General features: G+C 39.4%; 1 protein-coding gene across 1 annotated transcript; it reads left to right on the forward strand.

The window, feature by feature from the left end:
* The first annotated feature begins 18,018 nt into the window (after positions 1-18,018).
* Positions 18,019-25,452, forward strand: LOC109905033 (SLIT and NTRK-like protein 2). Its single transcript, XM_020502158.2, has one exon. The coding sequence runs from the start codon at positions 18,600-18,602 to the stop codon at positions 21,159-21,161; it is 2,562 nt and encodes an 853-aa protein (XP_020357747.1). The 5' UTR covers positions 18,019-18,599; the 3' UTR covers positions 21,162-25,452.
* Positions 25,453-72,089: the final 46,637 nt, after the last annotated feature.

The following is a 72,089-nucleotide window of genomic DNA, read 5'->3' on the forward strand; positions in this document are numbered from 1 at the left end:
TAGTTTGGTGGATGGGACTACCAGCTCTCTGTAACCTCGAGGGCAACCAGTGAGTCAGTCTCCTCTACAGTGGCTTGTGAAAGTATTCACCCCCCTTGGCATTTTTCTTATTTTGTTGCCTTACAACCTGGAATTAAAATAGATTTTTTTTGGTGGTTTGTATAATTTGATTTACACAACATGCATACCACTTTGAAGATACAAAATATTTTTTCTTGTGAAATAAACAAGAAATAACACAAAAAAACAGAAAACTTGAGTGTGCATAACTATTCACACCCCAAAGTCAATACTTTGTAGAGCAACCTTTTGCAGCAAATACAGCTGCAAGTCTCTTGCGGTATGTCTCTATAAGCTTGGCACATCTAGCCACTGGGATTTTTGCCCAATCTTCAAGGCAAAACTGCTCCAGCTCCATGGGTTCTGCTGGTGTACAGCAATCTTTAAGTCATACCACAGATTCTCAATTGGAATGAGGTCTGGGCTTTGGCATAAAGAGCAGGAACCCAGACTTCATCAAAGAAATTGGAAATACAGACATTGTCATCCTACAAGAAACATTGTATACAGTGCCATGCAAAAGTTTGAATTGAAGGAATGATGGATGGCGCTAAATACAGGGAAATTCTTGAGGGAAACCTGTTTCAGTCTTCAAGAGATTTGAGAGTTGGACAGAGGTTCCCCTTCCAGCAGGACAATGACCCTAAGCATACTGCTAAAACAACACTCGAGTAGTTTAAGGGGAAACATTTAAATGTCTTGGAATGGCCTAGTCAAAGCCCAGACCTCAATCCAATTGAGAATCTGTAATATGAGTTAAAGATTTCTGTAGACCAGCAGAACCCATGGATCTGGAGCAGTTTTGCCTTGAAAATTGGGCAAAAATCCCAGTGGCTAGATGTGCCAAGCTTATAGAGACATACCCCAAGATACTTGCAGCTTTAATAGCTGCAAAAGGTGGCTCTACAAAGTAGGGACTTTGGGGGGATGAATAGTTATGCACGCTCAAGTTCAGTTTCATTTTTGTTATTTCACAAGAAAATATATTTTGCATCTTCAAAGTGGTAGGCATGTTGAGTAAATCAAATGATACAACCCCCCCCCCCAAAAAAATCTATTTTAATTCCAGGTTGCTGGGCAACAAAATGGAGCATGTTGAGCATCTGATTTGTTGAGCATCTGACATTTCTCTTAGGTCACAGGATGGGGCTTTGGGGGGGTGCATTAGTGGGGGTTGGGCCTGTTGCTCTGCTCACGGCCTGGGCATATGTGCGGCTGTCATGTTGAGGTCCTTTCTGCAGGGGTGGAGGGAGGAGGGCAGATGAGGAGGCCGATGTGGTGTCAGAAACTGACATTCCCTGAAGTGGCTTGCTCCTTTTTAGCACTGTGCAAGGTCCTCCCGGGTTTAACAACCGTGCCCGGGCTAGTGCTATTTCAGGGGGGGAGGGTCGGCAGAGGTGATAACCTGATTGTTTATCTAGTTTGAATTTAGGGTTCAAAACAGAGGGCGTGTTCCCAAACAAAAGGCAGATCATGACTCCAGTGTCGGCGCTGTGGAAGGTCAGGATGTAGAGTAGTTGCATTTCTGTTTTGGATATTGTGATGTCTTTGTATGACGGTCTTTCCTTGTCATATTACTCTCTCTATTCAGTTGTAAAGTCAGTTTTCTCTCTCTCTCTCTCTCTCTCTCTCTCTCTCTCTCTCTCTCTCTCTCTCTCTCTCTCTCTCTCTGTGCATAGTGGGAGTATTTGTAGTTGAGAGGCTTTGTGGAATTCTCTGTCCTTACTTATTTTCTTGATTCTTTCCTTGGTGTTTTATTGTTGGTTGGTTTAGTGGTACCCACAGTTTTTTAAGTTAGAGAGGAAGAGGACAGAGTTTTACTTTCCTGGGGTTTGAACGGTGTGGTGTGTGCTATGGCTTCTCAGCCTATCGCGGAGGAGACGCCATTGTTACGGTATGGTTTCAGGTGTGTTCCTGAGAATGTTAAGGTGGAGGAGGTTCTGCTCATGGTCGGCGAACAGGTAGGAGCTGAATTTATACATTCCACATCCAGAATAAACAAAGCTGTGGTTGTGTTCATGAAGAGAGTTAATTTGGTGGGTAGGCTGATTGCTAGTGGAACATTTGTAAGGGATGTGTTGGTGCCGATTTCTCCTCTTTCGACTCCTTCGACTAGGGCTGTAGTTGCGAATCTGCCTCCGTTCGTTACGGATGATCAAATCAGGAAAGAGCTGAGTCGTTTTAGTAAGTTTGCTAGCATTTTTTTGTGTACTGTCGGTAGGTTTTCTAGCAGATGCCATTAAGCATGTTGTTCTGTTCCGAAGGCAAGTGTTCATGTTTCTGAATAACAATGAGCAACAGAAAAATGTGCATTTTAAAGTGAGACATATGGAGGGGCTCTACGCAGTGTTTTCCAGTCTACAGTGTTTTGAGTGTGCGGATTTGGGGCATAAGAGCTTTGCGTGCCCATATAAAGGCTGTTGACAAGGTGAGGGTACAAGCACCATTGGAGGAAATCGAGGTCAATGTGCAGGTGACCATGAGACTCAGGTAGCAGAGGCTGGGCCTAGTCATGCTATAGATGGTGGTGTAGCTGAGGCTGGGTCTAGCCATGCTATGGATGATGGTGTAGATGAGGCTGGGCCTAGTCAGGTTATGCTAGTGGAAGAGAAGAGTGTAGTGGGGAAGGGTAGGCTCCCAGATGATCTCCTCCAGCACCGGTCGGCCGTGTGTCCTCTCCGAACACAACTGATGCAGGAGGAGACTCCTCCTCCGGTCCCCCTCGATGCAGCCCCCCTTAACTCCATGGGGATAGGAGCTGGAGGGCCGCGGGGTGGAAACAACAGGGCCTGTTCCGGACGCCTGCGGGCAGCCAGCAGGTTGTCACGACGAATGGACATGTCTATAAGTTCATCCAAACTGAGGGTGGTGTCCCGACACGCTAGCTCCCTGCGGACGTCCTCCCTGAGGCTACAGCGGTAGTGGTCTATCAACGCCCTGTCGTTCCACCCCGCTCCTGCTACCAAGGTCCTGAACTCCAGGGCAAACTCCTGCGCGCTCCTCGTCTCCTGTCACAGGTGGAACTGCCGTTCACCCGCCGCACGACCCTCTGGTGGGTGATCGAACACTGCTCAGAATCGGCGGGTAAACTCAGGGTAATGATCCCTCACCGAGTCTGGACCATTCCACACTGCGTTCGCCCACTCCAGGGCTCATCCCGTCAGACAGGAGACGAGGATGCTCACGCTCTCCTCCCTGGTGGGAGTAGGACGGTCGGTCGCCAGGTATAGTTCTAGTTGGAGGAGGAACCCCTGACACCCAGCCGCCATCCCATCATACTCCCTAGGGAGCCCCAGACGCAGAGCCCCGGAGCCGGATGCTGTAGCAGGGGTAGGTTCTGGAGATGAGGAGGGAAGGCCACTCCTCTCCCATCGGTCCATCCTCTCCATCATCAGATCCATGGCCGATCCGATATGGTGGAGAATGCTGGTGTGGTGGAGGACCCTCTCCTCCATCGACGGGAGAGGAGGTGCGGCTGCTCCTGCTGATTCCATTCCAGAGGTGCGGGATTCTGTCACGGGTAACTTGGTGCGTGAGGGAAGAATCAGGCGCAGAGAGGATATAGTTCCACAGGAAGACGTGCACTTTTAATATCGCACAGAAAATAATGCCCAACAAAACAGGGCGCGGAAAATGTGGACCAACCCAACACAACAGGATACAAGGTCCAGAGCACGAACACAAAAAACATACACACGTAACATATGAGTAATCCCGCACGAAACAAGGGCGGGTAAACGCACTTTAAATTAGGAAGCCCATCAAGCACACAAATAGACAGGTGCAACTAGTAAGACAAAACAAACAGACCACAAAAAAGGGATCGGTGGCGGCTAGTAGGCCGGTGACGACGACCGCCGAGCACCGACCGAACAGGCAGGGGAGCCAACTTCGGTGGAAGTCGTGACACACAACAAACATGACTAACATCTCTTAGGCTGCTGGAGAGATTCCTGGGGGAGGTCCAGAAGGCGCTGTCTCTGCCGGTAAGGGGGGTGTTTGAATTGGCCACAGAGGTAAGGGCCAACAATGTTTCAGCCACTGCATGTGATGGCAGAGACTGGGGACTGGCAAGGGGGTATGGAGGACTTGATATATTTTAACACTCAGAGCCTGGGGAAGTGGGAGGTAAAGCCCTCTACAACCTCTGCATTAAGGTAAGGAACATTAGTAGCCTAACAGGAGTGAAGGCTCATCAGTGGCATGTGGTATTTGGGGCGGAGAGTATGGTGGGTTTTGATGTAGGGGGCTCTACAAACTCCCAGTACCAAAGTGGAGGGTTTTACATGGAGCCCTGGCCACTAACAGCCGGTTGACACAGGTAGACCCGGGAGTCGGACAGGAGTGTCCTTTCTGTGTCATGAGTGAAACTGTGATTCATGTGTTTTCTGTGTGCGCCATGTTAATAATGCTAATAATGTCGTTAATGTCTCTGTTGGAATGTCTGTGTGAGAGGTTGGGGATAGAGTTTACTGTCTGGATGTTTATAATAGGGTACAGGTATTTGAATAAGGAAAAGGCCAAATTTGTTTTGTTGAGTTTTCTGTATGCTCAGGCAAAGTTGGATATTTGGCTATCAAGGAGGAACAGGGTCGAAGGTGGGGGGATAACAGACCATTTACTATTATTTAATGGGATGGTCTCTGCGCGCCTTAGTATACATATATATATAGTATACATATAGTATACATGTATATATAAAGTAATTGCAAAACTGATTAAATGGTTTTCTAGTCTGGTGTGATTGAATGCAGTTCTTTACTGGTGAGGGACGACTGACTGATTTTTCATACCAATCTTTGTGTTACTGATGAGGTTTCATCAAAGCAGTTAAGCGAGACGAAATACAATTTTGGAATGAGATTATAATCATGTGAAAAGTAATTTTGTCTTTGCTTCGCCGCTATGTCAAAGCCCAAAACATTATGGCAATTACATAAGGAAATACAAAAACCAACAATTGATTCTCATTCTCTTCTTAGTCAGAATAAAACCAAGTAGAGACAGAGACGTCTCAGGGGCCTGGGACAAATAAAAATAAAAGTAGAACAACAGAGATCCACAAAGGTTGCAACACATGACTCCGGGGTAACAGATTCATGTGTCCAAACCCTCAATACATCACTCACTGCTGCTAGCAGACAACAGGAAATCGTTCAGAGCAACTTGTGTTCAGGTCAGCACTTCTGCAGGATACTGTGACACAATTCATCACTGTGTGGCTCTGCAAGACCATAGTAGTTATGGGTGAGGAGCATATTGTCTCATGATGGGAGTGAATCTGTGGGAAAAGACATTCTCCTGCCAGTGATGGGTTCATAAAAGAGGAGTAGCAGAGAGAGGGAGAAGAGTTTTCTGGTTGCTGCTTTGAGTGCTCGTCGATGTAAAGCCCATCTTGAAACAAAGATAGGGCTTTGATAGCAGGATTTCTGAAAACGTCAGAGAGATACCGCTATATGGATTGTGGTAAATGGCATGTTAGGAGTATTGTGAAAGACCGGTCATATTAGCAGAAAGGCTTGATTTAATGTTACATTTAATGTCTATCAATTTACAATGACAAAGACATGGCCTCACATAAAGATTAAAGGAGTCCTCTATTTGGTTGAAAAGAGCCACATGTAACATGTGTCCAGTGGGTCCAAAATGAAGCCTTAAACGACTGCCTGTATTTGTTATCCCTCGCTGTGTCAGACATGACACTTTAGCTACCCCGTGTCAACAGATAAGACTAATGTTATCTTGTTGTGTGTGGCCTTTAGAATTGTGTTTGTTGTCCAAATCTGTTCAAATACCTTATCAGTTTATAGGATACATCCAGTCAATTAAAGGTCCGGTGCAGTTAAACATTTTCCTGTGTGTTACATATATTTTCACACTATGAGGTTGGAACAATACTGTGAAATTGTGAAAATGATTATAATGATTATAAAATGATTATAGTATAAGAGTTGTTTGAAAAGACTCCCTGGAATTTAAGCCTGTTTTGATGGGAGGGAGTTTTGGCCTTTCATGGCGAAATAACCATGTGGTAAATTAGTTAATAAACCAATAAGAAAGAGAGTTCCAAACCTCTCTGCCAATAACAGATGATTTTCAGTTTTTCCCTTCCCACTCAGACCACTCCCAGACAGTCCTAGCAAAGTTATTGCTTGAGAAATTGCTATTTTTAATTGAAAACAATCACGGTAAGGCACATAATTGTTATCCAGAAATGAGGATAGAGATACAAACGGCTGCATCTGGCCTTTAAACACTACAGGAATCAAGAGTTTCTCTCCACAGTTCTCCATCATGTTCTGGTAAAATGTTGTGTGATAGACATGGTTACAACTAAATAACTTTTATTTTAAGTAGCAGTTGTGCTGTGTGTAAGTTTAGGGAAAGACATCAAAGGCACAATGTCACATACCCCATTTCTGTCAACATTGAGTTGATGCAAACACATGGTTAAAACACAAAGCCCACTCTATGTTGTGGTGTCTTTGGTAATCCTCCCCCACTGTGCCCTGTAATGAATTTGACAGATGTTCTGTCAAGCTGCGCCTCACAAATATTTACAAATCCATCTTAATCTATTTGGACCTTATTGTCACTGTCCTTTGTCTTACTCTATCAGACTATGATTTATTGACTTGTGTTTATGACACGATTGTCATAAATTATGGATCAGAAAATGTTGTAAACTGTGCAATCTCACACAATGTGCAGAAACATGAAAACCGTTGAAATGGATATGAGCCCTTTGTCTAGACCAGGGTTCCCAATAAGAATAGGCGCGGCAGGTAGCCTAGCGGTTAGAGCGTTAGGCCAGTAACCAAAAGGTTGCTAGATTTAATCCCCAAGCTGACAAGGCAGAAATCTGTCATTCTGCCCCTGAACAAGGCAGTTAAACCCACTGTTCAGGAGAAAACTGAGGAAGTACAACAACATTGTAGTTACTCCACAATACTAACCTAATTGACAGAGTGAAAAGAATGAAGCCTGTACAGAATAAACATATTCTAAAACATGCATCCAGTTTGCAACAAGGCTCTAAAGTAGTACTGCAATCAATTTAGCAAAGCAATTCACTTTTTGTCCTGAATACAGAGTATTGTGTTTTGGGCAAATAAAACACAGCACATTACTGTGTAACACTGCTTTCCACCAGACACTAGGAGATGAATACACCTTTCATCAGAACTATAACCTAAAACACAAGGCAAAATCTAAACTGGAGTTGCAAACCAAGAATATGGTGAATGTTCCTGAGTGACCGAGATACAGTTTTTTTTAAATCTGCTTAAAAATCTATGGCAAGACTTGAAAATGATTGTCTAGCAATGATTAACAACCAATTTGTCAGAGTTTAATTTAGAAAATTATAAATCTGCAAATATTGTACAATCCTGGTGTGGAAAGCTATTAGAGACTTACACAGAAATACTCACAGCTGAAATCACTGACAAAGGTGATTCTAATATGTATTGACTCGAGGGGTTGAATACTTATGTAAATTAGATATTTCTGTATTTCATTTTCAATACATTTGGTACAATTTCTAAAAAACATGTTTTCACCGTTTCATTATTGTGTATTGTGTGTAGATGGGTGAGACAAATGTAGATATAATACATTTTGAATTCAGGCTGTAACACAACAAAATGTGGAATAAGACAAAGGGTATGAATGCTATCTGAAGGCACTATTTATTAAGCAGTTAATAAAAGCAATTTAGTTGTCCTCTAAAACTAGCTAGAATGATCCAATCTATAGCTAGCTACAAAACTACTAACATTAACCTTAGTAGCCTAGCTAAATTCCTAGATAGCTAACAATACCTAGCTTGCTAGGTTGATACAATCATGCAGCTAAAGTTAATCATTTGCAGTAGACTCACTGAATAAATGTGTTTGTTTCCTCTTCTTTATCCTGTGCCAATCTGCTGCTGCTTACCCAAAGCCAAGGGATACTGAAGTTCCTAAAAAGGTTAGTCAGCTAGTTTGTTGGCATATTATTTTATTCCACTGTTTTGCTTATTCACAAATGGTTGTGGCGCCAATTTCACTGTCCTAAAAGTAAAACATCTACAAATTCCGCCACAGAGCAGTCAACACAGACAACATGAACACATTTGTCCAACCATAACAGATGGATGGCTAATTCAGAAAGAGATAATTAATAGATTCTAGCACCACCAGAACTTTCACAAATTCAGAGAAAGGCAGCCATAATGGCGTCAGTCTTTTGACTAGCTAGTGCATAGTGACACCAATTGATATGAAATGGTAATGCAGGTTTGGTTAGAACAGAGTGCAATGGAATGAGAGAAATTTAGTTAAAATTACTTTATAAAAAGGGGGATATTATTTTCAATAACAAAGGTGGAAAGTAGTTGATTTAATGATCAAATGGATCACGACAAAAACACAAAGTTACTGGTTTTATGTATAAAAAAAACTGTGTATAGTGTTAAATGTAACACTGCCTTACATAAAAAATAAAAAATAAATCATTGTATAAGAGCACCATAATCAGATGAATAAATAATATATTTCATAGCACAGATGAAAAGGGAAGCTATTCATAAAAAATTAAATAAAATTGTATTAGTCACGTGCTCCGAATACAACAGTGAAATGCTTACTTACGAGCACCTAACCGACGGATAAGAATACGGATAAGAATAAGAGATGAAAGTAACAAGTCATTAAAGAGGAGCAGTAAAAAATAACAAAATATACAGGGGGGTGTCGGTACAAAGTCAATGTGTGGGGGCACCGGTTAGTTGAGCTAGTTGACTCCTTGTGGATTTGTGCAAAACGATAAGAACCACATTCTCCTTCAATAATAACAAATGCCGACATGAGATTTGAATTTTGAACGATACACAAACATTATTCCATTTATGTTCAGTAAATTCATAATGTTTGTTGTTATATAATTAACAGTTAGCTCTAACAGTGGAGGCTGCTGAGGGAAGGACAGCTCATAATAATGTCTGGAATGGAGTGTAATGGAGTGAACGGAATGGTATCATTCTGTTCTGCCTTATTATTATACAACCTTGCTGGTCATTTATGAACATTTGAACATCTTGGCCATGTTCTGTTATAATCTCCACCCAGCACAGACAGAAGAGGACTGGCCACCCCACATAGCCTGGTTCCTCTCTAGGTTTCTTCCTAGGTTTTGGCCTTTCTAGGGTGTTTTTCCCAGCCATTTGATATCAAACATATGAAATGTTTTATTTATTTTATTTATTTCACCTTTATTTAACCAGGTAGGCCAGGTGAGAACACCTTTATTTAACCAGGTAGGCCAGGTGAGAACACCTTTATTTAACCAGGTAGGCCAGGTGAGAACACCTTTATTTAACCAGGTAGGCTAGTTGAGAACACCTTTATTTAACCAGGTAGGCCAGGTGAGAACACCTTTATTTAACCAGGTAGGCTAGTTGAGAACACCTTTATTTAACCAGGTAGGCCAGGTGAGAACACCTTTATTTAACCAGGTAGGCCAGGTGAGAACACCTTTATTTAACCAGGTAGGCTAGTTGAGAACACCTTTATTTAACCAGGTAGGCCAGGTGAGAACACCTTTATTTAACCAGGTAGGCCAGGTGAGAACACCTTTATTTAACCAGGTAGGCCAGGTGAGAACACCTTTATTTAACCAGGTAGGCCAGGTGAGAACACCTTTATTTAACCAGGTAGGCCAGGTGAGAACACCTTTATTTAACCAGGTAGGCCAGGTGAGAACACCTTTATTTAACCAGGTAGGCCAGGTGAGAACACCTTTATTTAACCAGGTAGGCCAGGTGAGAACACCTTTATTTAACCAGGTAGGCCAGGTGAGAACACCTTTATTTAACCAGGTAGGCCAGGTGAGAACACCTTTATTTAACCAGGTAGGCCAGGTGAGAACACCTTTATTTAACCAGGTAGGCCAGGTGAGAACACCTTTATTTAACCAGGTAGGCCAGGTGAGAACACCTTTATTTAACCAGGTAGGCCAGGTGAGAACACCTTTATTTAACCAGGTAGGCCAGGTGAGAACACCTTTATTTAACCAGGTAGGCCAGGTGAGAACACCTTTATTTAACCAGGTAGGCCAGGTGAGAAAAAGTTATCATTTACAATAAGACCTTGCCAAGATAAAGTAAAGCAGTGCGACAAAAACAATAACACAGTTACACAAACTAACATACAATCAACACAATATAAAATTCTATCTACAGTGTGTGCAAATGTAGAAGAGTAGGGAGGTAAGGCAATAAATAGGCCATAGAGGTGAAATAATTACAATTTAGTATTAACACTGGAGTGATAGATGTGCAGATGATGATGTGCAAGTTGAGATACTGGGGTGCAAAAGAGCAAGAGGGTAAGTAATAATATGGGGACGAGGTAGTTGTTTGTGCTATTTACAGACTGGCTGTGTACAGGTACAGTGATGGGTGAGCTGCCCTGACAGCTGATGCTTAAAGTTAGAAAGGGAGATATAAGACTCCAGCTTCAGTGATTTTTGCAATTCGTTCCAGTCATTGGCAGCAGAGAACTGGAAGGAAAGGCAGCCAAAGGAACTGTTGGTTTTGGGGATGACCGGTGAAATATACCTGCTGGAGCTCGTGCTACGGTTGGGTGTTGCTATGGTGACCAGTGAGCTGAGATAAGGCGGGGCTTTACCTAGCAAAGACTTAAAGATGACCTGGAGCCAGTGGGATTGGCGACGAATATGTAGTGAGGGCCAGCCAATGAGAGCATGCAGGTCACAGTGGTTGGCAGTATATGGAGCTTTGGTGACAAAACAGATGGCACTGTGACAGACAACATCTAGTTTTCTGATTAGAGTGTTGGAGGCTGTTTTGTAAATGATATTTCCGAAGTCAAGGATCGGTAGGATAGTCAGTTTTACGAGTGTATTTTTGGCAGCATGAGTGAAGGAGGCTTTGTTGCGAAATAGGAAGCCGATTCTAGATTACATTTTCTGATTGGAGAGGCTTAATTAAGGCTAGGGGGCAGTACTCGGAGGTTAAACAACCTGTTACTCAAGCCCAGATGCTAGGATATGCATATGCATGGTAGTATTGGATAAAGAACACTCTAAAGTTTCTAAAACTGTTAACATATTGTCTGTGAGTATAACAGAAATGATTTGGCAGGCAAAACCCAGAGGACAATCCTTTAAGGAATTTTATTTTGGAGGTCATTGGATTTTCCAAATGCTTTCTATGGGAAACTTGAATTATTCGTACCCAGATTGCGGTTCCTATGGCTTCCACTAGAAGTCAACAGTCTTTAGAAATTGTTGGATGGTTTTTATTTGAAAAATGAAGAAGTATTTGTGTTCTTTCTAAGTGTCACTCAGGTGGACTCTAGTCTTTTGGTGCGCGTGAATGAACTAAGTGCATGTCTTGTTTCCCTGTCTGTTCCATATTAAATGTTGACTCCCCGTGCCTGCTTCATATCTCCGGCGTCAGTCCTTACATATGTATCTGTTGTTCACAGATACCTTAACAGTATTTCTGAGCATTCAAATTGCCATCGATAAATGCAATTGTTCGTTGTCTGTAGCTAATGCTTGCCCATACGATAACCCTACCGTCACCATGGGGCACTCTGTTCACAACGTTGACATCATCAAACCACTCGCCCAAAAGACGGCGCACATGTGGTCTGCGGATAAGAGGCGAGCTGAGACGGACGTAGCCATTCAGTACTTTTGAAATGGACAGTGACAAAATTCAGAACATTGGCCGCTCTTACAGTATTCTCCCTTTACAGCAAGCCAGAACAGTATGATAAATAACAAGGGAATATAAAGTAGGCTATGTTCTGATGGGAGAGAGACCAAATTATTACTTTCTGTCTTAGCTACAGTATACATATCTCCCTGGCATAATACATCACTGTTGCATCAGCATACAAGTCACATTTTTGGACTCACCGTTGTTGTGCCATACTCACTTGAATAGGAAGGTGGCACAGGGGTCCTTCTTGTCGGCAACCTTCTCAATTACTTTGCCATCAAAGTCTGGCATTCAGTGGATGAACTTGAAGTCATGCTAGATTGACAGCAAGGTCAATGCACTCAAACTTTATGGCTGGTGGTAATGCAAGTGAAGGTCTTTATCCGTTGTCGTGCTTTAAATGGTGTTGGTCATCATAATGTAGCCTGTAATCTCCTTCACACATGATGACAAAAATAATCTGAAAATGCCTGGGCAGGAGTCGACCGACTCGGCATCGCCCCGCAGCACTGTCTGAAAATTGCCACACAATTTAATGCATGCTAAGGTTCTGGCAAGCACGTACCTATTCTCCTCCGTTTGTTGGTTGTGAAGGTCGATGGCTCGTCTATATTTGTTGTCTAGCTAAGCCACAATGTATGATTTCCCCAGTAACCCCAGTTTAACAGCATTGTCTATATGTGATTCACAATTCTCATGTTTTAATTCCTTAAACACAGACTTGGACCACACACCTTCTCCACCGAATAGCAGGTAGGGGAAGCAACATAGTGATTGCTTTGCGACACTTGCAGTTAGCCACTGCCTCCTTCCAAACCATTAATTGTTGAATTTGCCATTTCTGACTTTTTATGTCATGTTTATGTCCAAATCCCAATGCTTACCGAGATGTTTTATCTCTAATTTCTCTTCATATGACAAGGATGGAAAAGGATTTGCCAGTAAATTGTTGACACGATTCATGATGTTGACTGCTTATCTAGCTAGCTATCCTGCTAGCTAAGATTTTGAAAGTGTGATGTTGACATGATCAGTCCAGTCAAAGCTACAGGAGATATAATGTAATTTGACATCATTTTGTCCGTGGCCATTGACCTTGAGCCTTCTTGGACGGGCGCTTCTACTGTAGATCTATGGTAGCACCCAAGGGGCTTGAACTGCCTAGCTCTCCCATAGATTCTGTGTTGATGTAGAGTTCCCATCGGTGGTGATGTAGAATTCCCATGAGTGACTGAACCCTGAGCCAATCAGGGCACAACCAGAGAAGATTAACAACGTCTTCGCCGGCTAGCCCTCCACCACAGAAAGCACTGAGCTAGGCTGAAACAGCTGCATGGAGCTGCCTGACAAAGAAAGAGACCAAGTTTGTATGCTGCTTTGCTACATCTCTATTTTTGGTTTACATTATTTGATAAACTGATGTGTGATACTAACTAATATCAGAATGAAATGTAAAACAGTCCACTTCTTTTGTTACAGGTGGGGCTTAAATCAGGTGGGTTTCTGCCTGTGAGATCTCTTAGCTGGTGTAACAGTGCCTGACATTGAGCATTACTCAGTAACCACAATAACCATCTTATATCTTAAAATACTAGTCTGCTTTACAGTACCATGTGAATGAGCCTCATATCTAAAGATATTAACCTAAAAAAGAGAACATGAAAAGGGGGAGGTGTCTATTTCTTATGCCTAAAGCACTATGGGTCCCACACTCTCCCCTCCAAATTAAACGTAGTCCTTACATTCTGTATTTCCTCTGGATGCTCTTCGGCTCGTCGTCCGTCCATCACATAACGTGTATCTTCATTTAATGAAATGTGTTGCTAGCTGATATCATCATGCACTATGATAGCTGCCTCTGCCCTTTACGAGGGAAATGTGCCTTAACTGTTAGGTATGTACCCTTCCCTTAACCATAACCCATTACTTGACAAACGTGCCATGTTCTGTGTCTGGTACTTTACTCAGTCAATGACATAGTATCAACTTTAAAGTTAACTCAGGAACTATTTTCAGTAACTAGAACTTGTATGAACTAAAGACTGTTTCACATAGCTACAGTCTGTAAATGACTTGTCTCTGTGACTGACTATTTTACATTACATTTGACATTTTTGTAATTTAGCAGACACTCTTATCCAGAGCAACTTACAGGAGCAATTAGAGTTAAGTGACTTGCTCAAGGGCACAGAGAGATTTTTCACCTACTCTGCTCTGGGATTCGAACCAGCAAACATGCTCTTGCTCTTGGGACGGCAATTATAGCTGTCGTTATCTCCTCAGGCTGCACTTCCTGTGAGCATGTGTGCATGTACTGCTCCATGTCCAGCGGCATCCGTAACAACCCATCGGCGTCTCCATTTGATTTCCCAGGCCGATACTTGATGGATAACCGATACGATACTTGATGGATAACTTGAAATCGGCTAACTCGGCCACCCAACGGTGTGTCGGCGTATTCAGGTTGGCTGTTGTCAATACATAGGTTAGCAGATTGTTATCTGTGTAGACTATGAATGAAGGGGTGTAGTATAAGTAGTCTCGGAATCGCTCACATATCGCCCACTTAAATCTCTCACTTTGCGCCCACTTCCATCTCTCACATATCGCCAGTGGTGGATTTAAAAAAAAAATACAGTTATGTATCAAAAGTAAATGTAATTGCTAAAATATACTTAAGAATTAAAAGTAAAAGTATAAATAATTTCAAATTCCTTATATTAAGCAAACCAGACGGTACAATTCTCTTGTATTTTAATGTTCGGATAGCCAGTGGCAAACTTCAACATTTAGACATAATTTACAAACGAAGTATGTGTGTTTATTGAGTCCACCAGATCACATATGCATTAGATTGACCAGAAGTTGTTATCTTGATAAATGTGTGAATTGGACTATTTCCTGTCATGCTAAGCATTTAAAATGTAACTTTTGGGTGTCAGGGAAAATGAATGAAGTAAAAAATAAGATAATTGGTGGTTGTGCATACTTTTACTAATTTCCTTCACTTCCTCCTTCAGTTGCTTCACCACATCAAAAATCTCAGCGTCCCTTTGACTAGCTGCTGCTGGGGCTTTAAGACTCTTGGTGTTCTTTACAACTTAAGAAGAATGATATTGGACCTCAAACATTGCTTCTGTGCCACTGGGGCTTTGCTGCTGGATCTGCACCCCAGTCTGTACTTCGCAAATGTTGGTTACTTTACTACTTGTACTCTTTCTCAATTTGCTTTTTCTTTCATACTCAAAGCTAGCTGCTTCATTCATCTTGACAATTAACATTTTGTCTGTCACTCTTTGATCATCAAGGTAATGTTTCAGTTGAAACGTAATGTGATCACTCAACAGCCCTGTACTAACTGACCTCAATAAATTATTCTGCATGACCTCTGGACTGTACTGCCTGTCTGACCCTACTCTCTGGCAGCAATTAACAACCTCTCTTTTAACTCAATTGCGCTGAAAAGAAAGTTTTGTGGGGACGACTGTCTTGGGTTATGTTTAATTGCCTACGGTACAGGTCAATGGAACTGTCCTCCTTGAAACACCCCTTTAAGATTGTTTTGAGTTGGGAAGGGTGAAGTCACTTTTTATTTCAAGCATTTCACATATGTTCAGGCCTGGACTGAAAGCTTGTACTACAGCTTCAATGACTTCAGCTTCACCGTGTCCCCTGTTCAGTCCCATGTCAATCGGATGTATCTGATTTGTGTATGAGAGTTTGTTTGTTTCTGTGTATTGTCACTTCAAATATCCTGTCTGGCTGTGGATATAGCACACTTTGTTGAACTGGCCCTGGGCTGGGTCCGTTGTTTCCCACATTCTCATTCAACCTCGTGATTTTCTCGGCTAAGTCTTGGGTAGCAGCATGAAAACTCAACTGTAGATCTTAGTATTATTTTTGTACACTCTCAAATGCTTCTTGGCTCCTAACATACTCTTCAGGTTCAGTTCCATCACTTTGCTTTAGCTGGTCTGCTAACTTGAACAGGTCATTCAGATACAGCTTGGCTACATCCCCTTCTTTTTCAATAACTTCATCCATTAATTCCACGATTAGGTGGATAAATGTTTGCCTCCTTCTCTAATTCTCAGCTGGGACTTTAACATAACCACACATCTTTTAGCTATCCTGGCACTGTTCCATCTCCATAGTCTGCGTGCTCGCTGCCTCTCTTCTCGTGTGACCGCTGTCAATGAAGGTCCGGTTCTATTTTTAGCTGTGTCATCCATACCGTGGCACAACGTTTCTCCTGGCTAGCTCACCAATTTTGTTGCACACTTGAATAATGACGACAACATTCAAGCGTGTAGAAGTTTAGAACGTTTACGTTCCTTTTTCCCGAAACCACAAGACAGTGGCTCCCGAGTGGGGCAGAGACAGTGGCTCCCGAGTGGGGCAGAGACAGTGGCTCCCGAGTGGGGCAGAGACAGTGGCTCCCGAGTGGGGCAGAGACAGTGGCTCCCGAGTGGGGCAGAGACAGTGGCTCCCGAGTGGGGCAGAGACAGTGGCTCCCGAGTGGGGCAGAGACAGTGGCTCCCGAGTGGGGCAGAGACAGTGGCTCCCGAGTGGGGCAGAGACAGTGGCTCCTGAGTGGGGCAGAGACAGTGGCTCCCGAGTGGGCCAGAGACAGTGGCTCCCGAGTGGGGCAGAGACAGTAGCTGTTAAGACAGTACATCTCAGTGCTAGAGGCGTCACTACAGAACTTGTTTAGATTCCAGACTGTATCAAAACCAGCTGTTATTAGGAGTCCCATGGCCCAGCGTCGTCCATGTTAGGGTTCGGACATTATTGTAACTAAGAATGTGTTCTTAACGGACTTGCCTGGTTAAATAAATAAAAATTAAGACAGGGCCATCAGACATGCTGCCTGTATCATCTCTACGTCTCCTTCTACGGATGTTCAAATATCTAAGAGCTCTGAGATGTCTTAGTTGGCCTAACAGTGCCTGTCATTGAGTATTACTCAGTAATAACCACAATAGCTATCTCATATCCAAAAATACTAGCTTTACATACCATGTGAATGAGCATCATGTCTAAAGATATTACCTCAAAAATATAATGTGAAAAATGGGGGGGGGTATATTTATTTAGCTAATATTACTATGGGTCCCACACATACAACACATTACCATGTGCATCTCATTTACTTGATAGGCTATTTTAAGTTTACGCTCTATGGATCTGAAACCAGTTGATAACACACAGTAGAATTAAACAGGTGAACAGACACATTATATTTTGCATTGAAGTGTGTAGACTGTAAGCAGGCCTACTGTAGTTACATTTCTTTCCGGGTAGAAATGTTTATCGTCAGCTCATTCAAACACTGTTTCCAGTGTGTCCGACATGCACTTCCTGGTCCTATTGGGAGGTGGCGTGGTGCTCAATTCATACCCAGTAACATGCGCAGAACGTAAGGTTGAATTTATACATTGTGTATGCTAATGCTTTTACTTTTGTGGATCAATCTGTATCCAAGTCGACTGCCTATATATATATATTACAGTGTCGACTCGTCATATATGTGTAACCTAATTTCAGCCGAAGGTATTTTGGAACCAAATATTCCTCTTTTGAATTAAATATTCCTCTTTTGAATTGGGCGCATACTGTGTGTGCGTGTGTGTGTGTGCGTGTGTGCGCGCGCGTGCGTGCGTGCGTGTGTGCACTTGCGCTAATCAAATGATAGAGGTGCTTTTTCCACCTCCTAGTGGTGGGTTGAGTAAAAAACGTGATCACCCACTGAAAATAACTCATGTTCTTGTTTTTTTCAGTTGCATTAAATGTTTCAATACAACTTAATATTTTATTGAAGATTCTATACATGTGCTCGTGCATTTTCTATGGGAAAGTAAAATAGCATTAGATTGTAGTAGGCACATTTTCTGAAGAAACCATTTACATCGTTAATATTTTACTCTACGATAGCATGTGAAGTATTCCAGTTGAATGTATATATTACCCCCCGTGGCAATGCGTTTCTTATTATAACCTTAGCATATGTGTTTATTATAACCTATCCTACTACTGTTATGTTCATTGGTAGGCCTAGTCGAGGTACCGGTAGTGTCAGTCTAACAATAATGTTATTTTTTACATTTACTATTGAGAAGAATGCTAAACTGTTCTTAGCAAGTATAACATGTTGTCGATGCTAGTGACGTAGGACTCCCATGCCTTGAATGTGGGAGGACGTAGGGCAGAAATTCGGCATAGACCTCTCAGTTGGTGCCTATGCGCAAGCGGAGGATGCTTCTGCATGTTATTCTTCAGCATCCGGTCTATATCTCAGAGTTGGTTCTCTCGCTGTTTCCATCGAGAAAGTAAAGGAAAACGCGAAGTGATATGCTACGTATATTGTATTTTTGTCAAAAACTAAATTGCATTTAATGAAGAATGGAATTTCTTAGGATCAAGTCGAGAAGAGACTGTACTATCTCTGTCGTTCAGTGAGTATCTCGCCGTTTCTGATTGTGCTGCTACCGAAATGCTTGAAACTGCTGCCTGTTTGGTCGTGCGTAATACCGGGGATTGCAGTATATTGCGAAGCTAGTCTCCTGACAAACAAACAATGTACCCATTCAAGCCTGGCTCAGAACTTGTCCGATGACTGATTCATGATTTAATTTGCTTTTTGGATTGTAAGGAGATCAATGGAGAGTCCTGCGCGTCCGTGCGCCCTGGTGCCATTTTAACACTAATACTGTGTTAATTTGGGCTTGCATGTCTGCACTGAAATTGCCAACTCCAAGACTCATACAACGTTGATGCTGGATAATTCAGCAACATTGTTGTAAAAATGCTGAACAGCGTTTTGTTGCTCAGCGTTTTAACTGTGACCAGTTTCTCATCGAAGACTGAGAGTCGCAAAACTTCGAAAGACATTTGTAAGAACCGCTGCTCATGTGAGGAAAAGGAGAATATATTGAGCATCAACTGTGAAAACAAAGGATTTACAACGGTTAGTCTATTTCAACCCCCACCGAACAAAATCTGTCAACTCTTTCTCAATGGAAACTTTCTTTCAAGGCTGAATCCAAACGAGTTTGTCAGTTATGGTAATGTGACATCACTTCATCTGGGGAACAACGGGTTACAGGAGATAAAGACTGGAGCTTTTACTGGACTGAGATTTTTAAAACGACTTCATCTCAATAACAATAACTTGGAGATAATCAAGGAGGACACATTTGCTGGTTTAGAGAGTTTGGAGTATTTACAGGCAGATTATAATTACATCAGCGCCATTGAAGCAGGTGCATTCGGCAAATTGAATAAACTCAAAGTATTGATTCTCAATGACAACCTCCTGCTCTCTCTTCCCAACAATGTATTTCGTTTCGTTATGTTAACGCATTTGGATCTAAGGGGGAACCGGCTTAAGATGTTGCCTTTTGCTGGCGTGCTGGAGCATATAGGTGGCATTATGGAGATCCAACTGGAGGAGAACCCGTGGAACTGCACCTGTGATCTGATCCCCTTAAAAGCCTGGCTGGACACCATATCAGTCTTTGTAGGGGACATCGTGTGCGAGACCCCATTCAGACTGCATGGCAAGGACATTACGCAATTGATTAAGCAAGATCTATGCCCCCGACGAAATGCTGGTGATTCCAATCACCGCGCAATGCAGCCTCCCTCTGATTCCCAATACCACGGCCTTTCTCCCACCCTACACCCCGGTGTCACTCCAACAAAAACCCCAAGGGCCTCCCGTCCCCCTAAAACGAGAAATCGCCCCACACAAAGGGTAACGTCTAGTAAGGACAAACACGTTTTCGGGCCTATAATGGTTTATCAGACTAGGTCCCCTGTTCCCATGACCTGCCCTAGCATTTGCGTATGCACCTCTCAGAACCCAGACAGTGGATTAAATATCAACTGCCAGGAGAGGAAATTGCATAATATAACAGAGCTTACCCCTAAACCGTCCTATCCAAAGAAATTGCATTTAACAGGCAATTACTTGCAGACCATATACAGAACAGACCTAACCGAATACAGCTCACTAGAGCTCCTCCACTTAGGAAATAATAGAATAGCTGTCATTCAGAATGGGGCCTTTGAAAACCTAGCTAATCTACGGAGACTTTACCTCAATGGCAATTACATTGAAAGTCTATCCCAATCATTATTCGCAGGGCTGCAGAGCCTTCAATACTTATACCTGGAGTATAATGTTATCAAGGACATTTTGCCACAGACGTTTAACTCCTTACATAATCTGCAGCTGCTGTTCCTAAACAACAATCTACTGAGATCCCTTCCCGACAATGTTTTTGGAGGGACTATGCTGACAAGACTAAACCTGAGAAACAATCACTTCTCCCACCTGCCGGTGCGCGGTGTGCTCGACCAGCTCTCCGCATTCATTCAGATCGACCTGCAGGAAAACCCATGGGATTGCACCTGCGACATCGTTGCGCTTAAAAACTGGATGGAGCTATCCAGCACCAGCGTTGTGGTAAATGAAATCACATGTGATTCGCCCTCCAAACACGCAGGGCGGCTCCTCAGGTCTCTGCGTAACGATGCAATTTGTCCCGAGCCTAACGAGATCACAATAACCAAGGCCCCTACCGTCAGACCCAGCACTGACTCCACTCCTCCCTCTGCCATCACGCCCACAGACGAGCAGGTGCCCGAGATGCATGCGGAGGTGCCCCTGTCGGTTCTCATACTTGGACTGCTCGTGGTTTTCATTCTGTCGGTCTGCTTCGGGGCTGGTTTGTTCGTATTTGTCCTGAAACGACGCAAAGGTGCTGATAGCGTTCCCGCCAGTGCCAATAATGTAGATTTAAACTCCTTCCAGGTACAATATGGTTCTTATAACACAGAACCCACTGCAGATAAAACAGAGACGCATGTGTATAACTACATCCCTCCCCCAGTTGGTCAGATGTGTCAGAACCCCATCTACATGCAGAAAGATAGCGAGCAGGTGGCCTACTATAGGAATCTAAAGGAACTAAGCTTCAGCACCATGGACACTAAAAAGTCGGAGTTGCCCCCAAGTCCATATACCATAAGCACAGTGGAGTTCATTGAGAAACAATCTTGCGGCAATCGAGAGCCGGAACTGCTTTATCAAAACATTGCAGAGAGGGTTCAGGAGCTTCCGACTGTTGGGGCACTGAATTATAATTTTTGCACTTTACCGAAAAGACAATTCATTCCTCAATATGAAACCACTAGACGACACAACCAGGACAGGTTGAATAAAACGGTTCTCTATGGGACTCCACGAAAGTATTATGCCAATCAATCAAAAAATGAACACCCTGTGCTGCCTGGGAAGCTAAAAACAGAACCAGACTACCTCGAAGTTCTGGAAAAACAAACTGCAATGAGTCAGTTGTAAGATATGACCCTACTTACTATCATCAGTAATGATTACATCGATTTGTATCTATGTACTCCACAAATTGACGAGTCCAACTCAATCAAAGCAACATAAGCGTTTGCTCTCCATTATTGTCCAGCTGTATTGAGTAAACGTATATGCAGTTATACTATTTTACTGGAGGTTTAAATTATTTCTTCTACTTGAAATATAGTCTGTAGCAGGTACCGCAAGAACTATGTAAACTACTGCTTTGTGCATTTCATATTCTATATTTTATTTCGTCTGTGGGAAGCGATTTCATTTTAATAGAAGAACAGAAGTGAATAATTATGAAATGACTTTCCTGTACATAATAGCCTATTGATGGTGAGTGTGAAACACATGTACTGGTTCCGTCCACTTGGCAACTCATTTATTCCAGAAGTGCCTTTGCACTCCAAGTATTTTATCGTTGCTTTCTGCAAATTGACATTTTATAAGTGCTGTATTTTAAGAATCTTTATGTAAAATATAATTATTTGTCCATTACATTAAACATAACTGAAGAGTGTATGATATTTATGGTAGAGAATATGTTTTGAATATCTAAGTGTCTTTCAAGATGTACAATTTAGAGAATTGCATAATATTGTATGATATAGATGATCAATACAATGCGCCATAAGCGCAATTAAATTTTCACTGAAGCACTTTGTCAAGTCTGAATTAAGCATTAAGATTTTACGTCTCCCTCTCTCTCTCTCTCTCTCTCAGTGTGTGTGTGTGTGTGTGTGTGTGTGTGTGTGTGTGTGTGTGTGTGTGTGTGTGTGTGTGTGTGTGTGTGTGTGTGTGTGTGTGTGTGTGTGTGTGTGTGTGTGTGTGTGTGTGTGTGCGTACGTGCTTCCATGTGATGAGGAGGGGGTGGGTGGTTTAGGGGCGGTAACAGCACTCTCTTTGATCTATAGACCACTGTGTATTGATGAGGAATTTGCTGAGCACTTTAGCTGAATGACGCTGGTGCATGCAATTTATCGACCAGCGTTGCTATAGGTCCCTCACTGTAATACCACAGGACTACCATTCATTTCATACCTATAATATTTTCCTCAAAAGGTAGAGAGCAGCAGTGTCCTCTAAAAGTATAGATTATTTACCAGTACGTTACGATTTACGGATGATAAAAACTACTGCTCCACAACAACTGATCTCCTGTAGCCTACCTGAAACGCACAACATGATGATTAGTTCTCAACGCTCCTTATACCAAAAATAGATTGTTTTTAGTGGATTTAAATGGATCAGTTTATGTTTTGACCTTCAGATGACATTTGCTTTGAAGTCTGCTGTGGGCATAAATACAGTACCTTCTCCAAGCCCCGGTTATTCTGCTGTTTGTCTCTCGTTTCGTTTTTGCCCGTCGCTTCACGTAGCTATTGTGTCGCTGTCCATGGTGCTGAATGTTTTCTTCTTACTACTAATGATGCATTTTCTATGGATTCTACTACAGTAAGGGTACTTTTCACTTGCTTTGTTCGATTTCACATTGACTTTGTTATGAGTGCACCATGTTTATGTTGTTGTTCTTAATCATTAATTAATTAAACTGAGAAGTAAATCAAATTGGGAACTTAAATTAGCAATAACTGGCCTACTTGTGATTTAATTGAACCATTAATTTAATGCTTATGTGAGTCTTACAATCCTGCTATTATGCTTGTGGGTAAGTGAGCTTGTGCTTGTGGGTAGCAGAGGCCATTTGAGTTGGTGTGAGTGAGACTGAGTGAAAGTGCTGTTCATTCCTTCTGAAACAGAGTGATTTTCTTTCCTGCATGGCACAATGGGTCTCTGTGTTGCTGTTTACTGCTGCTGTGGAGAATGAGGGGTTAGACATGTCTTGCACACCAATGAGGCTCCTCCCTCCCCACCACACACAGATGTCGATGGCATGCAATAGCTTTACAATAGAAGTTATCAATCACTCCGGTCAGTTGACACCAGAAGATAGGATACAATATTATACATTGACAAACGTGGTGTGCTTAACAATTTGAGGATGTCTTTGAAGTATGTGATTGTGTGTTCTTGAATGACTGTTGGATGTTTTTGGGACACAGCCTGCTCTCTAAAGCTTCACTGGGATAGTTTTGTCACAAACGATTTCCATCCATGGAAAAATCCATAATAAAGGAAGCAATTGAGATCTATCGTTTTTGATCAGCATATTGTAATTGATTCACTTTAAATGAACCCTTTTTCATTTAATTCCAACAATATGGTTCCTGTTGTAGACTAAGGTTCTACATGGGGGATGTAAACTTTGACCTTGTTTTGCTAAGATGTGAACTAGTGTGAATCAATGGAGACTGCTTGGGGCCTCTCCTGAGGCGATCATGGACCTCTTCATAAATGCTCTTGGGCAAGTTCATGTTTATTCAAAGGTTGGACTGTTTTTTTCCCCACTTTGATTTGTGATGAGGCCCAAAGAGAGTGGGCTATGCTTGTTGTGTATGATACTGAATCTCTTTGACATGGTGGAGACCAAGAGACTAGTGGGAAGAATGGAAGGTCGATATTCCTCTTTCCCAGGGTCCCCGGAATTGGCCGGAGTCACAACCAATTCACTCTCATAGTAAGGAAGTGATGCCGGATTGTGACATTTGAAAGGTCAGGGTCCATAATGTGTTAATATCTCATATTTTGGATCACTATACATGCATTGTTCCACATTAACTGTTGGTTATGAATTTCATAGTTTCTCTAAGAAATGTTCAGATAAATGCTAGGCTCCTACTGCATATGGTAATGCTGCTGCAGGATTGTTTTTTTGCATTCATTAAATCAAAGTAATCAAGTACACAACTTAAAGTACAGTTGCAGTTTTTTTGTATTGCTTTGGGGAATTTTTCACAACTCTTAGTATAAAACTCCAAACAGATCATCCATAAGACAGTTGTTTCAAAACTCTAAGCACATTTTCAATTGACTAATTACAACAGACAAAACATAATGCATTTTTCATCTTAATGTGTTTCATCTAGAAATACATGTTCACATTGCAGTACATGTTCATATAAAGTAACTGCCTTTCACAATGCAATGCTCACTTTACTTTGATAAAATACATTTTACTATTACTTAATCCTGGATGATCACTAAAACATTTGGTAAACCTATAGATTTTACATGTATACTGCCTGGCCTACTACAGATTATGAGAACTACATAATGAAAATGTATGTCTGTGAAGTAGAAACACGAAAAGTATAATATGTACTACTATAATGATGACAATTATGATTTTACTGTACAGTAATAAAAAATATATATCTGCGAGATGTACCGTATGTAACAAATCAAATCAGTGTTTATGGGTAGCAGATGTTACAGCAGGTTCAGCGAAATGCTTGTGATTCTGGCTCCTGTAGTGCAGACATACAATAGCAACATGCAAATAATTCACACTGCTTTACTTACATTTTATTGACCAATACAGTATTGTAATATATTACATTTATTTAGCAGATACTTTTATCCAGAGTGAACCCAGTGGGAATCTAACCCACAACTCTGTTGTTGCTAGTGCCACACTCTAATGAACTGAGCTACAGTTCCACTACAATGCAGGAGAACAGTGCTGTAAAATAGAATATATGACTACAATGCAGGTGGAAGGTGTATGATGGCCATCACCATGAGCATATCACCCTCCTTCAGTACATGGATGAGGCATGCAATGATTTCAATCCAGACTTATGTAAGGCTTGGATTCGCCATGCCAAAAGGTTTTTCCCTAGGTGCATGGGGCAGAGGGTTGCCTAGTGGTTAGAGCTTTGGACTAGTAACCAAAAGGTTGCAAGATCGAATCCCTGAGCTGACAAGATCTGGCGTTCTGCCCCTGAACAAGGCAGTTAACCCACTGTTCCTAGGCCATCATTGAAAATAAGAATTTGTTCTTAAGTCACTTGCCTAGTTAAATAAAGGTAAAATATGAACAATGAGGATAGTTATTGCCTGATGTGAAAACAGTTATGTAGCATGCTACATTCAAAGGGCAATTTTGTATGTTAACTTGTTTGCTATTGGATTAACTTGAAGGAACAAAATTGTTGTTAAAGGAACAAAATTGAGAAGGTATTGTGTTTTGTTGATTAAACATTATACTGTATTATATTTCACAGTAAACTTATTTTTGGGATTAATGGTTGAGTGGTGAAAGTCTACAAACAAAATGAATGCACACCTAAAGGTTTAGAATGACTGGCTTCGTTACAAGTGTTACCAGATTGGAGTTTTGTACTAAGAGTTTAGAAAATTCACCACATAATTGTGAGAATAGCTCAAATAAAAACACTGTAATTGAAATCTCATTTCAAGCATCCAGTCACTAGAGTCAATGTTTCCTGCCGACTGGGCTGTGGATATATTATGTGTTCTAGTCTTTGTTTAGAGAACTAACTCTCTCTCTCTCTCTATCTCTCTCTCTCTCTCTCTCTCTCTCTCCTCCTCTCTCTCTCTCGCTCTCTCTCTCTCTCTCTCTCTCTCTCTCTCTCTCTCACTCTCTCTCTGTGTGTGTGAAGTCTTCTGTCCCACAGTCCTTTGATGAATAATGCACCAGTTTCATGGCTGCGTAATAATTTAGGCATTAATGATTGGCCATGTTAGATGTTGACAGAACTCCTTGAACAGCTGTCACAGAATAAACAACCTTGTAGTCTCTGCACAATGCGCAGTCTTCTGCCTTGTAAAACAAGTGTGTGATCTATGAACCCTGAAGTGGCGATGGTTTAAAACACACAGCCACAACCTCTCTGTTAAACACACTAAGTAAATGGTGAAGGTTGTTGGACTCACAGCCATGACTAAGATCAATGGGACGCTTGCCTCATATTTGCGTATGGCCGTGTGGTAAAGGAATAGTGACAGACTGCAGACTTCTCCAAAGGTTAACTCAAGCCACATCTGACCTTGTGTCTACTTCCATCGGAGCACAGCACATTGATCTTATTAGAAAAAGAGAGTAAGAGAAATGGAATTCAAACTCCATCCAATGGCAGTGAGAAAAGGCAGTGTAAGTGATCCTTGAGCAGGGCCAAATATACACTCACAATATATGGCACATAGGCTTGCTAGCATTCACTTCTGTGCGACTCCGTCATATGAAAGGTCGCTGGTTTGAACCCCCAGCCAACTAGGTGAAAAAATCTGCCAATGTGCCCTTGAGCAAGGCACTTTACCCTAATTAAGTCGCTCTGGATAAGTACGTCTGCTAAATGACTAACATGTAAATGTAAATATGGGGTTAGATGTAGTACAGAATTCAGAAGTAATGTAAAGGGGTAATGTCGTGAATTTATGAGTATGTTATTTAATTAAGTGTTTACTTTGTTTGACACTTTGGTCCTTTGTAGCTCAGTTGGTAGAGAATGGCGCTTGTAACGCCAGGGTAGTAGGTTTGATTTTCTGGACCACCAATATGTAAAATGCATGACTAAGTCACTTTGGATGAACACGTCTGCTAAATGGCATATACTGTATTATTATTATTATTATTATAATAAGTGGAGATTGATCCACGTATGTGTGAGTGAGAAACATCTAAATAAAAGCCACCATCTTCAACCATCCTCCCACCGCTCTGCCCCGTACGACGCTGCGTTTTAAAACACTTTTCCACATGAGACAGTATCAATAAGCCTTTCCTGTTCAATGCCTTCCATAAAATCTAATCACTGCAGTCATTATTCGGCACTTCAAGTGTGAAGCGTCTACACAGTAAGCCAATGTCCCAGGGAAGACTTTATTGGTTTGTGTAACAAGGCATGGCAAGTGGCTCCTCTAGGATCAAATCTCCCACTGGTTAGCAGTCCTACCCTTTGACCCTCACACAATGGAGCACTCATGTCCCAGGAAGTGCATGGAGGCCTTTCTCCCAGCAGCATGGAAAAGTCTTTATTTTTACCCCCAGGAAGGCAATAGAAATCAACAGCTTGGTTGTCAGACCAATATAACTCTCTCAGCTCTGTATATGGACTATGTTATATAGGATATCATGCAACGATGAATAAGAAATGCTTCTGATTGGTTAACTCCAACATACCTCCACCATTCCTATATTTCCAACTATAATTTGTATTAATATATTTGTATAGATTTCTATTCACATCCATGGCTCAATCTGCCTTGTCTTATACAATACTGTATATTGATAGCAATCCATATTGCTGGAACATGACTAATAATGTGTTGAATTGATAATATAGCCCCTGACGCCAGGTGTTTGTAACATACAGTATGTGATAGCAGTGCCTTTGGGAACTCACAGGGAGGTCTGGCGGCTCCTCATCAGTGGCTTAAAATAAAACATTATCCACATCGACTAACATGAATGAAAACGTGATGATGAAGTACACAAAATAAATAAACCTTTGAAGCCATAGAAAGTGCAATTGCCTGCAGGAAAGTCACAATCCCAATTGTTGGCAGTGCATAAATAATTTCAACTACAGCTGGTTCTTCAAATGTGGCCACTGCATTTTCGCATTTCAATTTGACACAGCCAGTGCTCTTTCAAGGATTCCGGCATTCAAATAATTCCTCCTATGCAGAAGTATAAGCAGGATCAGTAAATGGGCCATATTTGAGGATTTTATTAAGGCAAAAAAAATATATATAGACATAGAAAGAAGGAAAAGCTTGCAGGAAAAACTATCAAAAATAATATAGGTGGACGGTTTCTTAGGAAAGATTTTCTCCGTCTGTCAGTCATTTGACAAGATGGACTCCACACTTACAAAAAAACTATTATTGGTTTTCTCTTTTCATTTAAATATTGTAATAGAAATAAAGATTCAAATCTGCAATCCTACTCAACGAATATATTACGGTACTATTTAATTCTATCCATGGTATGACTAATAACGCAGGGCTTACACATTGGCATGCAAATATTAATGTGTGCTCTAGATTTCTGTGTTGCTGACTTTGTCTATAGAAGGGAAGAGCACCGGAGGCCCTATGGTAGTCTGTGAATGATAACCAGACGTTCTCTGCAGGCAACAGCATAGTCACGGATGATGGTCCAGATATCCTGACAATCAATGGTAAGCTCAGACTGTGTTAGTGGGGGGGATGCATCCATGTCAAACTGTTTGTCAGTTGAATGCAACTGACCACTGACGCCCTTGAGGATGCATTTACACCACCCGCCGCCAAATTACACTTCGCATCCCATCAAACCCTTATTCAACAACAACTCAGATGGAGGACCCAAAGGAGGCCTCTCTACGGCCACAGCTAAAGCTACGACCATCCGTCTGTTGAGTAGTGTGACTCAAAGGAAGACGAGACTGTCTGTTTGACTTAACGTTAATCTGTCTGCTGCTAATGTCCTTTCATTGTTAGATGGCTGGAGGGCAAGATGCACTCTGTTGCTCAAGTGAAGGACAACATAACAGTAAATCTATGTATTGAGTTACAGGGTTGTAGTGTATAGTGGCATTGTAGATTACAGTTCTTAAAGACACTATGCAGAGACTTTTAGTCTAAATTGCATTAGCTTCCCTTTTAGCATAGCATGCATACCATCTAAACCATATTTAAAGGTTACATCCATGAGGGTTGTTGAAGAAGTATTGAATAACAAATGTTGGTAATTTTAGTTTAGCTCTACATCAATATTTGAGTCATTTAGCAGACACTAATATCCAGGGCGACTTGCCGTAGTGAGTGCATACATTTTCAGACTTTTTCATTATTTTTTGGAACTATTTTTTCCCCCCTCCTACTGAATGCCAGTGAGATACTGCCCTAGGAGCTCACCAATCAACCTTCCTTGTCCACCCAGTCTGAGAATGATAAGTGAGTCCACAGGCCCATCCATCTGTGAGTACAGCAGAATCTAAAGCCCTAAAACATCCCTGTATGGGTTCAGGCAATTTCTCAGGTAAAAAAACTCATGTCCAAATGCTTCCTTTGAAGCTTGAGTGGAGCACTGTATCAGATGTATTGGTATCGGCTTCAAAAAGCCTCTTATTTCATGCTTCCATCTCTGAATGTTTCCTTTAGATAAAATCAGTCTTGCATAAATGGAGCTACTTGCACAGATATTTGAATTAGTTCCAAAAGTCACACCTCTGGTATATTGAATGAGGGGAGAAGATGGCTATGTTAAAGATGATTTCTAATCATTGTATTGTGGAACACAGTCCATAGCTTGCTCAGAATGGATTTTTCTCTCCTATTCTCAACTGTTTTTAGCATGGCAAACTGAACTAAATTACCGATACACAATTTCTGTTAAAATTGCAAACCCCTCTTGTATGCTGTTAAAATCATATTCAGCAACTGAACCGGCGAGTGATTCACTGACGAGAATATAGAGTTATTAAGTGCCCAAAGATTCACAAGCTATCTAGCCTTCTCTGTTGACAAATCTTTAAACAACAAACAAAAGACTGCCATTTAGCTCAACGTGCCATTGATGACGTAAATTGAGCATCTTATTCATACATCAATAACCAAAACAACCAAAAATCAACACAGGCATCAATTGTACAATTAATATCTGTCCAATTGGTAAAGTCCATTTCTTTTAGCAATGATCATTTTCACGTATTTGACTGCAGGGGCAAGAAGCCCTAGCCCTTCAATTTAAAAAGTAATACCAAACCAGTGTTTACTGAAGTAGGCTAGAGATCCTGTGAAAATGTGTGATGAGATACCTCAGTAGGCCTGTCCTCCCACCACTCAGTATGAGATGAAATATCACCAAATGTCCATCATTATTTTCCAGGTGGCTGCAGCCCACTGGGCGTCGTTGAGACATCTAAAGCCTCTTTCTTTGTTCCCTCTGTGTTCCTTAGCAGGGCTAATCACCATGCAATGGATTGTGCCACCAATTACAATGACACAAGTGACTTTCACGACCTGGTGCGCACAGCGTGTACAACTCTACATATAAATTATTCACAGTAGTGGAGGTCTGATCAGCACTTTCTGGGCACATGCAGAGAAAGATGGTTCTGTGTCCCTGCCACTTCTGCTGAAACCTAGTCCCTTTTCACCCCTACTAGTTAAATTCTCTTTACACTGATTAATTGCATGCTTTTTCTACCATTGTATCCAAACCAATTTATCATGTCATACGCTCACCACCCCGTCATACAGATGTAGGACCTTCATTTGAGCCAGTTTGCAAAAAGTAATGTGAATTATTCATGTGGATTATAATTGTGGAATTTAATTCATGGACATTTTCTGTAGGGATAAATAGATTTTTCATTAGGGCAAATCAAGTCTGTCATTTTAAGTGGAAATTACAAACTTTAGAAGCCTTTTTAAACCTCAAATACACTATAAGGTTGCATTTCCTACTTCAAATGATTATTCTCAGCAACAAAATAGTGATCAAATTAAGATCCTACATCTGTAACACTAACATTCTGTCCCAACTCTATTTCACCTGTAGGCTACCATTTGCACTTGTGTGTCCATTCAACCCTGCTTTCCAAATCTCTCACTATTCTTTTCTACTGTCATACAATACCAAGTGGCAGGCTATGATGGAATACTTGGAACTCAACTATCCAATTGGCTACCCTGCCAGCTGTCGGTCACATTGCTAGAATAACAAATTGTGCCTTGAAGAATGACAGCACACATCATTAATTCTATAAGTGGGGCCTAGGAAATTGCTATTGGATGCAAACACACAGAGCCCGACTGGAGTTTGGCTACATGGTGCCCTATTCTCCAGGGTTCATTAATTTGACATTATCTGCTAATTAGGAACCTTGATTAAAGCTAGAGAGTGGAGAGGAAACAGCAAAACAGAACATTGATTCCTACTTTGGAACATTGGTGGACAGTTAGGAGTCCATCAGCAGCAAACAGAGAAAACAAACAAGAGACTGAAAAGTCTGCAAATAATCCCCTTCAGTGTTGATGGTTTGTGTGCTGTCAACTCATGCAGAAATAATCAGAAAGTTGCACCAACCTTATTCAACCCTGTTCAACCCTACTATGTCCTGTCTTTTGCCTCAAGCCTGTAATCTAGGAAAGACCATCATGATGTAGCCCTTTGTACTTCTGCTCTAGAAACTTGCTATACAGCCAGTGAACCTATGTCAAAATAATATTGCTTCCTAAGCCAACAAAGAGTCTTTGAACTGAAAGGTATACAGGGACTCTAGGGCATTTTGCATTATGTCAGCAGATAAACTAAACTCTACATTCTTTCAGATTGTTGTCTACCAGACCCACTCATGTCACTAGTGGAGGGAGGGTAGTAATGCCTCTGTTGACGACTACAAAGTAACATAAAAAACACCATTCTAGCTTTCCACTTCTAGGCGTTGCTAACAACTATTGAACATTGTCCCTGTATGCACTTGTAAACTGTATTGATCAGTATCTGTCCGGTGAATATAGCTCTTAATGTGCAAACCTGATGAAAACAAACCTTAAAAGGTGCAATCCTTGACAAAACAGTTTTGTTTCAGTCAGGCTGTAATCCAATTTTAAGATAACTGTGATTTGGGGGTTTGATATTCTAGAGTTGTCTTGCATGCAGTTCCTAGTTACTGTCATCAGGAATAAGATGCTCCAATTGACAGATCCTGTGCAGGTTCAGCTGATAACAGTGCTGTAAGTGGGGTAGAATAGGGGGTTGGAGACAAGCTGAGACTTGACTACAAGAAAATTTGTCAGCATAGTGTTTTACCTTTGCCCAGTAATTGTAAAGCAAGATTGGCTGTACTTAAAATGAAAATCAAATCAAATGTTATTTGTCACATCGTTTGTAAACAACAGGTGTAGACTAATAGTGAAATGCTTACTTAATGGCACTTCCCAACAAGGCAGAGAAAAATAAATGAATCATATAAATAATCGAAAAATAACGAATAACTTGGCAACATGTTGTACCAATCCCGAGTCGATATGCAGGGGTACGAGGTAATTGAGGTAGATATGTACAGTACCGTTCAAAAGTTTAGGGTCACTTAGAAATGTCCTTGTTTTTGAAAGAAAACACATTTTTCTGTCCATTAAAATAGCATCAAATTGATCTGAAATACAGTGTAGACATTGTTAATGTTGTAAATGACTATTGTAGCTGGAAACGGCAGATTTTTCTATGGAATAACTACATAGGCGTACAGAGGCCCATTATCAGAAACCATCACTCCTGTGTTCCAATGGCACGTTGTGTTAGATAATCCAAGTTTATCATTTTAAAAGGCTAATTGATCATCAGCACAGCTGAAAACTGTTGTCCTGATTAAAGAAGCAATAAAATTGGCCTTCTTTAGACTAGTTGAGTATCTGGAGCATCAGCATTTGTGGGTTTGATTACATGCTCAAAATGGCCAAAAACAAAGACCTTTCTTCTGAAACTCATCAGTCTATTCTTGTTGTGAGAAATGAAGGCTATTCCATGCCAGAAATTGCCAAGAAACTGAAGATCTTATACAATGCGGTATACTACTCCCTTCACAGAACAGCATAAACTGTTTCGAACCAGATAGAAAGAGGAGTGGGAAGCCCCGGTGCACAACTGGGGCCATTAGAATGTCTAGTTTGAGAAACAGACGCCTCACAAGTTCTCAACTGGCAGCTTCATTAAATAGAGGCGACTCCGGCATGTAGGCCATCTAGGCAGAGTTGCAAAGAAAAAGCCTAAATCACAAAAATGGAGGAGGCAAGTGGAAGAGAGAGAAGGTAGGGAACTTGATTGCTTGCCATATATTAAAGATATAAATTGGATGAAAGGATCATGCATAAATCGAAAAATAAACCAGCTTCATCTTAGGACAAAAATGTTGACAGCTGCGCCATACAGGTTGCAAAATAAATGGGAGGAGATATTTGTGGAGTGGTTGAAAACGTGGAGTGGTTGAAAACGAGTATATGGGGCATACAATAATCTCAGCTCTGTAGATTTTGCTGCGAAGAGACAGAATCAATAGATCATTTATTCTGGTATTGCCACTACGTAGCTTGTTTCTGGTCACAGGTTCAGGAATGGTAAAAAAAAAATCATAACATGCACTTAAAATTAACATTAGAAATAGCAGTGTTGGGCGATTTGGAAAGCCATAGTCAGTCAATAAATCATATAATAATACTGGTAGGAAATGTTTTCATCTTTAGCTCACAATCTGTGGATAATATACGATTAGAAAGGTGCAAACATTTTGTAAAACATCACTGCACAATAAAAAAATAGATGGCACATGGAAACCAAACGAGGGTGGTCTTGTTGTGGAAATATTCAGTCAATAATATTTCTCAAATTCCTGAGCCTGTGAGTTCAAATATACTTTTATTACAAAGTAACAAGAGCTGAGTTAGTTCATAAAACAACTGATCTCTCCATTCTCAGTACTCTGCTGTTATACAGTTTTACCCTTACATGACATAGTCACTCCACTTTATGTAAATGACGAATTCCTTTTAGCCTTGTTCACTCCGATCTTGTTGTCTTGCATAGTTTCCATTCTCTGATTGGCTCAGACATTAGGTCTTAGATTCTATTGGTGGCGTGAGACGCAGACATGCACACTCCTACTGCAGGTCTAATGGTGCCTATAAATGATTAGCTAATGTTCCTGTCCAAAGCTCTTCACAAGTTCAGGCCAATGTTGTCTATGGATGACTAACCCATGTGCATGTCCAGTAGCCTTCACAAGATCAGATATGGCCCAGACCAGTCAAGTCTGTGTTGGTCTACCTTGAAGAAGGAAGGCTATCACTCCATTTTACAAACCCATGCCATACCCTGTTGACTATGCTTAATTGGAGCAATTTCCTCCTACAACTGGACAATGACCCAAAGCATAGCTCCAAACTATGCAATAACTATTTAGGGAAGAAACAGTCAGCTGGTATTCTGTCTATAGTGGTGTGGCCAGCACAGTCACCGGATCTCAACCCTGTTGAACTGTTGGGTGCAGTTTGACCTTTTGGTATGTAAGAGGTGCCCATCAAGCCAATCCAACTTGTGGGAGGTGCTTCAGGAAGCATGGGGTGAAATCTCTTCAGATTACTTCAACAAATTGAGAGATAGATTGCCAAAGGTCTGCAAGGCTGTAATTGCTGCAAATGGAGGATTCTTTGACGTAAGCAAAGTTTGAATTATTATTTAAATTAAAACTCATTAATTATAACCTTGTCAACGTCTTGACGATGTGTCCTATTCATTTTGCAACTCAGTTCATGTATTTATTAATGGAAAACAAGGCCATTTCCAAGTGACCCCAAACTTTTGAACGGTAGTGCATTTAGCTCGTCTGTAGCCTCACGTCACTGGAAGCTGTTGAGTAGCCGATAAATGTTTGAGGTCTTGATCTATGGTGTGACTAAGAGCCATCTGGTCCATGGCCATCTTCAGGCTGCTGAACATGTTGCAGATTTACAGAGCACGTTCCTCGTGACACTTCAAATTATAATAATGGATTAAGACAGTGAGAGGACATCTGTTGTAAACATATACTGTTGGTTGGGTATTTTTAAACCCTTTACACTGGTGGGAATTGGCCTATATGGATAGGCCTCAATTGAAATGTTTCTTACAGAAGAAATATGAAATACACACACATAACCATGGTAACAATTGAAAGAGAACAGTTTGGAGATAATGGGAAAATTATTAGAACAAAGTGAGTACACAACAGTTCACCCAACACAAATCTGATATCAAACATTACACTGTTGATTTTATGTGCATTATCCATTTGTTGATAACAAAATCTGAAAATACTCTGGATACATTCAATAACATGATAAGACTATTCCTGGAAAATGTGGGGTATGTGCAACATAAAACAAAACAAATACAAGGTTTTGAGTAGCCACAAACACTTTATTACTCAAAGAAGAGTCTTCAACTATAAGACACTTTTGTTTCGGTCTCCTAGCTGTTCAGCTATTGGATTCGATTGGAACACAACCCTGCATGTCCGCATCATGCAATTACTGTTGTTGTTTACACAATCCAAAAGCGGTCCATTATAAATGTCAATCTGCGTCAGGTGGGAATGATTTGAAAGCTAAGATATAATATATTATCTCACAGTGTATAGACTTTCGCAAGGTAATTCAGAGAAACAGATTGTAATTTTGATGCGCATAGAAAGGAATCATGATTGCGTTCAGGTGTGTGTCCCGTGGCAAATATTTTTCTTCTTCACAATAAACAAACATAGCCTCATTCTGTTCAGAACAACCCGGGGTATGACTCCATGCCATCTTGTAACTGTACATCAAACATAGTGATCATAAATGTTGACACTGTACAGTATATGACATGATTTGGAAATGTGAAGTGCACGTTTGGACTCACGGGTGTTTGGCCTGCTTGAATGACATCAAAGTTATAATCCTCAAGGTCTCATCTTTCAAAATACATTGAGTCCTCATAATTTTCACCATTTCCCTCACTCAGACAGCAAAACATTTGCTAAAGTTGCCCAATAACCATGAGGGCAACTTCTTGTCGCACGGTGCTCTAGTTCAGAATGTCAGTTAAAACCCACACATCGCTGTGAAGCACAGAGCCAGGACTCTGACGTCATGTATAGCATGTTATTCTACAGCTAATACATTACAATATAAGTGTTTATCAGTGTCCAAATCTGCCATTTTCGACCCATATATGGATATGAGTGTAAAGGGCTATGGTTATCCCCTACATACAGTGGAAAGAAAAAGTATGTGAACCCTTTGGAATTACCTGGATTTCTGCATAAATTGGTCATTTAAAAAAATGTATGTGAACCCTTGGATTCAATAACTGGTTGACCCTGCTTTGGCAGCAATAACCTCAACCAAGCGTTTTCTGTAGTTGCGGATCAGACCAGCGAAATGGTCAGGAGGAATTTTGGACCATTCCTCTTTACAAAACGGTTTCAGTTCAGCAATATTCTTGGGATGTCTGGTGTAAACTGCTCACTTGAGGCCACAGCATCTCAAATCAGGTTGAGGTTAGGACTGAATGGGCTACTCCAGAAGGCGTATTTTCGTCTGCTGAAGCCATTCTGTTGTTGATTTACTTCTGTGTTTTGGGTCGTTGTCCTGTTGCATCACCCAACTTCTGTTGAGCTTCAATTGGTGGACAGATAGCCTTACATTCTCGTACAAAATGTCACGATGAATTTGGGAATGAATTTTTCCGTAAGTTATCCAGGCCCTGAGGCAGCAAAGCAGCCCCAAACCATGATGCCTCCTCCACTATACTTTACAGTTGGGATGAGATTTAAATGTTGTTGCGCTGGGCCTTTTTGTCTCCACACATAGTGTTGTGTGTTCCTTCCAAACAATTAAACTTTAATTTAATCTGTCCACATAACATTTTGCCAGTAGCGCTGTGGGACATCCAGGAGCTCTTTTGTGAACTTCAGATGTGCAGCAATGTTTTTTTTGGACAGCAGTGGATTCTTCCATGGTGTCCTCCAATGAACACCATTCTTGTTAAGTATTTAACAAATTGTGGACTCGTCAACAGACATGTTAGCATGTTCCAGAGATTTCTGTAAGTCTTTAGCTAACACTATAGGATTCTTCTTAACCTCAATGAGCATTCTGTACTGTGCTCTTTCAGTCATCTTTGCAGGACGGCCACTCATAGGGAGAGTAGTAACACTGCTGAACTTTCTCCATTTATAGACAATTTGTCTTACTGTGGACTGGTGAACATCAAGGCTTTTAGCGACACTTTTATAACCCTTTCCAGCTTTTTGCAAGTTAGCAATTCTTAATATTAGGTCTTCTGAGATCTATTTCTCAGAGCCATGGTTCACATCAGGAAATATTTCTCGTGAAAAGCAAATTTAAATTTTGTGAGTGTTTTTTATAGGGCAGGGCAGCTCTAACCAACATCTCCAATCTCGTCTCATTGATTGGACTCCAGGTTAGCTGACTCCTGACTCCAATTATCTTTTGGAGAAGTCATTAGCCTAAGGGTTCACATACCTTTTCCAACATACACTGTGGGTTGGAAAAAGTATGTGAACATTACTGTTATCTTACTGTTATAACCTCACTGTTATCCTGAACAGAAATATAAACGCAACATGTAAAGTGTTGGTTCCATGTTTCATGAGCTGAAGTAAAAGATCCCAGAAATGTTCCATACACACAATAAGCTAATTTCTCTCAAATGTTGTGCAAAAATGTGTTTACATCCCTCTTAGTGAGCATTTCTCTTTTGCCCAGATAATCCATCCACCTGTCAGGTGTGATATATCAAGAGACTGATTAAACAGCATGAGCATTATACAGGTGCACCTTGTGCTGTGGACTATCAACGGCAACTGTAAAATGTGCAGTTTTTAAAAAACAACACAAAACAGATGTCTCAAGTTTTGTGGGAGCGTGTTATTGGTATGCTGACTGCAGGAATGTCCACCAGAACTGTTGCCAGATAAGTTTATGGTAATTTCTCCACCATAAGCCGCCTTCAATGTTGTTTTAAAGAATTTGGTACCTCCAACCGGGCTCACAACCACCGACCACGTGTTATCACACCACCGCAGGACTTCTACATTCGGCTTCTTCACCTGAAGGATTGCCTGAGACCATCCATCCGGTCAGCTGATGAAACTGAGGTGTATTTATGTCTGTAATGAAGCCCTTTTGTGCAGAAAATATTATTCTGATTAGCTAGGACTATCTCCCCAATGGTTGGGTCATGCTCCTATGTGTGTGGGCCTTTCCCTCCCATGCTCAACCATGGCTGCGCCCCTCGCCCAGTCATGGGAAATACATAGATTAGGACCTAAGAATTTATTTAAAATGACAGATTTCCTTATATGAACTGTAACTAAGTAAAACCATTGAAATTGTTGATATTTTTGTTAATTGAATTATTGCCCAAAATGAGAATAAAATAGATACAATATTGTGCATAAGGAAAAAACATTATGGTATACAGAAGTTTACGTACACCTTAGCCAAATACATTCAAACTCAGTTTTTTCACAATAACTGACATTTAATCCAAATAAAAATTCCCTGTCTTAGGTCAGTTAGGATCACCGCTTAATTTTAAGAATGTCAAGTGTCAGAATAATAGTAGAGAGAATGGTTTAATTCAGCTTTTATTTCTTTCATCGCATTCCCAGTGGGTCAGATACACTCAGTTAGTATTTGGTAGCATTTATCTTTAAATTGTTTATCTTAGGACAAATGTCTCAGTTAGCCTTCCACAAGATTCCCACAATAATTTGGGTGAAATTTGGCCCATTTCTCCCGACAGAGCTGGTGTAACTGAGTCACGTTTGAAGGCCTCCTTGCTCACACACGCTTTTTCAGTTCTGCCCACAAATGTTTTATGGGATTGAGGTCAGGGCATTGTGATGGCCACTCCAATACCTTGACTTTGTGGTCCTTAAGCCATTTTGCCACAACTTTGGAAGTATGCTTGGGGTCATTGATCATTTGGAAGACCCATTTGTGAACAAGCTTTAACTTCCTGACTGATGTCCTGAGATGTTGCTTCAATATATCCACATCATTTTCATACCTCATGATGCTATCTATTTTGTGAAGTGCACCAGTCCCTCCTACAGCAAAGCACCCCCACGACATAATGCTGCCACCCCCGTGCTTCACGGTTGTCATGGTGTTCTTCGGCTTGCAAGCATCCCCCTTTTTCCTCCAAACATAATGATGGTCATTATGGCCAAACAGTTCTATTTTTGTTTCATCAGACCAGAGGACATTTCTCCAAAAAGTATGATCTTTGTCTCCATTTGCAGTTGCAAACAGTAGTCTGGCTTTTGTATGGCTGTTTTGGAGCAGTGGCTTCTTCCTTGCTGAGTGGCCTTTCAGGTTATGTTGATATAGGACTTGTTTTACTGTGGACATAGATACTTTTACGTTTCCTCCAGCATCTTCACAAGGTCCTTTGTTGTTGTTCTGGGATTGATTTGCACTTTTCTCACCAAAGTACGTTAAATCTCTAGGAGACAGAACGCGTCTCCTTCCTGAGCGGTATGACGGCTGCGTGGTCCCATATTGTTTATACTTGCGTACTATTGTTTGCACAGATGAACGTGGTACCTTCAGGCGTTTTGAAATTGCTCCCAAGGAAGAACTAGACTAGTGGAGGTCTGCAATTTGTTTCTGAGGTCTTGGCTGATTTCTTTTCATTTTCCCATGATGTCAAGCAAAGTGGCACTGAGTTTGAAGGTAGGCCTTGAAATACATCCACAGGTACCCCTCCAATTGATTCAAATTATGTCAATTAGCCTTCCAGAAGCTTCTAAAGCCATAACATCGTTATCTGGAATTTCCCAAGCTGTTTAAAGGCACAGTCAACTTGGTGTCTGTAAACTTCTGACCCACTGGAATTGTGATACAGTGAATTATAAGTGAAATAGTCTGTCCGTAAACAATTGTTGGAAAAATTACTTGTGTCATGCACAAAGTAGATGTCCTAACCGACTTGCCAAAACTATAGTTTGCTAACAAGACATTTGTGGAGTGGTTGAAAAACCAGTTTTAATGACTCCAACCTAAGTATATGTAAACTTCCGACTTGAACTGTAGGTCCCTTAAAATAATAGATTTATAGTCCAGGATTTACTCATAGGCCAATTGACTAAACAGACACTAATTGAGACGTTTCAGTCAATCACTGTAGCATAGCCACCCTTCACTTAGACAACATTTCCAGCTGCCAGGCACATGGACATGACATGGATCTACTTCTGTTAATAGATTGCAAAGGGTGTCACCAAGCTATTACTCAAAGGATCTCATTAAGTATTAAACGATTGGCCAAAAGTTTCTTAAGGGATATATCGATCTAGTATATGAGATCCTTAATCTAGATTGCTACCATTCTGTCTCAGGGGAGGAAGCAGTTCATACCTCCGGTAATTGGTAAAAAATATGTTGATGTGCCCTTGAGCAAGGCACTTAACCCCAATTTGCTCCAGGGGCGCCATACTACTATGGCTCACACTGTAACACAACACATTTCACTGCAACCATCTGGTGGATGTTTCAGCCTTATTCTAAAATTGATTAAATTAATGTTTTTCCTCATCAATCTACATATAATATCCCATAATGTCAAAGTGAAAACAGGTTTATAGAAATTTTAGCAAATTTATCAAAAATTCTAAACAGAAATACCTTACATACATAAATATTCAAACCCTTTTCTATGCGACTCAAAATTTAGCTCTGGTGCATTCTGTTTCCATTAATCATCCTTGAGATGTTTCTACAAAGTGATTGGAGTCCACCTGTGGTAAATTCAATTGATTGGACATGATTTGGAGAGGCACTCCTGTCTATATAAGGTCGCACAGTTGACAGTGCATGTCAGAGCAAAAACCAAGCAATGTGGTAGAAGGAATTGTCCATAGAGCTCCGATACAGGATTGTGTTGAGGTACAGATCTGGGGAAGGGTACCAACAAATGTATGCAGTATTGAAGGTCCCAAAGAACACAGTAGCCTCCATCATTCTTAAATGGATGAAGTTATGAACCACTAAGAATCTTCCGAACTCTGTCTACCCGGCCAAACCGAGCAATCAGAGGGGGAAGGGCCTTGGCCAGGGAGGTGACAAAGAACCCGATGGTCACTGACAGAGATCCAGAGTTCCTCTGTGGAGATGGGAGAACCTTCCAGAAGGACAAACATCTCTGCAGCACTCCACCAATCAGGCCTTTAGAGTGGCCAGACGGAAGCCACTCCTCAGTAAAAGGCACATGACATCCCGCTTTGAGTTTGCCAAAAGGCACCTAAAGGACTCTCAGACCATGAGAAACACTGTTCTCTGGTCTGATGAAACCAAGATTGAACTCTGACTGCCAAGCGTAACTTCTGGAGAAAACCTTGCACCGTCCCTAATTCAAAGCATGGTGGTGGCAGCATCATACTGTGGGGATGTTTTTCAGTGGCAGGGTTTGGGAGACTAGGCAGGATTGAGGGAAAGATGAACAGAGCAAAGTCCAGAGAGATCTTTGATGGAAACCACCTCCAGAGTGCTCAGAACGTCAGACTGGGGTCGAGGATCACCTTCCAACAAAACAACGACCCTAAGCACACAGTCAAGACAACGCAGGAGTGGCTTCGGTACAAGTCTCTAAATGTCCTTGAGTGGTCCAGCCAAAGCTCGAACTTGAACCCGAAAGAACATCTCTGGAGAGATCTGAAAATAGTTGTGCAGCAACGCTCCCCATCCAACCTGACAGAGCTTGAGAGTATCTGCAGAGAAGAATGGGAGAAACTCCCCAAATACAGGTGTGCCAAGCTTGTAGCATCATACCCACTCGAGGCTGTAATCGCTGCCAAAGGTGCTTCAACAAAGTACTGAGTAAAGTTTCTGAATACTTATGTAAATGTGATATTTCAGATGTATTTTTTTATGGATTTGCAGAAATTTCTAAAAAACTGTTTTTGCTTTGTCATTATGGGGTATTGTGTGTAGATTGATGAAAGAAAAAAACAAGCTGTAACATAACAAACTGTGGTAAAAGTCAAGGGGTCTGAATACTTTCCAAATGCACTGTATATATATATATATATATATATATATTCGTTTTCTGTTGTTTCTGATGAAAGCTTTGACCCCTGAAGTAAAGCTAGCTGCTCCAGTTGTTCCCATCTCTCTTCTCTCTTCCCATGTACTGATTAAAGATTTATCTGGATGTGCTCTGTTTCCCTTTGTGTCATTACTCCTAAATGTAGTTTTTCTCGGTTGCCAGGATGGCTCTACTTCTGTGCCATTCATTTGACATTGAAGATCTTTATCATTCTAAACTTTAACAATTTTTTAAAGAAAAAGTATAACAACCACAGGCTGCATGATATCAGTAGCCTCGTGGTCCAAAATAAGTAGTGTATTTTAACACCAATAAACCCATCTGTTTAAAACGCAACTTTATGAACACTGTTTTGGTTCGTTTCTAGCTTGTAGGCTAGCTAGATAGTTGGCTAGCCAGTTCAAATAGAGACCATATCATAGTTGGCAACATCTTAACTTCAAGTCATTTGTATTCATTATTTACAAGTTAATGGAAAGCTGATTAAAGGAAATAGCTTACGTCGTGACAAAATAAAAGTAGGGCATTGTAGTTATCAGGTTACCATGATAACGGATGCAGCGACAGGGTCAATGTTAAACATTTTCTGTCTGCGACAAGGAAACCAACAGTCTCAGAGACGATCTACAGACATTGCACTGGAGTAGAAAATAAATGTTGTTTTGACCAGCAACACTTGCTGCATTCTAATTGCCTACAGACATGTCAATAGACAAAGTATAAACCAGCCTTTAGACATACTGAGATGTACACACTTTGACCATAACCTTTGTCACCCCTGTTTAGGAGAAACATGTGCCTTCCTTTTCCATTTTTAAGTTTAAAGTTGACAAATATAAAAAAGCATATTTTAGCTAGCAGATATTGGCTAGCTCTGACTGTACCTGTATTTGAGACATCAATGTTTAATACTATAAACATTATGCATACTATAAATTCAGACTCAGTTTGATGAAGTTTGTGAGAGGGACTGTGAGAGTCTTGTACACATACTGTAGTTAGAACGATCTGAGACATGAGCATACATAAACAACATGGAATGTACAGTAAAACACAGCACTGGAGTGGTTCAGTGAGGAATGGCTCCAGAGGAAGTAGGAATTGTGCTGTGACCTCACAAATCAAGCCTGTCATGTCTTCAATCTGGTGTCAAAAATCTGAGTAACAAAATGGATGCTCTCCTGTTTAATCCAAAAGGACTAACATTTTTAATTAAAATGACAAGCCAACCTCAAGTGAGTATTCTCCTATTTTAATGTGTCAATGTCAAAAATCTGAAACACATGTAGAGGGAACAGTATTAAGGATCCCCAGCCAGAGATTGCCATAAAGGACACGCAGAGCTACACATTGTCTTTAGGGACTTCCAAAACAAATGAAAAGGACTCCTGGGTGTGCGTGTGTGAGACACCTTTCTTGAAGCCTGTCTTGACAATGCCAATGTCATGTGAAATCCGCCTTAGAAAGCTCCCATATCTCCATGCTAGTGTCTCAAATAAGCATTTACATAATTCCTTCTCTTGCAGCAGATGGTCTCTTCCCTTTCAGAGTTCTGCTCTGGTTAGACATAGAGCTGCTGAGTTTCCAGGCACAGTCTATACTAATGGAAAATCATGTCTAGGAATATGACTAAGCAGGTAAGTAACTAGGGAGGTAAATAACTAGGGAGGTAGAGAGGTAAGTGATACCTGAGGTGTGATAAAAGACTCTGTTCATGCAAAAGAAATGTCACATATGGAGATTATTTGTGTCCTGTAATTTCGTATGAATGCATAGGCAGATGCTTCATACATTTTTGCAAACTCAAATGCAATACATGGTTGCACGGCTGCGTCTGTGTCTGTTTTGATTAAGATATATGTGACTGGTGTAGGGATGGTGTTTTTTTCCTGAGCAACCGGTAGAAACAACTCATATATTATTACATTCATTCAAACATGTATTGGAGCCTAAAGTAACACAATGTAATGGAGACTAAAGAAACATAACGTATTGGAGTCTAAAGAAACATAATGTATTGGAGTCTAAAGAAACATAACGTATTGGAGTCTAAAGAAACATAATGTATTGGAGTCTAAAGAAACATAACGTATTGGAGTCTAAAGAAACATAATGTATTGGAGCGGAAAGTAACACAATGTAATGGAGACTAAAGAAACATAACGTATTGGAGTCTAAAGAAACATAACGTATTGGAGTCTAAAGAAACATAACGTATTGGAGTCTAAAGAAACATAATGTATTGGAGTCTAAAGAAACATAACGTATTGGAGTCTAAAGAAACATAATGTATTGGAGCGGAAAGAAACATAACGTATTGGAGTCTAAAGAAACATAACGTATTGGAGTCTAAAGAAACATAACGTATTGGAGTCTAAAGAAACATAAAGTATTGGAGTCTAAAGAAACATAACGTATTGGAGTCTAAAGAAACATAATGTATTGGAGTCTAAAGAAACATAATGTATTGGAGTCTAAAGAAACATAACGTATTGGAGTCTAAAGAAACATAACGTATTGGAGTCTAAAGAAACATAACGTATTGGAGTCTAAAGAAACATAACGTATTGGAGTCTAAAGAAACACAACGTATTGGAGTCTAAAGAAACATAACGTATTGGAGTCTAAAGAAACATAATGTATTGGAGTCTAAAGAAACATAATGTATTGGAGTCTAAAGAAACATAACGTATTGGAGTCTAAAGAAACATAACGTATTGGAGTCTAAAGAAACACAACGTATTGGAGTCTAAAGAAACATAACGTATTGGAGTCTAAAGAAACATAACGTATTGGAGTCTAAAGAAACACAACGTATTGGAGTCTAAAGAAACATAATGTAATGGAGACTAAAGAAACATAACATATTGGAGTCTAAAGAAACATAATGTAATGGAGACTAAAGAAACATAACGTATTGGAGTCTAAAGAAACATAATGTATTGGAGCGGAAAGAAGCATAACGTATTGGAGTCTAAAGAAACATAATGTATTGGAGCGGAAAGAAACATTATGTGTTGGAGACTAAAGAAACATAACATATTGGATACTAAAAAGGCATAATGTGTTGGAGCCTAAAGAAACAATGTATCGGAGCTAGAAGAAATTGGATTCTAAAGGAACATTATGTTTTGGTGCCTAAAAAAACATAATGTATTGGAGACGAAAGATACATACTGCATTGGAGCCTAAAGAAACATAATATATTGGAGCCTAAAGAAACATAATGTATTGGAGCCTAGATAAACATAATGTATTGGAGCCTAAAGAAACATAATGTATTGGAGCCTAGATAAACACAATGTATTGGAGCCTAAAGAAATTCGAGTCGAAGTAAACATAATTTATTGAAGCCTAAATAAACATAATGTATTGGAGTCAAAGAAACAATGCATTGTTTTTGTTCTATGTTTTGTATTTCTGTATTTGGCCGGCTGTGGTTCCCAATCAGAGGCAGCTGTCTATCGTTGTCTCTGATTGAGAACCATACTTAGGTAGCCTGTTCCCACCTGTGTTTGTGGGTAGTTGTTTTCTGTTTTGTGTATTGCACCTTGCAGAACTGTTCGTTTGTCGTTTTGTTGTTTTTTTGTTCAAGTATTTGTATTGATTAAAAGGTATTATGAATACTTACCAAGCTGCACCTTGGTCTTCTCCTTCTCCCGACAACAGCCGTTACACAAAAGAAACATGCTCTATTGGAGCCTAAAGAAACACAAAGTGTTGGAGCCTACAGAAAAATCATTATTGGAGTCTAAAGAAACATAATGTAAGGGAGTCTAAAGAAACATAACGTATTGGACTCTAAAGAAACATAACGTATTGAAGTCTAAAGAAACATAACGTATTGGAGTCTAAAGAAACATAACGTATTGGAGTCTAAAGAAACATAACGTATTGGAGTCTAAAGAAACATAACGTATTGGAGTCTAAAGAAACATAATGTATTGGAGTCTAAAGAAACATAACGTATTGGAGTCTAAAGAAACATAACGTATTGGAGTCTAAAGAAACATAACGTATTGGAGTCTAAAGAAACATAACGTATTGGAGTCTAAAGAAACATAACGTATTGGAGTCTAAAGAAACATAACGTATTGGAGTCTAAAGAAACATAACGTATTGGAGCCTAAAGAAACATAACGTATTGGAGTCTAAAGAAACATAATGTATTGGAGTCTAAAGAAACATAATGTATTGGAGTCTAAAGAAACAATGTAATGGAGACTAAAGAAACATAACGTATTGGAGCGGAAAGAAACATAACGTATTGGAGTCTAAAGAAACATAATGTATTGGAGCGGAAAGAAACATAACGTATTGGAGTCTAAAGAAACATAATGTATTGGAGCGGAAAGAAACATAATGTAATGGAGACTAAAGAAACATAACGTATTGGAGTCTAAAGAAACATAATGTAATGGAGACTAAAGAAAGATAACATATTGGAGTCTAAAGAAACACAACGTATTGGAGACTAAAGAAACATAACGTATTGGAGTCTAAAGAAACATAATGTAATGGAGACTAAAGAAACATAACATATTGGAGTCTAAAGAAACATAACATATTGGAGTCTAAAGAAACATAATGTAATGGAGATTAAAGAAACATAACGTATTGGAGTCTAAAGAAACATAACGTATTGGAGTCTAAAGAAACATAACGTATTGGAGTCTAAAGAAACATAATGTATTGGAGTCTAAAGAAACATAATGTATTGGAGTCTAAAGAAACATAACGTATTGGAGTCTAAAGAAACATAATGTATTGGAGTCTAAAGAAACATAACGTATTGGAGTCTAAAGAAACATAATGTAATTTAATTAAAATTTTACCTTTATTTAACCAGGCAAGTCAGTTAAGAACAAATTCTTATTTTCAATGACGGCCTAGGAACAGTGGGTTAACTGCCTGTTCAGGGGCAGAACGACAGATTTGTACCTTGTCAGCTCGGGGGTTTGAACTTGCAACCTTCCGGTTACTAGTCCAACGCTCTAACCACTAGGCTACCCTGCTGCCCCAAATGGTAATGGAGACTAAAGAAACATAACGTATGGAGTCTAAAAGAAACAATGTATTAGAGCCTAAAGAAACAATGTATCAGAGCCTAAAGAAACAATGTATTGGAGCCTAAAGAAATTGGATTCAAAAGAAACAATGTATTGGAGCCTAAAGAAACATAATGTATTGGAACCTTAAGGACCACAATGCATTGGAGCCTAAATAAACATAATGTATTGGAGACTAAAGAAACATAATATATTGGAGCCTAAAGAAATTGGATTCTAAAGAAACATAATGTATTAGAGCCTAAGAAACATAATGTATTGAAGCCTAAAGAAATTGGATTCTAAAGAAACATACTGTATTAGAGCCTAAGAAACATAATGTATTAGAGCCTAAGAAACATAATGTATTAGAGCCTAAGAAACATACTGTATTGAAGCCTAAAGAAATTGGATTCTAAAGAAACATACTGTATTAGAGCCTAAGAAACATAATGTATTAGAGCCTAAGAAACATAATGTATTGGAGACTAAAGAAACATACTGTATTGAAGCCGAAAGGAAGAGAATGCATAGGAGCCTGAAGAAACATCATGTATTTGAGTACTCTAAAAAAAGAGCATTCTAAAGAAACATATTGAATTGGCGTCTAAAGATACATAGTGTATTTAAGCCTAAAGATAGTTAATGCATTGGAGCCTAAAGAAAAAATATATATTGGAGCCTAAGGAAACATAATGTATTGGAGCCTAGATAAACATATATTATATTGGTGCCTAAAGAAACATAAAGTATTGGAGCCTAAAGAAACATAATGTATTAGTGCCTAAAGAAACATAATGTATTAGTGCCTAAAGAAACATAATGTGTTGGAGCCTAAAGAAGTTGGACCCTAAGAAACAATGTTTTTGAGCCTGAAGAAATTGAATTCCAAAGAAACATTATGTGTTGGAGACTAAAGAAACATAACATATTGGATACTAAAAAGGCATAATGTGTTGGAGCCTAAAGAAACAATGTATCGGAGCTAGAAGAAATTGGATTCTAAAGAAACATTATGTTTTGGTGCCTAAAAAAACATAATGTATTGGAGACGAAAGATACATACTGCATTGGAGCCTAAAGAAACATAATATATTGGAGCCTAAAGAAACATAATGTATTGGAGCCTAGATAAACATAATGTATTGGAGCCTAAAGAAACATAATGTATTGGAGCCTAGATAAACATAATGTATTGGAGCCTAAAGAAACATAATGTATTGGAGCCTAGATAAACATAATGTATTGGAGCCTAAAGAAATTGGAGTCGAAGTAAACATAATTTATTGAAGCCTAAATAAACATAATGTATTGGAGTCAAAGAAACAATGCATTGTTTTTGTTCTATGTTTTGTATTTCTGTATTTGGCCGGCTGTGGTTCCCAATCAGAGGCAGCTGTCTATCGTTGTCTCTGATTGAGAACCATACTTAGGTAGCCTGTTCCCACCTGTGTTTGTGGGTAGTTGGTTTCTGTTTTGTGTATTGCACCTTGCAGAACTGTTCGTTTGTCGTTTTGTTGTTTTTTTGTTCAAGTATTTGTATTGATTAAAAGGTATTATGAATACTTACCAAGCTGCACCTTGGTCTTCTCCTTCTCCCGACAACAGCCGTTACACAAAAGAAACATGCTCTATTGGAGCCTAAAGAAACACAAAGTGTTGGAGCCTACAGAAAAATCATTATTGGAGCCTAAAGAAACATAGTGTATTAGATCCTAAAGAAACATAATGTATTAGAGCCTAAAGAAACACACTGCATTGGAGACAAAAGACATGGGACTCTAAAGAAAAATAATGTATTGGAGCCTAAAGAAAGTTTGTTTTTTGGAGCCTAAAGAAACATAATGTATTGGACTCTAAATAAACATATTGTATTGGAGCCTTAAGGAAAGATCATGTATTGGAGCCTAAATAAATATAATGTATTGGAGCCTAAAGAAACATAATGTGTTGGAGCGTAAAGAAACAATGTATTGGAGAAGAAAGAAACATAACGTATTGGAGACAAAAGAAACATGCTATATTGGAGCGTAAAGAAACATAATGTGTTGGAGCGTAAAGAAACATAATTATTGGAGCCTAAAAAACATAGTGTATTAGATCCTAAAGAAACATAATGTATTAGAGCCTAAAGAAACACACTGCATTGGAGACAAAAGACATTGGATTCTAAAGAAACATAATGTATTGGACTCTAAATAAACATATTGTATTGGAGCCTTAAGGAAAGACAATGTATTGGAGCCTAAATAAATGTAATGTATTGGAGTCTAAAGAAAGTTAATATATTTGAGCTTAAATAATCATATTGTATTGGAGCCTTAAGGAACACAATGCGTTTGTAACGCCGGGTGAGTGAAGGGTGAGGAGTCAGACTCAGAGAGCAGAAAGTGAATGGGAAAAAACGCTATAATGTCCTCTTTCAAAGTAACAGGTCCAAACTTGGGTTAAGCCCTAAACACAGGTGCAAACAAACCCAAAACCACTGTTACAAAAACCCGGACAGCGAAAACCCATAAGACAACAATACACCACTAAGTAACACTAAGGTATCAGCCGAGCGCCACCCGAACAGGAAGGGAACCCGAACAGGAAGGGGAGCCACCTTCGGTGGTATTCGTGACAGCGTTGGAGCCTAAAGAAACATAATGTATTGGTGCGTAAAGAAATTGGATTCTAAAGAAACATAATGTATGTGGATCCTAAAGAAACAATGTATTGGAGCCTGAAGAAATTGGATTCTTAAGAAACAATTTGTATTGGAGCCTAAAGAAATGTAATGTATTGGAGATGTATAAAACACTACGCATTGGAGACTAAAGAAACATGCTATATTGGAGCCTGAAGAAACATATGGTATTGGAGCCTAAAGATACACAAAGCGTTGGAACCTTAAAGATACATAATTATTGGAGCCTAAAGAAAGATAATGTATCATATCCTAAAGAAACATAATGTATTAGAGCCTAAAGAAACACATTGAATTGGAGCCTAAAGAAACACAATGTATTGGATCCTAACGAAACACAATGCATTGGAGCCTAAAGAAACACACTGTACTGGAGTCTAAAGGAAAATTATTTTAGAGATGTCATTCCCCTCACCCGGATGATCACCTATTGTCATGGCAACCAAATGCATATATTAGCATGGCAGTTGAGACAAGTTAAAAGATCTCAGTCCTCCATAAAACCCAAAGCTAAATGTTGGAGCACATTCCAATTTCAGGCTAGCAAATTTGTGGGGCGGACGTTAACTGTCGTCCTGCAGTCCTTTTGGGGCACCTAGGTTGAGTGACTAAAATCAAAAGGTCAGTGTTGTTCATAGACTTGGAAAATACTGATAACCGTCCCTGTCTTTGCCATGGAGTTAATTCCTTTATTGCACATTCATTTCTAATTAGCATACTTGGCGCAGACATCGTTACCCTGGCACAGATAAGTCACTGCTGACTTTTTTGAACAATCACTTGGTCGAACTGTCATCTAAAGGTTAGAGTTGCTTCGTGTCTCTCAGAGCAACTGCTGTCACAATGGAATATGTAGTGTAGCAATCTTTACAGTAACATACAAAGCCATTTAAATGCATTACATTTGTAATGGCATGTCGTGTAGTGGGCTCTTTAATATTCTGCTTACAAATCCAATTATAGAATCCATGCTAAATGGTGATTTGGAATCATGTACATTTTGTTTGTTTGCCAGAGCAGCTTGAGTTTCTGTGAGTACAGAATTCAGAATTTCAATAAGGAAGTGATGAATAGAAGGATCAATAAAATAAGTCACAAATCTGGCTATTTTTATACTATAAACATTTAATAGCATTAGGGAACCCAATTACATTTATGGACAATAAAATAATAGTTTAGCGGAGTCCAACAAGAGTATGTCTGTAGGAATGTCAAAAAACAATGTTAAGAACCCAATGTTAAGAACCCAATTTCAAACAAACACACACATCATTACTTATGCAATTCAACATAATTGACTTATGCAAGGTAAATCATATTGTGTGATTGCACATTATAAGGGTTTGACAGACCGCAAATTGGACAGTGTTACCCACAGTTGGCTTTAAAACAAGGACACTCAATTTATACTGAACAAAAACACAAACACAACATGTAAAGTGATGATCCCATGTTTCAACAGATTAAATAAAAGATTCCATAAATCCTCGACCGGGAAAAAAGCTTATTTCTCTCAAATGTTGTGCACATATTTGTTTACATCCCTGTTGGTGAGCATTTCTACTTTGCCAAGATAATAATACATCCACCTGACAAGTGTGGCATATCAAGAAGCTGATTAAATGTCATGGTCATTACACAGGTGCACCTTGTGCTGGGAACAATCACTCTGTGCAGTTTTGTCACCTAACACAATGCCACAGATTCCTCAAGTTGTGAGGGAGCCCCATGGACGTCCCGGTCGAGGCCAGCTGCGACAGAGCCTGGGCGCGAATCCACAGTCTCTGGTGGCACAGCTAGTGCCCTAGACCACTGCTCCACCTGGGAGGCTATACGTAACAACTTCACACAGCCATTGAAGAGGAGTGGGACAACATTCCACAGGACATAATCAACAGCCTATGTGAAGGAGATGTGTCATGCTGTATGAGGCAAATGGTGGTCAGACAAGATACTGACTTGTTTTCTGATCCACGCCTCTACTTCTTTTAAAGGTCTTTGTGACCAACAGATGCATATCTTTATTCCCAGTCATGTAAAATCCATAGATTAGGGCCGAATAAATGTATTTCATGGCCGACTGGCCGACTGATTTCCTTATATGAACTGTAACTCAGTCAAATTTTTGGAAATTGTTGCATGTTGCATTTATATTTTTGTTCAGTGAACATATGGCAAACTAAAACAGAACACATATGGCATATACCCAAGACAGTCAGGCAGGTCAAGTGAACACTGGCCCAGAGTCCTGGGAAAACAAATTAAGGGGGCATTTCACCAGAGAGCTAGAAAACATTAATTTGACCTTTGTATTATTTTGATTTAATACACTCCTAACATCCCCACTGCTAAATGTGTGACAGGAGAGTTGGTTGATGACCTTATGATTATGTAATTAGTACATGTATTATCTGGTGGATTGTACTCCAAACTGTATGTTGATACTAATTTCTCAGGGCACATGCATAAAATCCACAATGCATTTATAATGAATACTATAGATCAGTCAGTAAGCCATTACCACTGAAAGCAGGCTATGTTACATTATGCATTACAAAAGATGAGTAATAATCAAGATGTGGGATGAATGAAGATAGTTCACCTATGCAGGTACCATTGTAAAAAAATGTGTCAATTCCGGTCTACTTAACAGGGTGTCTCCAATAGAGAACCAGAAATCAAATAAAAAAAAGGGGGGGGGGGGGGGCATCAAGTGGTTTATCTCTCTTCCTCTTCCGTCTCTGGTACTAATATAAAAATCACTCTTCCTTAGTACAATAATTTAATCATATATGCCATTTGAATATAAGTACAAAAAAAACAAGGACACTTTGTGGAGAAAATTACACATACTGTAGATCACAGGAAATGCCTTAGATTTATTCAATGGTTATAAAGCCATGGGACTGCATGGGTACATCCACCACCCATAAGTGTATCACGACAAATTGAACAATGTGCAGTTTTCATTTTCAGTTCCAATTCTTGCATGTAGCCTAGTTCTGTTAAAAAAAGTTCAGTGTGAACAGAACAAAGTGAATTATAACAAAGGGGTATGAACCACAAATGAAAAAAGAGCACCCAATTAAATCTGTATGATGAAAGTTAAATTAAAAGTATGCTGTTTTTTTTACCCATGCCTTATTCAACCTGGCTCACAGTATAAAAAAAGTCATAATTAGCAGAACAAAGTGACATGACACAGAGGACAGACAGAAGGTACCCCAAATACATGGGCCAGATGCTACTTTAATCTTTTATAATCTTTTATCTTTTATGTCTTTTTTCAGTTCAATAATTTACCAAAGTCCCTTCATTAATACATATGAATGTTGTATAATGTGGATGCCAGCCTTTTGATCTCACCTCAGTGTCTAGGGCGCACAGATGTAGGATCTTAGTTTGACCTTCATTGTCACAGCATAATAATCCTGCAGCAAAAATATTTGAAAGTTTAGTCCATAATGTTGCTTAATCGGTGGTTAGGAGATTAGCTAGCCAAAAGTAGGCTACATGAAAAGTGCAATACTGTTAATATAACTGTGTTAGTGTGGGTTTTCAGTGTACTTATGTAAATCGCAAAGTTCCTCTACATTTCCTGCAGTGCAGGAATATTCTCAGCAACAGAGTGATCAAATTAAGATCCTACATCTGTACATTGTTCTGTTTTATGTTGGGATTCCATTTCGCTATATAATTTGAGTCCTTTTTTGGGGGCACAAATATTAATCATTTGAGTTGTTAAAGGTATGTGTTTTACAATGATCATTTGCTCCATTGTGTTTTATATTATTACAGTAATACTGTATGTTTCAATTCAAGTGCTTTTCTAGTCCAAATTAAAACCTTCTCAGGAGAATATGAAACTATTTTCTTGTTATCTATGGTTATCCAGAAGACTTTTCTCAGTGATAAGGCCAGTGGATTAATCCTACAGCCCTGCCACTGGTGAAACAGCGTTTATACTGCTAATTCAAACAACCAAGAGAGTGATGCAGCCCTATCAACCAATCCCTATTGTTTCATCTTCAAATGCTACGCCCATGCCCTGAACTGTGTAGTGATTATCCTACTGTAGTAAGGTCTGTTTTGATCTCAGATTGATAATGTTGCTGGATGTGTGTGTTTGTGTATAGGTGAAGGTTTGTTACTCCTGGTTTCTCTGGTATTATGTTTATAAGAAACATGTGAGTCTACAGTCGGCTTAAACCAGCTGTCCCTCTTTTGGCCAGCTTCCTCGGGAGAAGCTCTAAGGACACTCCTGACCTGTAAAATGACGAACCAAAATCTAAAACTGACCCGTACCTTAACCTTAACCTTAAATTAAATTAAATGTTATTCATCACATGCTTCGTAAACAACAGGTTTAGACTAATCGTGAAATGCTTAATTAATGACAATAACAGGGCTATATACACAGGGTACCAGTACCCAGTCGATGTGCAGGGATACGAGTGTAATTGAGGTAGATATGTACATATAACTACGAATAAAGTGACTAGGCAACAGGATAGATAATAAATAGTAGCAGCAGCGTATGTGATGTGTCAAACATTTTTTAGGGTTCTGAGGTCCTGGTTTGCAGGGAGCTCGGCCTCTGTAGCACCTTGCACTTGGATGCCAAGCAGTTGCCATACCAAGCGAGGATGCAGCCAGTCAATATGCTCTCAGTGGTGCAGTTGTACAACTTTTTGAAGATCTGAGGGCCCATGACAAGTCTTTTCGACCTCCTGAGGGGTAGAGGCGCTGTTGTCCCCTCTTCACAACTGTGTTGGTGTGTGGAACATGATAGATCTTTAATGATATGGACACTGAGGAACTTGAAGTTCTCAACCCGCTCCACTACAGCCCCATCGATGTGAATTGGGGCGTGCTCAGCCCTCCGTCTCCTGTAGTCCAAGATCAGCTCTATTGTCTTGCTGAGGGAGAGGTTGTTGTTCTGGGACCGCACTGCCAGGTCACTGACCTCCTCCTTATAGACTGTCTCATTGTCGTCGGTGATCAGGCCTACTACCGTCGTGTCGTCAGCAAACATAACGATGGTGTTGGAGTCGTGTGTGGCCATGCAGTTGTCGGTGAACAGGGAGTACAGGAGGGGACTAAGCACGCACCCCTGAGGTGCCCCAAACACTAACCCTTTTACCCTTAACCTCATTTTATTAAATTATTATCGTTTTGCAGGTCAGATGTGCCAATACAGCCTTTTCCGCTTCCTCCACCATATGCATCTCACATCACCACCCCATAATGCAAGCAGATGGGACATGTCAACAGGCTGAGGCTCCAGCCAAGATCAAAGTTCACAGAGAATCACACATACAGATCACCCTGTTGCAGGGTCAATGCATGAGATGTAAAAAGGTAGGTATAAAAAGGTATAAAAAGGCTCCTGAAGTTTGTAATTTCCACTTAGAAATTTGAGACTTGACCTTCCCTTACGAAAAATGTATCAACCCTTCCGATAATTTAGATGAATTATAATCCACATAATAATTCACATTTCCTGCTGCTGCAGGATATTTTTTCTGCTGTAGCAAACTGGCTCAAGTTAAGATCTTACATCTGTACTGAATGTGGAGACTAATGGTGTCGGACTAATCCTCATGAATCTCTTAACATCTTAACAAGCTAGATTCCTCGACATTACTAACACGGTAAGAAAGTGAATGATAGGCATTTTATTTATAAGCTGCATGATACACATAATTTTTCACATGTACACTTTTGTCTACATTTGTAACACCTCATGGCTCCTTATTACAGCATAGTACACTGGTTTGGCAGGATAAGTGTTGCTGATTCTTGACATAAGTACTCTCTCTGAGGGCAGATGGCAGAGGTCAGAGTTCATGTTAAATGGTGACCTTACAGGTTCAAAATGTGTTCACACTATATTATTTGCAACCTTTACTTGGGAGATTGTTATGACTGTTTTCACAATTGTTCTACTGAAGACCTGAGTCCTAATGAAACATTGATCAACGATACATTGTATAAGCTTGGTTTTCTGTTTGTTGTTTTCTGTCTTGGTTCATGAGTTGTGTAATCATTCATTATTAATTTACATTGATATTACGAATCAATTACCGCCTACAAACTTCAAGCACTTCCTTCGTCATCGTCACAAACAAACAGAATCAGTAGAATACAATATCACTTCCTCTCTTAGGAAGTTTATTACTAGAATCTAGGCAAATTATATTGATTACTGGTAAGGGTATGATTTACAGCTTCCAGCTGTGTGGTATTGCTGTTTTGAGCATCTTCTGAAAGTGTCTCTGTATAATTTGCTCTCTTAACAGTTGACAAGAGGAGTGCCTGCTGGCCTTTCTACACAGGGGCTCTTCAATGGGAAGGAACGAACATTCCCATTCCGGGTTCTCAAGTGAACTTTAGATGAGATTACATGTTGATTAGGCTACATGTTGAAGCATACCCTTTAGAGTGGGTGATCTGGTCAGAAAAACCTAATAGTCACACTGAAGCTCCTTGAGGGGAAGATGTCGTTCACTATACTCCTTAGCTCTGAGCTAAGCACTGTATTGACCTCAGGTCTGAACTCAACATTGGCCTTTAACATTGGCCTTTGACTGTGCACTATCACTCATGTATTATATTGCCCTTTTTAATCATTGATTGGATGCTGATTTATTGTCAATAATGTCTAGGGGAGGGCTAATCACTCTTTTTGTTATTGGTCAGTCATCATTTATTTTATTCTAATTATATAAATGTCTTCTTGACATTGATGTTCTGTTAGGAGCAAGGCCAATAGATTTGTAATAGGGATGTTCATTTTGGTGGAGAGGTTGACGGGCGTCATAGACATTTATTTGATGTTCTGTCCTGTAATATCTCTATTTTGTCAGGTCGTTCAATATAGAATGTAATAATAATGTGGACAGGAGACATTCTTGTCCTCATCCTTGTCCTCTACCTCTTGCCATGCTTATTTTGTTGACGTTTGCATATGGTTCAGAGTTCAGAGTTCATTCTAAATACCAGCACAGCAGGACCTAGGCAAAATGGATTTAATAGCTTACATATATCAGCAGATAATCAATATTATAAACTGGGTGGTTTGATCTCTGAATGCTGATTGACAGAAACCCCAAAAAGTTCATAATAGCAAAAAAGCGCTTCGGGGAGTTGTGGTAGATATACCATGGCTGTTCTCTGTGTTGCGTCGTGCATAAGAACACTCCTCAGCCGTTGTATATTGGCCATATACTGCACCTCCTGGGGCCTAATTGCTTAAATAATCCTCTCCTTAATTTAGGTGATTTATGACTTACACTTTATCAGAGGGGTACCTGTTATGGTTTTCATGTGACTCTCCCTTACAGAAAGGAGTAAACATACTCATTAAGCCATGATGTCTTAACGCTCTTCACCCGATCTCTTTGAAAACACATGAAAGAACCTGCATTTACATATTCATCATCCAGCAATTAAGACACCCGCCAAGAAGTAAAAAACTGAAGATATGCAATTCCAGGACTCCATGTTCATGAACAAGGAGATGGAAACCCAAGTCCAGTTTCCAATCGCATTCATCACATATCACAAACAGCTAGCTATATGCTGCAAAGGATCAGCACTTTTAAAAGGATTGTGGAGCAAGAATACCAGCTATGCTCTTAACAGCAAGCTTTTCAATTTCTACAGCTTGTGCGTCCTCACATTTGCTCACTCATCCAAACAAAGGTCAAAATAAAGGTTGAATCGGGCCTAATTAGAACAACAAGGGGAGATCTCTTGAGCTCTGTGATTCCAACTAGGACCACACGGGCTCTACTGGAACCTCTACCAAGCAACACCTGCAGCTGAAGTGACTCAATAGAATGCTTCATTACCTGTATTGTATCACCTCGCTTTTCCCCTTCACAGGCACTCTGCCACTTTCTCAGAGCGAGCTTTGCGAGCTTGGATCTCACTGCTAGAGAGCTTCCTGTTGGCTCCATCTCTGTGCAGTTAATTGGTTTATTCAGCAAGATTCCCAGTAGTCCCTGGTTAGCTTCATGCCATTTCTCAATGGTTAAGACCCTATCCACAGCTCAAGTGTCCAATCCATTCAAGTGCCATTGGTTTGAAATGAATAACCCTACATGCAATGAGAAGGAGTGTGAAATGATAAGAGCACTAAAATCCGTTGTGCGATAGTCAAGAAATGGCAGTCTGATATCACATATCACAACACATTTTCATGACAGTGGGAAGTAAGTTTACTTAGGAAGAGTGGTTGTCTCATCCTGGTTGCTAGATGGAAATCAATACTCCAGTTTATTCTCACATAAATCAATAGGCCCGCTGAAGCAAATTCCAAAGAATAACCAAAGAAAGTTACTTTAATAAACTTAAGCTACAAAAACTCAAGACTATCTGCATTCATCTGTAATCATTCACCAGATCTCTAAAAATGGCTTGCCAAAAATTATTTGAAATTATAAAACAGGTTGATTGGATCCTGCCTCCCCTGCTACATATTCACATTACTATCTAAAGTCATATTGATCAGCTGCATTTCATAAATACTTTTTAGTGTCATATTGATCAGCTGCATTTTGTCATTTCTATGTAATGCCATACTGATAGGCTGCATCTCACAATTACTATCTAATATCATATTGATCAGCTACATTTCATAATTACTATCTAGGGCAATATGACCAGCTGCAATTCATAATAACAATCTAGTGTCATATTGAACAGCTGTATTTCATATTACTATCTAGTGTCATATTGATCAGCTGTATTTCATATTACTATCTAGTGTCATATTGAACAGCTGTATTTCATATTACTATCTAGTGTCATATTGATCAGCTGTATTTCATAAATACTATTTAGTGTAAAATTGATCAGCGGCATTTCATAAATACTATCTAATGTGATACTGATAGGCTGCATATCACAATTACTATCTAATGTGATGTTGACAAGCTGCATGTCATAATTATAATCTAGTGTCATATTGACCAAATGCAATTCAAAAATACTATCTAGTGTCATATTGATCTGCTCTATTCCATAAATACGATTTACTGTCATATTAAACAGCTGCATTTCATAATTACTATCTAATGTCAAATTGATCAGCTGCACTTCATAATTACCATCAAATATAATTTTAATCAGCTGCATTTCATAACTACTATCTGTTGTCATATTGTCATATTGACAAGCTGCATTTCATCATAACTATATAGTGTCATACTGACCAGCTGCATTTCGTAATAACTATCTAGTTTCATAATAATAAGCTGCATTTCATAATTACTATCTTCATCATATTGACCAGCTGCATTTCAAAAATACTATCTGGTGTCATATTGATCAGCTGCATTTCATAATTACTATCTAATGTTAAATTGATCTGCGCTAATATAATAACTATCTAATATCATATTAATCAGCTGCATTTCAAAATTCCTAACTATTGTCATATTAATAAGGTGCATTTCAATATTACTATCTAATGTCAAATTGATCATCTTCATTTCTTAATTACAATCTAGTGTCATTTTCAAAAGATAAATGTCATAATTACTATCTAGAGTCATATTGATCAACTGCATTTCATAAATACTACCTAGTGTCATATTGATCAGCTGCATTTCATAATTACTATCTAATGTCATATTGATCAGCTGCATTTCATAATTGCTATCTAATGTCATATTGATCAGCTGTAATTCATAATTACTATCTAATGTCAAATTGATCATCTTAATTTCATAATTACTATCTAATGTCAAATTGATCATCTTCATTTCATAATTACTATCTAATGCCATACTGATAGGCTGCATCTCACAATTACTATCTAATACCATATTGATCAGCTACATTTCATAAATACTATCTACTGTCAGATTAATCAGCTGTATTTCATAATTACTATAGATTTTCATATTGATCAGCTGAATTTCATAATACCTATCTTTTGTTATATTGACCAGCTGCATTTCAAAATTACTATCTAGTGTCAAATTGATAAGCTGCATAACATAATTACGATCTAATGTCAAATCGATCAGCTTCAATTCATAATTTATTTTGAGTGTCATATTGATCAGCTGCGTTTTATAATTACTATCTAATGTCATATTGATCAGCTGCATTTCAGAATTACAATCTAGTGTCCTTTTCAAAAGATAAATGTCATAATTACTATCTAGAGTCATATTGATCAACTGCATTTCAAAATTACTACCTAGTGTCATATTGATCAGCTGCAATTCATAATTACTATCTAGTGTGATATTGATCAGCTGCATTTCATAATTACTGTCTAATGCCAGGGATCAGCTACATTTCATAATTACTATCTCGTGTCATTTTGATCAGCTGCATTTCATAATTACTATCTAGTGTCATATTGATCAGTTGCATTTCACAATTACAATCTAGAGTCATATTGACAAGATGCATTTCATACTTACTATCTAGTATAATATTGATCAGCTGCATTTCATAATTACTATCGAGTGTCATATTGATCAGCTGCATTTCATTATAACCATATAGTGTCATATTGACCAGATGCATTTTGACATTACTATCTAGTGTGATATTGATCAGCTGCATTTCATAATTACTATCTCGTGTCATATTGATCAGCTGCATTTCATAATTACTATCTAGTGTAATTTTGACCAGCTGCACTTCATAATTACTATCGAGTGTCATGTTCATCAGCTGCATTTCATAAATACTATTTAGTGTCATACTGATAGGATCCATTTCACAATTTCTGTCAAATGTCATTTTGACCAGCTGCATTTCATAATTACTATCTAGTGTGATATTGATCAGCTGCATTTCATAATTACTGTCTAATGCCAGGGATCAGCTACATTTCATAATTACTATCTCGTGTCATATTGATCAGCTGCATTTCATAATTAATATCTAGTGTCATTATAATCAGGTGCATTTCATAATAGCTATCAAATGCCATATCGACCAGCTGCATTTCATAATTACAATCTATTGTCATATTGATCAGCAGCATTTCACAATTACAATCTAGAGTCATATTGATACGATGCATTTCATACTTACTATCTAGTATAATATTGATCAGCTGCATTTCATAATTACTACCTAGTGTCATATTGATCAGCTGCATTTCATAATTACTATCTCGTGTCCTATTGATCAGCTGCATTTCATAATTACTATCTAGTGTCATTATAATCAGGTGCATTTCATAATAGCTATCAAATGTCATATTGATCAGCTGCATTTCATAATTGCTATATAGTGCCATATCGACCAGCTGCATTTCACAATTACAATCTATTGTCATATTGATCAGCTGCATTTCACAATTACAATCTAGAGTCATATTGACAAGATCATCTGCATTTCATAATTACTGTCTAATGCCAGGGATCAGCTACATTTCATAATTACTATCTCGTGTCATATTGATCAGCTGCATTTCATAATTAATATCTAGTGTCATTATAATCAGGTGCATTTCATAATAGCTATCAAATGCCATATCGACCAGCTGCATTTCATAATTACAATCTATTGTCATATTGATCAGCAGCATTTCACAATTACAATCTAGAGTCATATTGATACGATGCATTTCATACTTACTATCTAGTATAATATTGATCAGCTGCATTTCATAATTACTACCTAGTGTCATATTGATCAGCTGCATTTCATAATTACTATCTCGTGTCCTATTGATCAGCTGCATTTCATAATTACTATCTAGTGTCATTATAATCAGGTGCATTTCATAATAGCTATCAAATGTCATATTGATCAGCTGCATTTCATAATTGCTATATAGTGCCATATCGACCAGCTGCATTTCACAATTACAATCTATTGTCATATTGATCAGCTGCATTTCACAATTACAATCTAGAGTCATATTGACAAGATATATTTCATACTTACTATCTAGTATAATATTGATCAGCTGCATTTCATAATTACTATCGAGTGTCATATTGATCAGCTGCATTTCATTATAACCATATAGTGTCATATTGACCAGATGCATTTCAACATTACTATCTAGTGTGATATTGATCAGCTGCATTTCATAATTGCTATCTAATGTCATATTAATCAGATGCATTTCATAATCACTATCTAATGCCAGGGATCAGCTACATTTCATAATTACTATCTCGTGTCATATTGATCAGCTGCATTTCATAATTACTATCTAGTGTGATATTGATCAGCTGCATTTCATAATTACTGTCTAATGCCAGGGATCAGCTACATTTCATAATTACTATCTCGTGTCATATTGATCAGCTGCATTTCATAATTACTATCTAGTGTCATTATAATCAGGTGCATTTCATAATTACTATCTCGTGTCATATTGATCAGCTACATTTCATAATTACTATCTCATGTCATATTGATCAGCTACATTTCATAATTACTATCTCGTGTCATATTGATCAGCTACATTTCATAATTACTATCTAATGCCAGGGATCAGCTACATTTCATAATCACTATCTAATGCCAGTGATCAGCTACATTTCATAATTACTATCTCGTGTCATATTGATCAGCTACATTTCATAATTACTATTTCGTGTCATATTGATCAGCTACATTTCATAATTACTGTCTAATGCCAGGGATCAGCTACATTTCATAATTACTATCTCGTGTCATATTGATCAGCTGCATTTCATAATTACTATCTAGTGTAATTTTGACCAGCTGCACTTCATAATTACTATCGAGTGTCATGTTCATCAGCTGCATTTCATAAATACTATTTAGTGTCATACTGATCTGCTGCATTTCATAATTGCTATCTTATGTCAAATTAACCAGCTGCATTTCATAATTACTATCTAATGTCATACTGATAGGATCCATTTCACAATTTCTGTCAAATGTCATTTTGACCAGCTGCATTTAATAATTACTATCTAGTGTCATATTGATGAGCTGCATTTCATAATTATTATCTAATGGTATATTAATCAGGTGCATTTCATAATTACTATCTAATGTTATAATGATTAGCTCCATTTCATAATTACTATCTCGTGGCATTTTGATCAGCTGCATTTCAAAATTACTTTCTAGTGTCATATTGATCATCACTATTTCATAAATTCTTTTTAGTTTCATTTTGATCAGCTGCATTTCATAATTACTATAGATTTTGATATTGATCAGCTGAATTTCATAAAAGCTATCTTTTGTTATATTGACCAGCTGCATTTCAAAATTACTATCTAGTGTCAAATTGATAAGCTGCATAACATAATTACTATCTAATGTCAAATCGATCAGCTTCAATTCATAATTTATTTCGAGTGTCATATTGATCAGCTGCATTTCATAATAACTATATTTTGTGAAATTGACCAACTACTTTTCATAATTACTGTCTAGTGTCATATTGATCAGCTGTATTTCATAATTATTATCTGGTTTCATATTGACCAGCTGCAGTTAAAAATTATAGTTTAATGTCATGTGATCATCACCTGCATTTCATAATTACAATCTAATATCACATTATTCAGCTGCATTTCATAATTACTATAGATTTTGATATTGATCAGCTGAATTTCATAAAAGCTATCTTTTGTTATATTGACCAGCTGCATTTCAAAATTACTTTCTGGTGTCATATTGATCAGCTGCATTTCATAAATACTATCTAGTGTCATATTGATCAGCTTCATTTCATATTTACATTCTGGTGTCATTTTGATCAGCTGCATTTCATAATAACTATATTTTGTGAAATTGACCAACTACTTTTCATAATTACTGTCTAGTGTCATATTGATCAGCTGTATTTCATAATTATTATCTGGTTTCATATTGACCAGCTGCAGTTAAAAATTATAGTTTAATGTCATGTGATCATCACCTGCATTTCATAATTACAATCTAATATCACATTATTCAGCTGCATTTCATAATTACGATCTAAAGTCATATTGATCAGCTGCATTTCATAATTACTCTCTAATTTCATATTAATCAGCTTAATTTCATAATTCGTATCTAGTGTGATATTGATCAGCTGCATTTCATAATCAATCTCTGATGTCATCTCGATCAGCTGCATTTCATTATTACAATCTAATGTCATGTTGATCATCACCTGCATTTCATATTTACTATCTTAAGTTGTATAGATCAGCTGCATTTCATAATTACTATCTGATTTCATATTAAACAGCTTCATTCCATAATTACTCTCTAGTGTCATATTGATCAGCTTCATTCCATAATACCGCCGGGGCGGCAGGGTAGCCTAGTGGTTAGAGCGTTGGACTAGTAACCGAAAGGTTGCAAGTTCAAATCCCCGAGCTGACAAGGTACAAATCTGTCGAACAGGCAGTTAACCCACTGTTCCTAGGCCGTCATTGAAAATAAGAATTTGTTCTTAACTGACTTGCCTAGTAAATTAAAGGTAAAAAAAAAAAAACACCAGTGTCCAGATACATTTCACAATTACTATCTAAAGCCATATTGATCAACTGCATTTCATAATGACTATTATCTAATCTCATATTAATCAGCTGCATTTCATAATGACTATTATCTAATCTCATATTAATCAGCTGCATTTCATAATTACTCACTAGTGTCATGTTAGTCATCTAAATTTCATAACTACTATCGAGTGACATATTGATTAGCTGCTTGGCATATGTACTCTCTGATGTCATATTGATCAGCTGCAAATTCATAATTACTATCTAATGTCATATTGATCAGCTGCATTTCATAATTACTATCTAATGTCATATTAATCAGCTGCATTTCATAAATACTACCAAGTGTCATATTGTTCAGCTGCATTTTATAATTACTATGTAATGTCATATTGACCAGCTGCATTTCATATTTACTATCGAGTGTCATATTGATCAGCTGCAGTTAAAAATTATAGTTTAATGTCATACTGATCAGCTGCATTTCATAATTACAATCTAAAGTCATGTTGATCTTCACCTGCATTTCATAACTACTATCTAAAGTCGTATTGATCAACTGCATTTCGTAATTACTATCTAACTTCATAACAATCAGCTTTGTAAAGTCCATGGAGAATAAGAACACCTCCTCCCAGCTGCCCACTGCACTGAAGATAGGAAACACTGTCACCACTGATAAATCCACCATAATTGAGAATTTCAATAAGCATTTTTCTACGGCTGGCCATGCTTTCCACCTGGCTACTCCTACCCCGGTCAACAGCAGTGCACCCCCCACAGCAACTCGCCCAAGCCTTCCCCATTTCTCCTTCTCCCAAATCCGTTCAGCTGATGTTCTGAAAGAGCTGGAAAATCTGGACCCCTACAAATCAGCCGGGCTAGACAATCTGGACCCTTTCTTTCTAAAATTATCTGCCGAAATTGTTGCCACCCCTATTACTAGCCTGTTCAACCTCTCTTTCGTGTCATCTGAGATTCCCAATGATTGGAAAGCAGCTGCGGTCATGCCCCTCTTCAAAGGGGGGGACACTCTTGACCCAAACTGCTACAGACCTATATCTATCCTACCATGCCTTTCTAAGGTCTTCGAAAGCCAAGTCAACAAACAGATTACCGACCATTTCGAATCTCACCATACCTTCTCTGCTATGCAATCTGGTTTCAGAGCTGGTCATGGGTGCACCTCAGCCACGCTCAAGGTCCTAAACGATATCTTAACCGGCATCGATAAGAAACATTACTGTGCAGCCGTATTCATTGATCTGGCCAAGGCTTTCGACTCTGTCAATCACCACATCCTCATCGGCAGACTCGACAGCCTTGGTTTCTCAAATGATTGCCTCGCCTGGTTCACCAACTACTTCTCTGATACAGTTCAGTGTGTCAAATCGGAGGGTCTGCTGTCCGGACCTCTGGCAGTCTCTATGGGGGTGCCACAGGGTTCAATTCTTGGACCGACTCTCTTCTCTGTATACATCAATGAGGTCGCTCTTGCTGCTGGTGAGTCTCTGATCCACCTCTACGCAGACGACACCATTCTGTATACTTTTGGCCCTTCTTAGGACACTGTGTTAACAACCCTCCAGGCAAGCTTCAATGCCATACAACTCTCCTTCCGTGGCCTCCAATTGCTCTTAAATACAAGTAAAACTAAATCCATGCTCTTCAACCGATCGCTACCTGCACCTACCCGCCTGTCCAACATCACTACTCTGGACGGCTCTGACATAGAATATGTGGACAACTACAAATACTTAGGTGTCTGGTTAGACTGTAAACTCTCCTTCCAGACCCATATCAAACATCTCCAATCCAAAGTTAAATCTAGAATTGGCTTCCTATTTCGCAACAAATCATCCTTCACTCATGCAGCCAAACATACCCTTGTAAAACTGACCATCCTACCAATCCTCGACTTTGGCGATGTCATTTACAAAATAGCCTCCAATACCCTACTCAACAAATTGGATGCAGTCTATCACAGTGCAATCCGTTTTGTCACCAAAGCCCCATATACTACCCACCATTGCGACCTGTACGCTCTCGTTGGCTGGCCCTCGCTTCATACTCGTCGCCAAACCCACTGGCTCCATGTCATCTACAAGACCCTGCTAGGTAAAGTCCCCCCTTATCTCAGCTCGCTGGTCACCATAGCATCTCCCACCTGCAGCACACGCTCCAGCAGGTATATCTCTCTAGTCACCCCCAAAACCAATTCTTTCTTTGGCCGCCTCTCCTTCCAGTTCTCTGCTGCCAATGACTGGAACGAACTACAAAAATCTCTGAAACTGGAAACACTTATCTCCCTCACTAGCTTTAAGCACCAACTGTCAGAGCAGCTCACAGATTACTGCACCTGTACATAGCCCACCTATAATTTAGCCCAAACAACTACCTCTTTCCCTACTGTTTTTAATTAATTTATTTATTTTGCTCCTTTGCACCCCATTATTTTAATTTCTACTTCTACATTCTTCCATTGCAAATCTACCATTCCAGTGTTTTACTTGCTATATTGTATTTACTTTGCCACCATGGCCTTTTTTTGCCTTTACCTCCCTTATCTCACCTCATTTGCTCACATCGTATATAGACTTGTTTATACTGTATTATTGACTGTATGTTTGTTTTACTCCATGTGTAACTCTGTGTCGTTGTATGTGTCGAAATGCTTTGCTTTATCTTGGTCAGGTCGCAATTGTAAATGAGAACTTGTTCTCAACTTGCCTACCTAGTTAAATAAAGGTGAAAAAAATATATATATATCATAATTACAATGTAAAAGCATATTGACCAGATGCATTTCATAATTACTATCTAGTGTCATATTTATGAGCTGCATTTCATAATTATTATCTCATGGTATATTAATCAAGTGCATTTCATAATTACACTTATGTCATATTGATCTGCTGAAAAGTAAAAATTACGATCTAATGTCATATTGATCAGCTGCATTTGATAATAATATCTAATGTCATATTGATCAGCTACATTTCATATTTACATTTCATAATTACCATCTAATGTCATATTAATCAGCTGCATTTCATAAATACTACCAAGTGTTATTTTAATCAGGTGCGTTTCAAATTACTATCTATTGATCAGCTGCATTTCACAATTGATATCTAGTTTTATATTGATCAGCTGTATTTCATAATTACTATCTAATGTCATGTTGATCAGCTGCATTTCATAATTTCAATCTAATGTCATATTGAACTGCTACATTTCCTAATTACTATCTAGTTCTATATCGATCACCTGCATTTCATAATTCACAAGGTTATCATTAGTATTTGAGGAATCAAACCTTCACCATATGTTTTGTTCTAAGAGGATAAATACTGGTACATTAATATTAGTTACCTTGGGGTTTATGGCTTAATAAGAAAATTGTGGTACTACATTAAGTATGAGTCATTGACATTATATGCACATTTCCTCTTATTTATGACTCAAATGTCAATGTGGCTATAATATAGCAGCGAGCAGAAAACACCGACCGTAGCGCTACAATGGATTAAGATTAACTTCCCTTTCGTCCTCCATAGTTACAATTGAAGACGGAAGTTAACATACACCTTAGCCAAATACATTTAAACTCAATTTTTCACAATTCCTGACATTTAATCCTAGTAAGAATTCCCTGTCTTAGGTCAGTAAGGATCACCACTTTATTTTAAGAATGTGAAATGTCAGAATAATAATACAGAGAATGATTTATTTCAGCTTTTATTTCTTTCATCACATTCAGAGTGGGTCAGAAGTTTACATACAATCAATGAGTATTTGGTAGCATTGCCTTTAAATTGTTTAACTCGGGTCAAACATTTCGGGAAGCCTTCCACAAGCTTCCCCCAATAAGTTTGGTGATTTTGGGCCCTTTCCTTCTGACAGAGCTGGTGTAACTGAATCAGGTCTGTAGATCTCGTTGCTCGCACATGCTTTTTCAGTTCTGCCCAAAAATGTTCTATAGGATTGAGGTCAGGGCTCTGTCATGGTCACTCCAATACCAGGACCTTGTTGTCCTTAAGCCATTTTGCCACAACTTTGGAAGTAGGCTTGGGGTCATTGTCCATTTGGAAGACCCATTTGCAACCAAGCTTTAACTTCCTGACTGATGTCTTGAGATGTTGCTTCAACATTTCCATATTACTTTCCCATCCTCGTGATGCCATCTATTTTGTGAAGTGCACTGGTCCCTCCTGCAGCAAGCACCCCCACAACATGATGCTGCCACCCCCGTGCTTCACGGTTGGGATGGTGTTCCTCGGCTTGCAAGCCTTCCCCTTTGTCCTCCAAACATAATGATGGTCATTATGTCCAAACAGTTCTATTTTTGTTTCATCAGACCAAAGGACATTTCTCCAAAAACTACGATCTTTGTCCCCAAGTGCAGTTACAAACCCTAGACTGGCTTTTTTATGGCGGTTTTGGAGCAGTGGCTTCTTCCGTGCTGAGCGGCCTTTCAGTTTATGTCGATATTGGACTCGTTTTACTGTGGATATACTTTTGTACCTGTTTCCTCCAGCATCTTCACAAGGTCCTTTGCTGTTGTTCTTGTATTGATTTGCACTTTTCGCACCAAGGCACATTCATCTCTAGGAGACAGAACGTGTCTCCTTCCTGAGCGGTTTGATGGCTCCATGGTCCCATGGTGTTTATACTTGCGTACTATTGTTTGTACAGATGAACGTGGTACCTTAAGGCAATTGGAAATTGCTCCCAAGGATGAACCAGACTTGTAGAGGTCTACAAAAAAAATTCTGAGGTCTTGGCTGATTTCTTTGGACTTTCCTATGATGTCAAGCAAATAGGCACTGAGTTTGAAGGTAGGCCTTGAAATACATCCACAGGTACACCCCCAATTGACTCGAATCATGTCAATTAGCCTATCAGAAGCTTCTAAAGCCGTGACATCATATTCTAGAATTTTCCAAGCTGTTTAAAGGCACAGTCAACTTACTGTATGTATACTTCTGACCCACTGGAATTGTGATACTATGAATTATAAGTGAATAATCTGTCTGTAAACAACTGTTGGAAAAATTACTTGTGTTATGCACAAAGTAGATGTCCTAACCGACTTGCCATAACTATAGTTTGTCGACAAGAGATTTGTGGAGTGTTTGAAAAACAAGTTTTAATGACTCCAACCTAAGTGTATGTAAACTTATGACTTCAACTGTACATACAGAGGTTGGAGGTGGCTGCCCGTTGCGCAGTTGTTGTGGAGGGTTGAGTGCCTTACTCAGGTGCACATCGGCAGGCAATGGCATCTAGGATTTGATACCATCGACCCTCCATCTTACTTCCTGACATATTCTTTCCATCAGACCCGGGATTCGAACTGGCAACCCTCTGGCTCGCCTCTCTAACCACTTGGCTACCTGCCTCCCAAATGTACATACATGTACCTGCCCCATTGTCAACACAGCTTTATTATGATATATATCTAATAAAGTTACTACTTAATGAATGTTCAATTGATATGTGTTCAACTGTGCACATTGTCTTTCACAAGAGGTACTGGTAAGTGTTGTGTTGGAGTGGAATGCATGATGGGAATAAAATGTGTGATAAAGGGAGCATAAAGCATCCAAGCTGTGTGGGAAACAAAGCGATAAGGAGTGTCCTGGGGAGAATAGAACAGTTATTCCGCACTGGGGGAAGATATCACCACTGCATTTGTGCTGCGTTGACCCGTTGCTCTGAGTTGAATTTCAATTCACTTCCTTCAGCCGTTCTTTTCCTTTCGTCTGCCCCCACTCTCTATAGATCTCCCATACCACACATATACTCCAATGAGCCCCAGGAGCTGCTGCCTGCTGATGTACTATGCTGCCAATTGCGTTAAGGGAGATAGGAAATGCAATGTGTTTCTGGTGTGCTTTGGTGGGCTCCCTTGTGTGTAGAACAAAATCACTTAAACACCCACAGAGGGAAAGACAGGGTTCAGTTAAGGAGACAATAGCATGGGTATGCATCCACCTTTGAAAAAGTACTGAGGTAATGCTATTTGGCTGTCAGCAAATCAAGCGGGTATGCTAACTTGGTAACTTAAATTGGGAAGGCAAAAATAAAACAACCTTGATCTAGTTACAACTTATACCGTACCATAGAATTGTAGTTGCAACTTCTCTGAGGCTAAGAAACAAGGCCCGGGGGGGTGTGACCCCTTTCTACACAGGAAAACCCAAGTTGCCTTATTGCTATAATAAACTGGTTACCAACATAAATAGAACAGTAAACTAGTATTTCTTGCATCATACCCATGGTATATTGCCTGATATACTGTACATGCAGCTGAAATACTGTTTTAGCCAATCAGCATCCAGGACCAAAACTACCCGGTTTATAATTGGTTTTATTGCTCACAGTCCTGACCTGCAGATGTCAGAATACAAACTCAAAGCCAATTAAAATCCAAGAGGACGAAAACCTAATGATTACTTTGTTTTGCTTTTCTTCTTATTCTATAACTGTATTTTCAAGCACAGACAGTGCTGATGTGTTGAATATCAAGTTGAATACTTGAATGACTCATTGTTTTGACTCCGCAATTAAGTTCCCCATTAAGCATTTTAAACAAGGTACCCTGAAACTCAGCCTGTAATCATGAGAGACGTATGGATGAGATGTAGAGAGGCATAGCTATCATGTCTCTCCATGCAGTGTCATGGCTTAGCTCAGGCTTAATGGGCCTGCTGGTGCTAATGGAGTCATGTCATCCACAGATGCTCTTAATCATGACTCTACCACCAACCTGCCAGACGCCTCTTCTCCCTCTACTCCGTCATCGCAAATTTGTTGAGAGAAGCGGGCTGTCTGCCTGCCTGCCTGCCTGCCTGTGTCATTCTGCACTCTCTGCGTGACTTTGCACCACCTCTCTCCCCCCGTGGCTCCTGTCACAGAGCGAACCGGTTCATCGGCAGTGCTAATGTGCATCATCAGTGTGAAACCAGCATTCATCCAATCCTCACAATAATGTATTTCCCTCAACCGCCAAAGTCAAATTTGTTTTTGAAATTCAAGGTTCTTCATCATGGCTAAATTTGACTGTATAATTGATGTTCAGGGTTTTCCTCTAACATAATTTACAGATGAATATGCATCGGCACGCTTATGATTCTTTCATATAAAAGTTTAATAAACACTAATGCAGTTTTGTAGTGAATACTCTAAATGGCTTCCACATTTTCCCTGACAACCCTTTTCCATTCAGACATCACGGCTTGAAAGTTTTACTTGAACAATTACTCTTTCTAGGGGAATCATGATCAATGCTTTAATGATAAATGAAGAGTATATCTAGCTATGTCATTTTCATTTGTTTGACACACACCTTTGACGTTGCGTTTTTTCAACTTTGCTTTTTCAATGGCGATACATCCTGACTGAAGCATAGCAACAGGTTCCAAAAGGGTTCTTCAGGTGTCCCCACAGGAGAACACTTTTTTGGCTCCAGGTAGACCCCTTTCGGTTCCACATTAGAACCCTCTTAGAAAACGGTTCTAAATGGATTCCAAAAGAGTTCTTCAAAGGGTTCTCATATGGGGACAACAGAATAACCCATTTAGGATCTAGATAGCACCTTTTTATCTAAGAGTGTGCATATGCAGCGGAGGGAAGTGGATTCTGTGAACAACTTTAGCATACACTCAATATAGCATTGTACAGTGCAGTGAGAAACAGCAACCACATCCAAGGAAGGCAGCATGTTTTCAAATTACCCACTCCCGACCCCGGGAGGTAGTGACGAAAAATAACAATGCAGGACTCTTTCGAGGCACAGTAATTGAAATGAAACACTTTAAAGCCATTATACATAGACAGATTGCCACCAACCAGATGACTCATAGTTTGTATTTTCAACATGTTGCTCTTCTAACTCAATACCCACTTCGTTTTGACTAAACATACCAATGACAGATGGGGTAATATGAGAAAAATTACTCTGAGAAAATGATTCCACAGTAGGAACTAATCCATTAATCCAATTATAATATCTATAATAAACATTTTGATTATAAGCAAGAGACATATTTAATCTAATGATGCCATCTGAGTGAGGATTTACGTGACCATTTGCTTTAGTGTTTCTCAGTGGGTTCCCTATAGACCCTATACAGAAATATACAGCAGCCAGAGCATGAAAAGCCCTTGAAAATTCTACATGAGCTGCTGCAT

Source organism: Oncorhynchus kisutch, linkage group LG15, assembly GCF_002021735.2.
Source record: "Oncorhynchus kisutch isolate 150728-3 linkage group LG15, Okis_V2, whole genome shotgun sequence".
Taxonomy (NCBI): domain Eukaryota; kingdom Metazoa; phylum Chordata; class Actinopteri; order Salmoniformes; family Salmonidae; genus Oncorhynchus; species Oncorhynchus kisutch.

Coding starts and splice junctions, on each gene's coding strand:
- LOC109905033 (XM_020502158.2), top strand. CDS start 18,600: ATGCTGAACAGCGTTTTGTTGCTCAGCGTTTTAACTGTGACCAGTTTC.